Here is a 72089-nt window from a genome sequence, read left to right as displayed (position 1 = left end):
ACATCCCTCCCCTCAGGGTCATCACAGTTAGCCGAGTTCCCTGTGCTTTATAACAAGTGCCCACTAGTTATCTGCTTTACACATGGAAGTGTGTATATGTCAGTTCTGCTCAGCTCTTCCCAAGCTCTCCTCCCTGCTCACCATGTCCACATGTCCTTCATGTCATGTCTCTATTCTTTCCCTGGAAATAGGTTCATCTCCACCATTTTTCTAGATTCTGCACAAATGCATTAATATATGATTTGTTTTTCTCTTTCTGAATTACTTCATCCTGTATGACAGACTCTAAGTCCATCCACATCTCTTCAAATGACCCAATTTCATTCCTTTTTATGGCAGAGCAATATTCCATTCTTTATTTCTCTTAATTTCCCTTTTATATTTTAAATGTCTCTTTTATATGGCATTATTTGCAATATACTCAAACTAATTATGTCTTCAATAGTGTTTAACATAATGTTTATTTCACCACATAGTATAATCTATATAAAGGTAACCAGACTCAAACAGCTCAACTAAAAAACTCAAAGCCTGTTAAGTTTATGGTTACAGTTCTCTGAGACATACTGGATTGTTTATTTAAAATCTGTTCATCCTAGATATAATGCTCATAATTTTAATGCCACCTAATACTTTCAATTGCAGTAAATCATATAGAGTAACAGAAAAATAAAAAATGCCTAGATGTAGAGGATAAAGAAAGGATGACAGAGAGGCAGACAGACCTGAAAATATTCTCATGGGCACTAATCACATGCGTAAAACTATAGTTAAGAAGCTATAATATTACCCTCTAAGAGAAGGGCTTCCCTGGCAGCTCAGCAGTAAAGAATCTGCCTGCCAAGCAGGAGATGTGTGTTGAATGCCTGGGTGGGGAAGATCTCCTGGAGAAGGAAATGTCAATCCACTCCAGTATTTCTACCTGGAAAATCCTATGTACAGCGGGGCCTGGTGGGCTACAGTCCATGGAGAAGCAAAGCAGCTGGACATGGCTTAGCAACAACAACATAAGGGAAGAAAATTGTTGAACTATTTTAATCATATGAATGCCAAATTCAGAAAGTTAGCATATTTTACAATAAAAATTTGAAAATGTGAGAAACCTATTTTAATAGTATATTTATCACATGTATATGATGTCTTGTCACTACTATGAACTTCTCAAAGATAGATTCAGTGTTTATATACATATATGTGTGTGTGTGTGTGTGTGTGTGTGTGTGTGTGTGTGTGTGTGTGTGTGTGTGTGTCTCCGGAATCTTAATCCAGTGACTGTAACGCAGTGATTATTCTGTAAATGGTAGTTGAATTGAACCAAACATAGTAAAATGACAGGTTTTAGAGTCCAATCTTTTGAAAATATAATAAAAATATCTTTAAGATTCTAATTCCTCATACTTGTTTCATATATATTTTTAATATTATAGGCAAATAAAATTGCTATCTATAGTAAATAAATGACTCCATATTGATATCAATAGTTTCTTCATAAAAATTAAAAAATTTGTGTAGACATTGGGTTGTACTATTAGGTTATTAAACCATCAATCATGAATAGTAACATGTACTTCTGATTATGTTATAGGTGCACTGAGCTATGCATTTTTCTACTACTAAGATATAAGACAATTGTATTTATTGAAATATGGTCTACAAAGTGAGCTATTTTCCTCAAAATAAATATATCAATGGAATAAAATAAAGAACCTAAAAAGAGACACATAGATAGAGCCAAATTACTTTTGATAAAGGTGGAGAAAGAATAATCTTTTTTACAAATAGTGACTAAATCATTGAATGCAAAGGTTGAATCATACTTTTCACTGAAAGTTAATACAAAGTGGATTTAACCTAAATGTTAAATATAAAATTATAAACTTCTTGAAGAAAACAAATCAGGACATCTTTGTGACAGTGGGTTTAAAATTACAGAGCAAAGTCCCACAAAGCATAAAAATAAAACCATTGATAAATTAGACTTCACTATTAATAAAATAGTGGAGGAGACTTTTGAGATTCCCCTGGACAGCAAGGAGATCAAACCAGTCAATCCTAAAGAAAATCAACCCTGAATATTCATTGGAATTACTGATGCTGAAGCTGAAGCTCCAATACTTTGGCCCTCTGATGCAAAGAGCTGATTCACTGGCAACAGCTCTGATGCTGGGACAGATTGAAGGCAAGAGGGGAAGGGGGCAACAGAGAATGAAATGGTTGGATGGCATCATTCTCTCAATGGGCATGAGTTTGAGCATACCCTGGGAGAAAGTGAAAGTCAGGGAAGCCTGGCGTGCTGCAGTTCATGGGGTCGCAAAGAATTAGACACAACTGAGTGACTGAGCAATAGCAGTTAATAAAATAAAACTAAGTACCAATACACCTTGTTTCATGACGCTTCACTTTGCCATTCTTCACTGATAGGCGTTTCTTTGAGTGGAAAGTCTGTGGTAATCCTATCTCCATCCCATCTACCAGTATGCTTCCAACCACATTTGCTCACTTTGTGCCTCTGTGTCACATTTTGCTACTCTGGCAATATTCCAAAATTTTCATTGTTATTTTATTTATTATGGTTTTTGATTAGTGATCTTTGATGTTACTATTGTAATTGTTTCCTGGTGCCACAAACTGATCCCATATAAGATGCAAATTTAACTGACAAATGTGTGTGTTCTGACTTCTCCCCCACCTATTGTTCCCTCTTCTTGGGTGTTCTTATCCACTAAAAAGATAAAATTGAAATTAGGACAGCCAATATCCTCTTTTTTTTTTTCTTAGTCAATATCCTTACAATGGCCTCTAAGTGTTCAAGTGATAGGAAAAGTCATGTCTCATCTCACACTTGAAATGGAAAACTAGAAATAATTAAGTTTAGTCAGAAAGGAAGACCAAAAGCTGAAATAGTCTCAAAGCTAGATCTCTTACACCAAATAGGCAAATTGTGAATACAAAGGAAAAATTATTGATGGAAATTAAATGCATTATCCAAGTGAACACATAAATGATAAGAAAGCAAATAGACTTACTGCTGAAGTGGATAAAATTATAATGGTCTGGATAGAAGATCAAGACGGCCACTGCATTCCCTTAAGCCAAAGCTGAATACAGAACAGGGCCCTAACTAATTCTCTTCAAGTCTATGAAGCTTGAGAGAGATAAGGAAGCCGCATCAGCAAAGTCTGAAATGAGCAGAGTTTGATTCATGATGATTAGGGAAATGAGTGATCTCCACAACATAAAAGAATAAAGTCCATGGAATTTTCCAGGCCAGAATACTGGAGTGGCTATTCTCCGCAGAATACTGGAGTGGGTATTCCCTTCTCCATGGGATATTCCCAACCCAAGGATCAAACCCAGGTCTCCCACATTGTAGGCAGATTCTTTACCAGCTGAGTCACCAGGGAAGCCCAAGAATACTGGAGTGGGTAGCCTATCCCTTCTCCAGCAGATCTTCCCCATCCAGGAATTGAACCGGGGTCTCCTGCATTGCAGGCAGATTCTTTACCAACTGAGCTATCAGGGAAGCCCCAAAAGTATAAAGAGAAGCAGTAAATGCTGATATAGAAATTGCAGCAAGTTACCTAGAAGATATAATTAAGATAGTGAATGAAAGTGGCTGCACACAGCAACACATTTCTCAATGAAGATGAAACATCACTCTATTGGAACAGATGCCATGAAAGGATTTCATAGCTAAAGAGGAGAAATTGAATCCTGACTTCAAAGCTTCAAGGGACAGGTTAACTCCCTTGTTAGAGCCTAAGGCAGCTGGTGACTTCCAGTTGAAGCCAATGCCTCACTTTTATTCCAAAAGTCCTAGCCCCTTAAGAATTATGCTAAATCTACTTTGCTTGTGCTCTATCAGTGGAACAACAAGCTTGAATGACAGCGCACCTGGTTATAACATGGTTTTCTGCATATTTAAACCTTGTTTGTTGAGAACTACTGCTAAGAAAAAAAATTTATTTCAAAATAGTAGTCTAGTTTTGTTCATCGACAATGTTTCCAGTCCCTCAAGAGCTCTAATGGACACGGACAATGAAACAAATGTTGTTTTCATGACTTCTTACACAACAGTCATTCTGCAGTCCATGGATTGAGCTGTAATTTCAACTTTCAAGTCTTATTACTTAAGAGACACATTTCATAGATATAGCTGCTATAGATAGTGATTCCTCTGATGAATTTGGCTAAAACCTTCTGGAAAGGATTCACCATTCTAGATGTCAATAACAATATATGTAATTCGTCGGAAGAAGTCAAAATATCAACATCAACAAAAGTTTGAAAGAAGTGGATTCCAAACCCTATGGATGACTTTGAGGGGTCCAAAACGTCAATGAAGAAAGTAACTACAGACATAGGAGAAATAGCAAGACAACTAGAATTTAAAATGGAGCCTAAAGATATGAATAAATTGCTGCAATTTCAGGATAAAACTTTCACAGATGAGGAGCTGCTTCTTATGGATTAGCAAAGAAACTGGTTTTCTTACGATGAAACCTACCCATGGTGAAGATGTTGTAAAGACTGTGGAAATGACAGCAAAGAATCTAGAATATTACAAAAACTTAGCTGATAAGGTAGTGGCAGGGTTTGAAAGGATTGAGTAAATCCTTACGGATACTTTTTTTTGGAAGTTCTCTGTTCACTTTTGGTCCTTAAGGAAAACTGCTTTCTCAAAAAACTCTCCATCTTCATCTCACATCATCTTTTCAGCCTAATTTGTCAACGCTTCAGTTCTTTTGATTACCAGTTCCTCTAGAATGTCTTTCTAGGCTTTTAGCCTATGACATTTGCTCAGTTTATGACATTGCTTAAGACCTTGACCTTCACTTTCATTGCCTTCAGCACAGTTCCCTGAAATGATTTTCTTTTCTTCCCAAGAACTTGGAAAGGGCCATGATGTAAAAGACAATGTGTCAGGCTTCCTGCATCCTTAGACTCAGCCTGCTGCTGCTGCTAAGTCGCTTCAGTCATGTCCAACTCTGCGCGACCCCATAGACGGCAGCCCACAAGGCTCCCCCATCCCTGGGATTCTCCAGGCAAGAACACTGGAGTGGGTTGCCATTTCCTTCTCCAGTGCAAGAGAGTGAAAAGTGAAAGTGAAGTTGCTCAGTCATGTCCGACTCATAGTGACCCCATGGACTTCAGCCTACCAGGCTCCTTGTCCATGGGATTTTCCAGGCAAGAACATACAGGATAAATAAATGATGGTAGAGTCCTGTGGGTTGAAAGAAACTCTTTCCTCTTATTGAGAGTGTTTAAAAAAAATGTTTTCTTGGAGTAGATATTCCTTAGGTACCCTTCATTCTGCTTTGATCTAATTCATTCAATATTCTTTCAACAGTTACTTACTGACCGTCTGCAATGTTCCAGGGACCGTGACCAATGTTGAGATTTCAGTGGTGAATGAAACAAACATGGCTCCTTTGCTGATAAAGCTTTTTAGAATTTAATAATAAAAAAAAGTACATATCTTTAACAGCTACTGATAACATGCTTACATCTGGAGAGGACAGCCACTGAATTAAGTAATGTGTTTTGATTCAGCAAACCAACATCAGTGCATACCTCCTTGTCAAGCACTGTGGCTGAAAGTAGCATAGATGAATGAGATTCAGTCTCTGACTTAAAGGATTTATAATCTAACAGCAGATATTGACTATAGAGCTCAAGTGAATGAATTGTAGTGTGATAGTGTGGCTTGAGTCTGTAAGAGCACAGAGAAGTGAACTATGTTATGAATTGGAAGCTTTGGAAGAATTCACATGGAAAGTTGCATGTTATCTACTGATTTGTTAAGTGTGTCTTCAGGACACTCTCAATGAAAGATAGAATGAATCAAGGCCAGGGGTAGACACCTTCTCTGACTTTTCAGAATTATTAGCCAACCTTAACATTCATTAAGTATTTAAGGAACACCATAATATTATGTAAAATGTGTCAATGCCTAGAATGTAGTGACAGTTGCTATGGGAATGTGACTCCCTTATAATTGAGATTGTAGGTGAAGCTATTTCTCTATTTTAGTCTTCTTATCAAGTGGTATAAGAGTTAGAGTGGTCATATACTGCTCACGAAAATACTCGCCTATTCTATAAATTGGTAAAATGCATGCAATTTTTATTTTTTAAAAATCTCGTTCAAAGCAAACTACTCTATTATATTCTTTCACTAATTGCTGTGAATTAGTTTAACCCAAAGTCAATTTACACACTCAGGCCTCCTGACTTAATGGATGCAGCATCAGTCATAATTGTATTTTATTTCATTTCATTCAGAAAATGTAACTCTATAGAGACCAATCCCATTATAGTACTACTTAGTCTGTTCAAATGTGTCATTGAATGTATTTACAACCCTGATATAGAGTGTAAATTGCCTGCAAAGCTGTGTATATTTATGCAACTGCATTTTTCTTCAGAGTTCATGATCTTTCATTAGACTCTCAGAGGGACCAAGACCCAATAAAGGCTCAAAAGCACTTGAAAATCTTTCCTTTTGCATTTGCTGATTTTGGCAAACTTGAAAAGACTCTACTCACATGTTGTCTTGAAAGCAATAGAAATTATTTTAGAATATTTTTCTTAAATCAAGAAAGGAAACGTTACTTCTCATGAGACTCACTGCACGACTCCTTCACACTGTCATGTAAATTACTATGGATTGTCAATGGCTTACGTCTGAGATTGAATCCTGTTTGTTCCCATATAGCTGGTATTTTACACAATATGTGCCACATAATTGGGCCTCCATAGATGTAGAAACGGAGAAGGCAATGGCAACCCACTCCAGTACTCTTGCCTGGAAAATCCCATGGATGGAGGAGCCTGGTGGGCTGCAGTCCATGGGGTCGCAAAGAGTCGAACATGACTGAGCGACTTCACTTTCATTTTTCACTTTCATGCATTGGAGAAGGCAATGGCAACCCACTCCAGTGTTCTTGCCTGGAGAATCCCAGGGACGGCGGAGCCTGGTGGGCTGCCGTCTGTGGGGTCTCACAGAGTCGGACACGACTGAAGTGACTTAGCAGCGGCAGCAGCAGCAGATGTAGAAAATTTGGGTAAGAGACATGACTTCCTTTTTCTGTTCAGTGTTGCTAGTCAAGGATGCACTGGATACCATACAAGCCCTAATCATGTTGCCTCGACATAATTTGTTTTATGACTACATCTATCCCGTGACATAAGATATTTAAGTTATAGTAAATGCTTGATAAATATAGATGCCCATTAAACATTTATCAATTAAATCAATTTCTGCAACTGTTTTGGTTTACTTAAAAACAAACAGAATAATGGACATATTTCACCAACAAGTATTCTATTATTTGTAACACTATTTTCATCCTTCAAGATTCATTTTTTTGTCCTTTAATATTATAGAGTTGCCAGTGGGGAGTCTGAGCTGAAATGCTTACCACATGAGTCTGGGACTACATTGTAATGAAATCAGCAGAAGTGAGTCTCAGTGCATTTTCATCATAATTTAAGGCCTAGTTGAAGCATGATGAACGGCCCTTGTCTCTGATCATTATACCAGTTGAGCAGTACTATGTCATTCATGTCTTCCTGCTGTACTCTTGGAACTGCCATGGGGGTAGCAAATGTACAATAAATACTTCGCTCGATTAAATTTATATTTCAGAAAAACTCAATGTGTTTTTCAAGATATAGGAGTAGCAACTTTAATGTAGACTCTAGGTGACAAAAGACTTTACTGAGCACCCTCAGCTCTATATCTTGTTTTATGGTTCAGGAACAAAGATCCAGATAAGTTGAATATTTTCACCAAGGTGATAATCAGTTACTATTTGATCTAGAATTGGAACACAGGTTATTAACTCATCTAGTCCTTGCATAAGCAGTTATTGAGTGATAGCAATGTTCTGAGCACTGAACTAAGGATAGATTAAATTAAAAGGCAAAATCTGCTCTGAAGGTCTTGGAATCTAACTGGAATGACTAATTTATTAATAATGATTGCAATGCAGAGCAAATGAAAGAGCTCCAATAGAGGTTATGTACAAGGTCCATAGTGTTTTTTAAAATTATTTGCAATGTTTGAGAAAAGTTATGTATGTGTTGTTTTTGTTTTCTAATGAAAAAACATTTTTGTACAGTATTGCCAGAAAAACTACAGAATATCCAGCTAAACTATAATGTTTTCTAGTGTAACCCAAACATGAAATTCAATTTTAAATGACTTCCTGCATTGTCATTTGCTATATCTGAAAACTCATTTGTTGTTGATGGCTATTCCCTATTTGAAAACTATGAAATCATTGATGTTTTGAAACATGTTTTTGTTTGAACTTAGTTGCCATTATTTTATTTTTTATTTTAATGAACCACTTTTTAAAACTACTTTAAAATTTGTTAACTATTTTATCTAAGTAACTTGTATGTCACAGCATTTTACAAACTTAAGTGTTTAACTTCCCAAATATTGGCAACTTTTTAACTCTCATTTTGCATAAATTGAGGAGTCATAATTTTCAGTTAATTAATTTTTAACCCATATTCATTCTTACAGGATTCCATAAGAATATTCCTGTGATCCACACATTCAAACTTGCTGGTTGAAAACAAGAACTATTTACAATAGGTGAGACATGAAAGCAATCTCTAAATGTTCATCTACGGAGGAATGAATGAACGAAAAATGGTTTGAACCCTCCTGCCAATGCTGCAGATTTAAGAGATGCAGGTTCTGTCCCTGGGTGGGGAATATCCCCTGGAGAAAGAAATGGCAACCCACTCCAATATTCTTGCCTGGGAAATCCCATGGACGGAGGAGCCTGGAAGGCTACAGTTCCTGGGGTTGCACAGAGTTGGACACCCCTGAAGGAATTAGCATGGCCCAGCACGCTATATATACGACAGTATTCTACTTAGCTATAAAAATAGAATGAAATAATGCCGTTTGCAGCAATATGGATGGACCTAGAGATTATCATACTAAGTCAGACAGAGAAAGACAAATATTGTACGATACCATTTCTATACCAAATCTAAAACATGATACAAATGAACTTACAAAATAGAAACAGGCTCACAGACATAGTGTGAGTGAGTCTCTCACACATCACAAATTTATGGTGAATAAAGGAGAAAGGGTAGCTAAATTAGGAGCTTGGGATTAGGAGATACAAACTACTATATATGAAATAGATAAACAACAAGATCCTAATGTATAGCATGGGGAACTATATTCAGTTTCCTATAATAAACTACAATCGAAAAGAATATGAGAAATATATATATATATATATATATATATATATAACTGAATCACTTTGCTCTATATCAGAAACTAATACAGCATTGTAAATCAGCTATATTGCAATTTAAAAATTCCCATAATTTGTAGCTGATTCTGTGACATAATTTTTAAATTAAATCTTTCTGTAGTTTTTGAGAATAGAGAGAAGGAAATCCAATACTGAGAATAATTTTTGATTGTTAGGTTTCATGAAGATTCCCATAGATTATACATAGGAGCAAATGAAACTTTTCTCTTTCACTCTCCTGAGAAGTATACTGTGCGCACACACACACACACACACACACACACACACACATGTGTATATGCATATAGGTATCTAACATCAATATGTATAACACTGCATTTTTCCTTCTAAGACTTTGACAATTTTATGGTACACCATAAGTTCAAAAGTCAACCATTTAGAAAAAAATAAGAACCACACCCCTGTTAAAAACACACAGAAAGAATGAGACACACTTTGACTTAGAAATGTAACAATTTGAAGTAAAATGAACATATTAGATTTGACAATATAAATAATATTTACACAGTCTATCCCATCTGGTAGTAGGCCATAAATAACTTTTTATTGAATATATTAAGCAAAAAAAAGATGCTTAGGATATGCATTAGGAAGAAGGGAATTCACTGCTATTCCCCTAACCCTTTCACCTCAGCCATTTGGGTATCCTTTCTCCCTCTCTGGCCCCAGCCCCACCCAGGGATATGTTCTAATCTAAGGAGGCTGATGCAAGAACATTTGTTGCACTGTGATCCCTAATGAGCACATGCCTGTTCTGTGTTAGTGTATCAGAGAGTTTGCCTATCATAGCATAAGCCAGGTGCATTGAGTTGAGGACTCTTGAATTCTATTGGCTCTCTCTCTCTCATTGATGCAATATAGTTAGAAGGGTAAATTTACCCTACTTTGTCTTTTTCTTTACAGAAATGCATAAAAGTACTGGTACAAATAATAAAATGTGAGACTAGGGAAGGAGAGGAGAAGACTTCATGTATACCTTAAGTCTAACAACTTTTTTTTTTTTCCTTCTTTTTTTTTTTTTTTAATAAATTTATTTATTTTAGTTGGGGGCTAATTACTTTACAATATTGTAATAGTTTTTGCCATACATTGACATGAATCAGCCATGGGTTTACATGTGTTCCCCTTCCTGGACCCCCCACCCACCTCCCTCCCCATCCCATCCTTCTGGATCATCCCATTGTCCCGGCCATGAGCCCTTGTCACATGCATCGAACATGGAATGGTGTTCTGTTTCACATATGATAATATACATGTTTCAATGCTATTCTCCCAGAACGTCCCACCCTCACCTTCTCCCTCAGAGTCCATAAAATTGTTCCATGCATCTGTGTCTCTTATTCTGTAACAACTTTTTTTAAGAAGACTCTATTTGAGAAACTTCTATAGCTCTTAATAAATCAGTGAGTTGATTCAAACATGAAGTATTATATAGGAAGGAAGTTACGGTTGGTGAAAGAGGATTCAGACATCCATGAGTCTTGATTTCATATTATTAAAAAGAACCTAAATCCTCACTAAGTGGTGGGATGGCATCACCGAGTCGATGGGCATGAGTCTGAGCGAGCTCCCGGAACTGGTGATGGACAGGGAAGCCTGGGGTGCTGCAGTCCATGGGGTCGCAAAGAGTCAGACACAATTGAGCGACCGAACTGAACCGACTGAAAACGTCACTTTTTATCTTTAGCTTCAGACACAGCTAATAATAACTACAGCTTCTTATGATATCAAAATCTTTTAACTGAATACTCATCATCATTAATTACAACAATTCTAGAAGCAGAAAGTTAAACTAATAACAATACTAGTCTACAATATCCAAAGTATTCTGCTAGATGCTATGGAAAATGCAATAAAAATAATATATTCTGCCCATCTTAAGCTAGTTATTGCAATGGAAAGTTAACACAGGCAAATATGAGCTCAAAGCCCTTTGCTCTGAGTTAGTATATGTGGATACTAAAATAATCAGGCACTACAGAGGAAGGAAAAATGGTAACTCAGAGAACGAAAATGATCAATGCTATTTACAATGGATATGGGAAGATCCATAGAGATTTTAAAAGCTGTGGATGGTTTGACAGTAAAGAAAAGGAAAGGGCCAATTTACGTTCATGAAGATAAAACAGTAGAAGAGACGTGCGGACACAGTAGGGGAAGGAGAGGGTGGGGCGAGTTGGGAGAAGAACGTGGGAACATACACATGACCACGTGTCAAAGAGATAGCAGATGGAATCGCTGTATGACACAGGGAGCTCTACCCAGTGCTCTGTGCCAGCCCAGAAGGGTGAGATGGGGTGGGAGACAGGAGGGGGTTCAGAGCGAGGGGCCATATGTACACCTGTGACTGGTTCCTGTCGATGTGTGGCAGAGGCCAACACAATATGGTAAAGCAATTATTCTCCAATTAAAAAAGAACAGTAAAAACAGGCAAGAAACTAGTCGGGAGAATTTGAGTAGATTCATTTTGTTAAAAACAGAAAAAAGAAGGATCATATGATAAAATCCTGACTCTTTCCAAAGTATTGAATGCCATATTCTGTAGGCTAAAAGACTAACTAATGGAGACATTTTGGCCAGAAGGTAATGTGGTGACAATGAAGTGCCGTGACCCCTTGTCCGACAGTGTTGTCTAGAAAGAACTGGAGAGGGTCAGCCAGACACCAGGAGAATGGCAGCAGAGATCCCACTTAAAAACGGTGGTGACATTACAACTGTGTTGTTGGCAAAGAAAATACGAAGAGAGGAAAATGAATGAGAGAAAATTCTACGGAAGAACTAAATTGTGACAATTAATTGTTTATAGGAGATATACTGTCACCCTGCTTATTTAGCTTATATGCAGAGTACATCAAGAGAAATGCTGGGCTGGAGGGAGCACAAGCTGGAATCAAGTTTGCCGGGAGAAATATCAATAAACTCAGATGTACAGATGACACCACCCTTATGGCAGAAAGTGAAGAACTAAAGAGCCTCTTGATGAAAGTGAAAGAGGAGAGTGAAAAAGTTGGCTTGAAGCTCAACATTCAGAAAACTAAGATCATCGCATCTGGTCCTATCACTTCGTGGGAAATAGATGGGGAAACAGTGGAAACAGTCACAGACTTTATTTTTTGGGGCTCCAAAATCACTGCAGATGGTGATTGCAGCCATGAAATTAGAAGACGCTTGCTCCTTGGAAGAAAAGTTATGACCAACCTAGAGTACATATTAAAAAGCAGAGACATTACTTTGCCCACAAAGGTCCATCTAGTCAAAGCTATTGTTTTTCCAGTAGTCATGTAAGGATGTGAGAGTTGGACTATAAAGAAAGCTGAGTGCTGAAGAATTGATGCTTTTGAACTGTGGTGTTGGAGAAGACTCTTGAGAGTCCCTTGGACTGCAAGGAGATCCAACCAGTCCATCCTAAAGGAAATCAGTCCTGGGTGTTCATTGGAAGGACTGATGTTGAAGCTGAAACTCCAATACTTTGGCCACCTGAAGAACTGACTCATTTGAAAAGACCCTGATGCTGGGAAAGATTGGAGGCAGTAGGAGAAGGGGACGACAGAGGATGAGATGGTTGGATGGCATCACTGACTCAATGGACATGAGCTTGAGTAAACTCCGGGAGTTGGTGATGGACAGAGAGGCCTGGTGTGCTGCAGTCTATGGGGTTGCAAAGTGTCAGACATGACTGAGTGACTGAACTGTACTGAAGCAACTTAGTATGCACACCTGCAACCCTATGTAGTCTGTATATCTAGTGGAGGGGTCTTGATAATAGAAAAGTGGGTGATTTGAAATGTGAAATAATTTGATAGAAAAAAAGGATGATGAATGTAAGCTGAATGTACAGGTTTAGAAACCATAAGCCAGATATAGAAGATAAATGATGGCGGTGGTGGTTTAGTCCCTAAATTGAGTTCACCTTTTTGCAATATCATGGACTGTAACTCACCAGGCTTCTTTCTCCATGAGATTTCCCAGGCAAGAAGACTGGAGTGGATTATCATTTCCTTCTCCAAAGAAAGATAAATACTACATCACTTATTCTGTAGAATCCAAAAAAAAAAAAGGCAGACACATGAAAACAAAGAGTAGAAGAGTGATGGTCAAGGGCTGGGGAATTGAGGGAAACAGGGAGGGATTGGTACAAGGGTACAATTCAGTCATAAGATGAGTAAGAGCTGAAGATCTAATGTGAAACTTGGTAACTGTAGTTATACCACTATATTTTGTATCTGAAATTTTCTTAAAGAGTAGAACTTAAAATTGTACCCCTCCAAAAAAGATAAAATAAAAGATACATATGTGAGGTGATGAATGTGCTAATTAACTCAGTGGAGGGAATCCTTTTGCAGTTTGTACCATATAAATTCATCACACAGTGTACTTTAAATATTTTAACATTTTGTTTGTCAATTATACCTGAATAAACCTGGGAGGGAAACATATTTGTGTAGAAGTAGGTGAAAATTAAATGCTGAAAGTAAATTAGATTCATCTTTTCTCTTTGTGGCCTTAGGAAAAATTTTATCAGTTGAAGATTATTCTCTTATATTAATTTTGCTGATGGATAATGGGGTGGGTTCTTAAGAGTCTTATCTTATCCTTAATGACATTATAGCAAATATCAAGATACCTTCTAAAAGACAAGAGATTTTTGTCTATTTTTTTAAAATTTACAATGAAAGATTTCAAAATGAAACTTTAAATTTTAAGAAATTTATTTATTTGAAAATACTTGAGTCCCTTCCTGGGAAAAAAATGATCAGTAGTGAAATTATTATGCTAGAACAGCTCTTATATCCCTTGGAATGAAGCTTATTATTCCATGATGATGCTAATGTAATCATGACCATCCTTATTTGTTTCTATAATTCTTTATTACAAGAACTTTTGGTATTCATTGTTAGGGAATGACTTGAAGATATCTTTATTAGTGACAACATCGGCTTTAATTAAAAATACATGACAGAAAAATCTATCACTTCAGTAATGCACTTACTTTCTGTCTGTTAAGGATAGCCTTTGCTCCCAATAAAGTTATGTAGGCACAGTCACTCTCAAGTCATTATAACATGATTTTCTTAATGAGACAGTTTTACTTTCTCTTCAAATGAAATAAAATATATTTTATTATACTCTCCTTGGGTCTCTTCAAATTATAAAAAGCATAATGCTTATTAGTGATAGGTGAAGAAAGCAGTGGCTAATATTGTCTCATCCTTCCTGCCTGCATCTGAAAATGATAATTGTAATTTGAATTTGAGGAGTATTTTTAAAATGTTCACTATGTGATACTTCTAGGTTGAACTATATACTTATGTTTCATTATGAATCATGCAGCAGTTACAGTTTCAATTACATTTTTCAATCATAGAAACATTTATATTACTACTATTGATTTCAACATGAAGAGTTTCAAGATGCAGTCTTCTCCAGTTAGTGGTATTTATTGTATATACTTTCATAAGTTTAATGACCACCAATGTGGAGGAGATTACTGCTATTACGAAGTTCTGAAAGGGTCTGGCTATTTTCTCATAAGCAAGTGTTATGCCAACAGAGTTATGTGGAGTCATCTGTTTTAATTCATTCTTTTAAAAATCAAAGATTAGATTTTATTGAGTAGCAAACATATACTATTCAATGTGCTGTGCTGTGCTAAGTCGCTTCAGTCATCTCCGACCCTTTGCGACATTATGGACTGTAGCTTGCCAGGTTCCTCTGCCCATGGGGATTCTCCAGGCAAGAATCCTGGAGTGGGTTTCTGTGGCCTCCTCCAGGGGATCTTTCTGACCCGGGGATGGAACCCTTGTCTCTTACACCTCCTGCATTGGCGGGTGGGTTCTTTACCACTAGCACCACCTGGGAAGCCCATACTATTCAATGTTACACACATACAAAAACAATGGGAAAGTTTAGTCAAGACAAAGTATTTTTATTCATGCAAAGTACAACTTAACTTAAAAATGCCCTACATTTTCAATTATTAAGTAAGAATGTATAGTTCACTTTACTTTGATTATATTACCTTTTAAATATGGTTTCCAAAACATGTACAGATTTAGAGAAGAAAAGGGCTTTGCACAACAAAGTTGCAGTAAAAGCAAATTTAAAAGCCTAATTTAGGCATAGAAGTATGACCTTTACCTTCACATTAAAGTTCTAAAAACTTTCTGTAATTTTATATTTCTTTCTGTCTCTTTGGTTTTCCTCAAAGAGTTATTTTTTCATATGCATTTGCTTCAGATTCCTTACTAATAGCTTTTTTCAATATGGTTTTAGAAAATCTAATAAAAAGAAGTCTATAAATACATTATATCAATTCTAAAACATATATTAGGTAAAATATTTACCAGTTGATAACATTTTCATTTTTTTTTAAGTTTTAGCTACCAGTGGAAATACATCATGTCTTTAGCATTCTCTTTGTTTTTCTATTCATTACTTTTCTGTGCCTTTATACATTTTATTCACTTCTGTAGCAGTAAATTCTGAATCTCAGATCTCTACGTGATGTTTGGTTTTCTCTCATGTCTTAGATCAAAATAAAGATCAATTATGGCAATAACATTATTTCTGATGATGATTTTTTTTTTTAGTAACAATCTTTATATTCAAGCATCTGGTTTCTGAATACATTCTTTAGTGGATGGTGACCCTCATGAATCCCACATATACAAATACAAACTTTTAAAAGTTAAAGTTACTTTCATTAAGTATTTGTGAATTATAGAGATGGAATGGTTGGGTACAGAAGTGGCTTCTTGGGAAACTAACTCCTGTAAATTAAGATCTTCTGAAACCATCTGTTCAGATTTTCTTATCACCTCCAAGTTCCTTGTGTGTGCTGAGCCATTTCAGTCATGTCTGACTCTGTGCAACCCTATGAATGGTAGCCCATCAGACTCTTCTGTCCATGGGGTCTTTTCAACCCAGGGATCAAATCTGCATCCCTTACATCTCCTGCACTGGCAGATGGATTCTTCACCACTAGCACTACCTGGCAAATCCCAAGGTCCTTATATTTTACCAAAAATTCTGAAATGATATACCTATGAATGCTTTTTATATTTTAGAGCTTTGAGGCATGATGTTTGAATCCATTCTGTTTTTAATCCACTCTATTTTACCTTTGATTTGAAATGTCCTTGGAAATCATTAATCCCCTTCTTATGTTAGCATATGTGATCTAGTATTGTGTTTAAAATTAATTCAATAATCTTAAGATTAAGAAAATGCTATAGCCATCATATCTTACAATGGAGGTCTGTTTTCAAGTGAGGTGACCAATTAGCCCACAATTGATCATTGGTATGAATGAATTTTTCATATCAATGCACTTGGACTAGCCCAGAAGAGGGACTTCAACTGAGGAAAGGGACAAAGGCAGGAGTCCCATTTTGAAAGCAAAATTTTGTTCTAAAAAGTAACACATGGAGACTACCTAATGAAGGCAAACAGAAGCTGTTTTTGACGCTGAAGTGGTGAGGGGTGGGTATCAGTGTGTGACATGGCTGCTGAACTCTCCGAGAACAATGGATGTCTAAGGGCCTATGAAGGAGTTAAAACAGGTGGAGCATCAAAGAAAACTCTCTGCTTTTCCTTTGCTGATGTAGAAACTAAAACTATCAACTTTGCATATCATTCATACTGTACCACCCTCATTTATTTGGAAACCTGTTCTTAAAAGATTGTGTAATAATTTCCTGCCCTTACCCGTTTTGACAATAGGATTCTATATCTCAGATATAATCTTTAAAGATGTACACTTAGCCTTCTAAGTAGGTTAATAATGCATTTTATCAATTGTGGCAGATTGTGCATATCCATTTATTCCTGTTTTTGGCTGATTTGTTCTTCCATGCATTTATTGACAACACATTGCACCGCTTGTGTTTTACCCTAGGGTACTACCAGGGTGTCTTGCAATGTTCACTAACATCTCTAACAGTCTTTGACATCCCATGATCCCGAAATAAAACTATGGTCGTGTACTCTATATTTACATTAATGATGTCTTTTACTTATGCAAATGTGACAAGTCATTGGAGGGTGGAAATGAGTACGTTGGATATAAAGTGAAATCCTCTCTAGTTAATTGATTTTTCATTTGTTTTATTGCATTAGAAGGAATTGTGTTAGCAATGAACTTACTTCAGCCAGAATGTTCTTCCTCTGATCTTGTGCTTTGTGGTATGTATCTCCCCTTTTCTTTTAATCATAAGTAACTGCTTACCATTCTGCTTTTCACCCTCTGACCTAAGCTGTTTGCTCTCTCCACTAGGATACCACAATAACTGTTATTTCTACCACTTCTCTTAAGGATGACACTGTATGGTAAAGCATGCTTTGAGTTACACTCTAACTGTATGATGAATAAAAATGTGAAATTTTAAAAAGTGAGTCAAGCTCATATTATGCATATCATGCAACCTACCTCATCCGTTTCTCATCTTAAAGTGCCTAGATCCTCACAAGACAACATCTTCAACCTGTAAAATGATATTTTGAGGACAGTAGACATTTCAGTGAGCCTAAATTTAAAGTTAGAAGATTATCTCTAAAGTTGATCTATTGGAATTACTTATCTGAGTCAAAGTAATTCAAGTAATTCAGGTGTAGTGAAACACTTCTAATTTTAAATTCAGAAGCATCGAGGAGTGAGTTAGATTATTGGCTATAGTGCTTAGTTGATCCTCCTTCTTATCAGCCTTGACTTTTAAAGCCTGGCCTTTTAAAAATGTGCTTCAGAAATCCATGTGCTCACAAGCATTCGATTCATTAATTTTGAAAGACTATTACAAAGGTCTTTGAGTAATAAGTTCAGAAATATCAAACACCCAAGATTGAACATACACAATTAAAATAAAGAACTCTGTAAAAATGTTTCAGTGAATCAAAGGTATCAAAGTGAATCTTGGATGAAAATGTGATCATATTGTAGTAGGGAAGTCATGTAATAGGGACATTATAAGAACATATCCTCACTCAAAGGATCCATGAGCTGGAGGTGGGCAGAAAATAAAGAATTTACTTTTTGTCCCTATGTTATATATGTTTTAAGTATACAATTTATAAACATTTTTGTGGTGTTAGTTAACAAGTGCTACAAAGGAATAAAGAATAAAAATTTTACAAATATCAAATCTCTGAGTAGAGTATGTACCTAATTTAATATTGAAAGACTAGGCACAATCTAAACTAATGTTCAAGGTAGTTTTCCTGCATTCATTTTTTTCCTTTCTCTCTCTTTCTCTCTCTCCTACCATTCCCACCCCAGATCTCTCTCTCTCTCTCTTTCTCGTTTTCTTTCCTCTTTGAAAGAAGTAGCAGCATTTAGCAAGATTAGGGATCATATTGCTACTATTTATTCAAATCTACAGTACTAGCTAATATTCCCCATTGGAATGTATGTTCAGTTCAGCTCTGTTCAGTTGCTCAGTCATGTCTCACTCTTTGCAACCCCCTGGACTGCAGCACACAAGGCGTCCATCATCAACTCCCAGAATTTACTCAAACTCATGTCCATCGAGTCAGTGATGCCATCCAACCACACCATTCTATGTCATCCACTTCTCCTTCTGCCTTCAATCTTTCCCAGCATCAGGGTTTTTCCAGTGAGTCAGTTCTTCGCATTTGATGGCCAAAGTACTGGAGTTTCAACTTCAGCATCAGTCCTTCCCTTGAATATTTAGGACTGATTTCCTTTAAGATGGACTGGTAGGATCTCCTTGCAGACCAAGGGACTCTCAAGAGTCTTCTCAAACACCACAGTTCAAAGCATCAATTCTTCAGCACTCGGCTTTCTTTATAGCCCAACTCTCACATCCAAAAATGAGTACAGGAAAAACAATAGCTTTGACTAGATGGACCTTTTTTGGCAAAGTAATGTCTCTGCTCTTTTAATATGCTGTCAAGTTTAGTCATAGCTTTTCTCTCATGGAGGAATTGTCTTTTAATTTCACGGCTGCAGTCACCATCTACAGTGATTTTGGAGCCCAAGAAAATAGTCTCTCCCTGTTTCCATTGTTTCCCCATCTATTTGCCATGAAGTGATGGAACTGGATGCTATGATCTTAGTTTTCCGAATGTTGAGTTTTAAGCCAACTTTTTCACTCTCCTCTTTCACTTTCATCAAGGAGCTCTTTAGTTCGTCTTCATTTTCTGCCATAAGGGTGGTGTCACCCTCATATCTGAGGTTACTGATATTTCTCCTGGCAATCTTGATTCCAGCTTGTGCTTCAGTCAGCCCAGCTTTTCTCATGATGTACTCTGCATATAAGTTAAATAAGCAGGGTGACAATATACAGCCTTGATGTACTCCTTTCCCTATTTGGAAACAATCTGTTGCTCAATGTTTAGTTCCAACCGCTGCCTTTTGATGTGCATACAGATTTCTCAAGAGGAAGGTCAGATGGTCTGGTATTCCCATCTCTTGAAGAATTTTCCACAGTTTGTTTTGATCCACAAAGCCAAAGGCTTTGGCATAGTCAATAAAGCAGAAATAAATGTTTTTCTGGAACTCTCTCACTTTTTTGATGATCTAAGGGATGTTGGCAATTTGATCTCTGGTTCCTCTGCCTTTTCTAATTACAGCTTGAACATCTGGAAGTTCATGGTTCACATACTGTTGAAGCCTGGCTTGGAGAATTTTGAGCATTTCTTTGTCAGTGTGTGAGATGAGTGCAATTGTGCGGTAGTTGGAACATTCTTTGGCATTACCCTTCTTTGGGTTTGGAATGAAAACTGACCTTTTCCACTCCTGTGGCCACTGCTGAGTTTTCCAAATTTGCTGGCATATTGAACCCAGCACTTTCACAGCAACACCTTTTAAGATTTGAAATAGCTCAACTGGAATTCCATCACCTCCACTAGCTTTGTTCATAGGGATGCTTCCAAAAGCCCACTTGACTTCGCATTCCAGGATGTCTAGCTCTAGGTGAGTCATCACACCATCGTGGTTATGTGGGTCATGAAGATCTTTTTTGCATACTTCTTCTGTGTACTCTTGCCACCTCTTCTTTATATCTTTGCTTCTGTTAAGTCCATAGCATTTCTGTCCTTTATTGAGCCCATCTTTGCATGAAATATTCCCTTGGTATCTCTAATTTTCTTGAAGAGATCGCTAGTCTTTTCCATTCTATTGTTTTCCTCTCTTTCCTTGCATTGGTCACTGAGGAAGGCTTTCTTATCTCTCCTTGCTATTCTTTGGAATTCTGCATTCAAATGGGTATATCTTTCCTTTTCTCCTTTGTCTTTCACTTCTCTTCTATTCACAGCTATTTGTAAGCCTTCCTCAGACAACCAGTTTGCCTTTTTTACATTTCTTCTCCTTGGTGGTGGTCTTGATTTCTTTCTTCTGTACAATGTCAGGAACCTCAGTCCATAGCTCTTCAGGCCCTCTGTCTATCAGATCTATTCTTTTTAATCTATTTGTCACTTCAGCTGTATAGTTGTAAGGGATTTGATTTAGGTCATAACTGAATGGTCTAGTGGTTGTCCCTACTTCAGTTTAAGTCTGAATTTGGCAATAAAGAGTTCACAATCTGAGCCACAGTCAGCTCCTGATATTGTTTTTGCTGACTCTACAGAGCTTCTCCATCTTTGGCTGCAAGAAATATAATCAATCTGATCTCAGTACTGACGATATGGTGCTGTCCATGTGTAGAGTCTTCTCTTGTGTTGTTGGAAGAGGGTGTTTACTATGACCAGTGCATTCTCTTGGCAAAACCCTATTAGCCTTTGCCCTGCTTCATTCTGTACTCCAAGGCCAAATTTGCCTGTTACTCCAGGTATCTCTTGACTTCCTACTTTTGCATTCCAGTCCCCTATAATGAAAAGGACATCTTTTTTTGGATGTTAGTTCTAGAAGATATTGTAGGTATTCATCGAAGCGTTCAACTTCAGCTTCTTCAGCATTTCTGGTCAGGGCATAGACTTGGAATTCTGTGACATTGAAAGATTTGCTTGGAAACGCACAGAGATCATTCTGTCATTTTGAGATTACATCCAAATACTGCATTTCAGACTCTTTTGTTGACTATGATGGCTACTCCATTTTTTCTAAATGATTCTTGCTTACAATAGTAGATATAATGGTCATCTGAGTTATTCCATCCTAAAGTAAGTCAGTCTTGAATATTCATTGGAAGGACTGATGCTGAAGCTGAAACTCCAATTCTTTGACCACCTGATGTGAAGAACTGACTTATTTGAAAAGACTATGATGCTGAGAAAGATTGAAGGTGGAAGAAGAAGGGGACAACAGAAGATGAGAGGATTGGAATGCATCACTGACTCGATGCACATGAGTTTGAGTAAACCCCGGGAGTTGGTGCTGGACAGGGAGAAGTAGCGTACTGCAGTCCATGGGGTTGCAAAGAGTCTGACACAACTGAGTGACTAAACTGAACTGAACTGAGTTAAATTCACCCATTCCAGTCCATTTTAGTTCACTGATTCCTAAAATGTCTATGTTCACTCTTGCCATCTCCTGTTTGATCACTTCCAATTTGCCTTGATTCATGGACCTAACCTAACGTTCCAGTTCCCTGTGCAATATTGTTCTTTACAACATGGGAGTATACTTCCATCAGCTGTCACATCCACAGTTGGGTGTTGTTTTTGCTTTGGCTCCGACTCTTCATTCTTTTTGGAGTTATTTCTCCACTGATCTCCTACCGACCTAGGGAGTCCAACTTTCAGTGTCTTATCATTTTGCCGTTTCATGCTATTCATGGGGTTCTCAAGGCAAGAATACTGAAGTGGTTTGCCGTTCTCTTCTCCAATGGATCATGTTTTGTCAGAACTCTCCACCATGACTCGTCTGTCTTGGGTGGCCCTACACGGCATGGCTCATAGTTTCATCGAGTTAGACAAGGCAGTGGTCCATGTGATCAGTTTCATTAGTTTTCTGTGATTGTGGTTTTCAGTCTGTCTGCCCTCTGATGGAGAAGGATAAGAGGCTATGGAAGCTTCCTGATGGGAGAGACTGACTGAGGGAGAAACTGGGTCTTGTTATGAAGGGTGGGTCCATGCTCAGCAAATCTTTAATTCAATTTTCTGTTGATGGGTTTGGCTGTGTTCCCTTCCTGTTTTTTGACCTGAGGCCAAACTATGGTGGAGGTAATGAAGATAATGGCGACCTCCTTCAAAAGGTCCCATGCAGGCACTGCTGCACTCAGTGCCCCCGACCGTGCAGCAGGCCATCGCTGAGCCACGCCTCTACGGGAGATTCCAGGACACTCACGGGGAAGTCTGGGTCAGTCTATTGTGAGGTCACTGCCTCTTTCTTCTGGGTCCTGGTGTGCACAAGGTTTTGTTTGTGACCTCCAAGTGTCTGTTTTTCCAGTCCTGTGTAAGTTCTGGTGGCTCTATAATGGGTTTAATGGTGACCTCCTCCAAGAGGGCTTATGCCATACCCAGGTCTGCTGTACCCAGAGCCCCTGTCCCTGCGGCAGGTCACTGCTGATATGTACCTCCTCAAGAGACACTCAAACACAGTTCTGGCTCAGTCTCTTTGGGTTCTCTGGGTTCTGGTGTGCACAAGATTTGTTTGAGCCCTCCAAGTGTCTCTGGCAAGTACGGGGTCTGAATCTGAAAGTGATTTCGTGCCTCCTACCATTTTTCTGGGGCCTCTCTTTGGATCCAACATTCTCCTGACAACAGCTGTTTAGCAGCAAGTTGTAATTTTGGAGTTTTCACAGGAGAAGATGAACACATGTCCTTCTAATCTGCCATCTTGGGGATGGTCTTGATCACTGTGTCTTGTACAATGTTACGAATCTCTGTCCATAGTTCTTCAGGCACTCTGTCTAACAGATCTAATCCCTTGAATCTATTTGTCACTTCCACTGTGTAATTGCAAGGGATTTGATTTAGGTCATATCTGAATGGTCTAGTGGCTTTCCCATGCATGCACTGCCTCACTCAGTGCCCCCGACCCTGCAGCAGGCCGCCGTCAACCCATGCCTTAGACGAAGGCTCCTAGACACTCACAGACAAGTTTGAGTCAGTCTTTTGTGGGGTCACTGCTCCTTTCTCCTGGGCCCTGGTATATACAAGGGGTTCTGTTTGTGCCCTCCAAGACTCTGACTCTTGTAATGTATGTATGTGTGTGTAAAAAAAAAAATATATATATATATATATCTACATATGTACACACATACATATAATATATAATTTTATATTATCATGCAATATATACTAAACAATAAGCAGCTTCAGATTGAAGATATTTTTTTATAAGCTGAAATTGATGCTTACCAAATTGTAATGGGTTTCACATTTTATTAATCTGTTACTACAGAAAAATTACTACTTAATGTTGTTTCCTAATTCTATATAAATTGCTGTTTGCTTGCCACTGTACTGGCACAGTAGATGCATCTTTACACTATTTTGAACTTAAATAATTTACTGTTCAGCTGGAGGGAGCATGTCAGTGACTAGGACTTGATCTAGATTTTGAGGCAATGGCACTCATCTCTCAAGCTACCAAAGTAATGCTCAAAATTCTCCAAGCCAAACTTTAACAGTATGTGAACTGTGAACTTCCAGATGTTCAAGCTGGATTTAGAAAAGGCAGAGGAACCAGAGATCAAATTGCCAACATCTGCTGGATCAACAAAAAAGCAAAAGAGTTCCAGAAAAACATCTATTTCTCTTTTAATGACTATGCCAAACCCTTTGACTGTGTGGATCACAACAAACTGGAAAATTCTTCAAGAGATGGGAATATCAGATCACCTGACCTGTCTCCTGAAAGATCTGTATGCAGGTCAGGAAGAAATAGTTAGAACTGGACATGGAAAAACAGACTGGTTCCAAATCAGGAAAGGAGTACATCAAGGCTGTATATTGTCAACCTGCTTATTTAACTTATATGCAGAATATATCATGAGAAACGCTGGGCTGGAGGAAGCACAAGCTGGAATTAAGATCGCTGGGAGAAATATCAATAACCTCAGATATGCAGATGACAGCACCCTTATGGCAGAAAGTGAAGAAGAACTAAAGAGTCCCTTGATGAAAGTGAAAGAGGAGAGTGAAAAAGTTGGCTTAAAACTCAACATTCAGAAAACTAAGATCATGGCATCTGGTCCTATCACTTCATGGCAAATAGATGGGGAAACAGTGGAAACAGTGACAGACTTTATTTCTTGGGCTCCAAAATCACTGGTGATGGTGACTTCAGTGGCGAAATTAAAAGATGCTTGCACCTCAAAAGAAAAGTTATGACCAACCTGGACAACACATTAAAAAGTAGAGATATTACTTTGCCAACAAGGTCCATCTAGTCAAAGCTATTGTATTTCCAGTAGTCATGTTTGGATGTGAGAGTTGGACTACAAAGAAAGCTGAGTGCCGAAGAATTGATGCTTTCGAATTGTGGTGTTGAAGAAGACTCTTGAAAGTCCCTTGGACTGCCAGGAGATCCAATCAGTCCATACTAAAGGGGATCAGTCCTGGGTATTCATTGGAAGCATTGATGCTGAAGCTGAAATTCCAATACTTTGGCCACCTGATGTGAAGAACTGACTCATTGGCAAAGACCCTGATGCTGGGAAAGATTGAAGGCAGGAGTAGAAGAGGATGACAGAGGATGAGATGGTTGGATGGCATCACCGACTCAGTGGACATGAGTTGGAGTAAACTCTGGGAGTTGGTGATGCACAGGGAGGCCTAGCGTGCTGCAGTTCATGGGGTTGCAAATAGTCAGACACAGCTGAGTGACTGAACTGAACTGAACTGAACTAGCATTATTATAGAAAGTGGAGAGGAAAAAGAAAAAAAGACCTTTAAGATTTGGGAAACATTTTCCAATATAAAGGTACAGGGTTAGCGAGAGACTTACAGTGAGAAATGGGGACTGTGGGACATGGCAGGACATAATGCCATGACCACATTGGGGAGAAGCTAGAGAGTCAGGCTGAGCGGTGGATGTGTTATTGCATGAAGAAGAGCCATTTTCCCAGAAACAAAGAGGATCAACTTTTAAAAAGAGGAAAAAGAAGGAGAAACAATCGCCAGATCTCAGAAGACAAGAGGAGAAATGAACACAAAAACAAAGAAAAGAACACAAAGAACATTTTGGAAAGTGAGGACACAGGGGATTTGGCCCTGCTTTGTCCATTTCACCATTCTTGCAGTCATTGGTAATCATTGTTTCTCTCCAGAAAAACTTGTTCAGAAACAGAGTTCTCAGGAGGTAGTACTCCAGGAATCCCTCATCCATCATTACTGATATATGAGATGAAACCTCTTTTATATTTTGGAAATAATACATAAAAATTCAAGAGGCATGGTAACTCATGTTAACATTTTCACTTTCAAAGATGTGATAGACAATTTTACCTTTTATTTCCTGGATGGATAGTTCACTGGCAGCACAGTTTGGGAAATTATCTACCTAAACACTTTATAATGTTATGTTTCTCAAATGATGGTCTGCAGACCAACTGCAGCAAAATCAGCTTCACTTCTGAATCTCCAGCTTTCTCTACTAAGGTATCCTGAATGAGACTCCAGAGTAGGGGACAGAGAAGTTGTGTTTTGAGCAAGCCCCTTGCCTGCATCTGTTACACAGCAAAGTCTGAAACACAAGAGTAAAGCATGGGTCATCTGGTTAACCTTCCTGCCAGCCATGAACAGCAAATGCTGATGGAGTGACCTGCTGAAGGTACTTTTGCCTAATGATATTGGAAAGTGTTGAAAGTGTTAGTCTCTCAGTCATGTCCAACTCTGTGATCCCATGGATGGTAGCCTGTCAGGCTCCTCTGTCCATGAAACTCTCCAGGCAAGAATACTGGATGGAGTGGGTAGCCTTTCCCTTCTCCAGAGTATCTTCCCAACCCAGGGATCGAATATGGGTGTCCCAAATTGCAGGCAGATTCTTATTGTCTGAGCCACTAGGGAAGCCCCTAATGATACTTAGCTTCTTTGGATTTAGGACTTTAGGAAAGTATCTATTAGTTGAGATAAAATTTAACAAAGTGTGCTTGCTAAATGGGAAACAAATACATACATTTGTATAATTCTAAAAGAATATATTAATACAACTCTTTGTGTCTGATGTTAATTAGCAGTGATTTAGACTAGATATGATTTCCCTCCTGGCTCAGAAGGTAAAGAGTCTGCCTGCAATACAGGAGAACTGAGTTCGATCCCTGGGCCGAGAAGATCTCCTGGAGAAGAGAATGGTAATCCACTCCACTATCCTTGCCTGGAGAATCCCATGGACAGAAGAGCCTCATGGGCTACAGGCCATGGGGTCGCAAAGAGTTGGACATGACAGAGAGACTAACACTTTCAGTTTCACACTTAGACTAGATGAGGGTGGAAATTCTGCCAGGCACAACTGGGGTGCTCCTCCTGACTACACCCTCTTTCCCTCTCACCTGCTACTGTATGTCACTGTCAATCATATTCCTCCCGCTTCTGTGTTGGGTAACCCTAACTGATGCCTGTCCATTATAACTCCCTCATAAAAAACTTATTTAATTAAATTATGCTTGATTTTCCCTTCTAGTGATGCAAAACAAAGTAACATGCCATCCAGAACTGTGAATGAAGGAAAATGGTTTCCATCGGTGGCCAGATCCTAGCTGTATGTATCTTGTTTACCATCATATTCAGAGCTACTAATAGTCAAGCTAAATCATAAAATTTAAACCATTCTCTACCATTTTCCCCCTAATACATGTTTTTTATCTTTTGCATCTTTCCTCACTTTACTTCTTCTGCCTAATATGTCTGTGTTCTCCCTATGTCTTAACTCTCCCTCACTTTTTGCCTTTCTAGATAAAGCATTTTCTACTTATAATTATGAATTTACTATGACTCTCTTATGACAGTTAAGTATACCTTATATTTTCTTGTATTTATTGCAGTGCAACTCTTTATTTATACAAAAATATCTCCAGGGGCAGATTGTCTCTCCTTTCTTAGTACTTTCATGTATGCAGTAGGTGCTCAGTTATACTTGCAAAATTAACAAATTAATTGATGATCAAAAAAGTCAACTCTGGGAGGACTGAGTAGGGGTGAATTCATTTTTGCCTCATCATAACTGTAAAATGATCTTGCTAGGGAAAGTTTTTCCCTGACTTAGATGGAGTGTTATTCCATCAGTCCTGAAGTGTCGCTATCCAGTGGATGTTTCATCTACGCAGAGGACCATGGTGAGCTGGTAAACACAAAGTGTAAGGAAGAAATTCAATGATTTCTTTGTGACTCATCGACATTTTACTTCAGTAAGCACTTGTGCATTTATTTTAATTGTTCTTTTCAGAAGTTTTAGAGATAAGTAAGGAGTTATAATGCCTAGAACAATATAAAAAATTTTAAAACATTAACAATGGACTATAAGATTTTATGATAAGGATGGGAAGTTGGATGGGGGAAGACGTGCCATGTATTTGAAAGAATTTGAACCTATCCTCAGAGCAACTGTAGACGACATACTCAGTCTATTGACAGACGTTAATATGAGTCAGAGACTGAGGTTTGGTGAAACTGGTCCAAGTATTCCAAATGATTAATTAAAAAAAAAGGACAGAATGTTTAATAGTTTTGTTTTTTGAAAACAAAATTTGAAGAAAATACATGTCTCAGAATATCTTATGTCTAATATATTACACTAAAGAAGAGTCAACTCTCTGCCTTAATTGCCAAAGACTAAGTAACCATTTATTCCCTGAGGCAGTGGACATTGAAGGCTTGTGTTAAGAGAGTAAAGATTATCAGAGATAAAATAGTTACTGGAGTGGAAATTTTTTTCCTCAGGATCTGCTGTATTTGACATCACCCTACCCCCTTAATTCATGTTATGACGCTGAAAAATGCCAAGTAGTCAAATTTAGCTATTAATTACTTCCCACTCCTAGAAATACTGGCATTCCAGAAAGTAAATTAATTTTTCGCTTCTGGTTTCAGATTACTGACTTTTGGTAAAAGGGTTATGCTATTTTTTCTGGTCAAGTGTCAATTGATGAGGTCCATAAAAGCACAAAGTGCTATAAATATCTTTGGTATTTATCAAATATCTTTAGGCAATTGAGAAGCCAAATGAATATATTTATCCTGCCTCAATCCCCAAATAAGTGAAAAGAAAACAAATTCTTATTTTATTACTGCATAATAGTCATGACTATACATATTTAGCCTCAATATTACATCTGAGTACATCTTATTAGAATGTGCAAAACATCCAAATATTTTAAAACATTCACAAAAGCAATACAACAAAATTGAGATCCTTCAATGTCACCCTTTAGGAAGATGTTGGGAAGCTGTTGTTATACACATTTTCTCTGAACTTACCTTGAAATATGCATAAATTCACATGACATTTTGGTAAATGTATTTTCCTAAGATGCCATGTATTTCAGGAAGTGTAGGATTTGGCAATTACTAAAGAAATTATTCATTTCTCTTGTATAAAAAATAGTTGCATTAAATACATGTAACCTGTCAGAATGCGACTTATGGTTGCCTCTAGCAATAGTAATGTATGTTCTCTGCTCATTCAATTTAATAATACATTTTCAATAATAAATAAATTAGGTAATAAATTTGTGTTATGTGCGAGAACCTGGAAATAACTCTCTCTTGCTGTCTCCCTCACTCCCCCTTCCTCTCCTGCCACTGTCTCTGTCTCTGTCTCTTTTCTCCCTTTCTTCAGTATGCAGTACTCCGAGGACGTCAACATCTTTTGAAAAAAATAAAAGAAGTATCACCCCAAGAGAAAAATAAATAGCATAAAGAAAACTAGGGCAAAACAATAAATATGACCAATAATTCTTAAAATGTTTTTCTTATAATTGTATCAATTTATGTCTGCATTTCAGATGGCTTTGCATCTTTCATTTTATCCTAATAAAATATTCAGTTAAGTTCAGTCAATCAGTCCTGTACGATTCTTTGCGACCCCATGGACTGCAGCATGCCAGGCTTCCCTGTCCATCACCAACTCCCGGAGTTTACTCAAACTCATGTCCATCGAGTCGGTGATGCCATCCAACCATCTCATCCTCTGCCATCCCCTTCTCTTCCTGCCTTTAATCTTTCCCAAATTCAGGGTCTTTTCCAATGAGACAGTTCTTTGCATTAAGTGGCCAAAGTATTGGAGTTTCAGCTTCAGCATCAGTCCTTCCAATGAATATTCAGGACTGATTTCCTTTAGGATGGACTGGTTGGATTTCCTTGCTGTCCAAGGGGCTCTCAAGAGTCTTCTCCCTCCAGCACTGTCTAGGTTGGTCATAGTTTTTCTCCAAAGGAGCAAGCACCTTTTAATTTCATGGCTGCAGTCACCATCTGCAGTGAGTTTGGAGCCCAAGAAAATAAAGTCTCTGTTTTCTTTGTTTCCCCAGTGGAGAATTTTGAGCATTGCTTTGCCAGCCTGTGAGATGAGTCCAATTGTGCAGTAGTTAGAGCATTCCTTGGCATTGCCTTTCTTTGGGATTGAAATGGAAACTGACATTTTCCAGTCCTGTGGCCACAGCTGAGTTTTCCAAATTTGCTGGCATATTGAGTGCAACACTTTCACAGCACCATCTTTTAGGATTTGAAATAGCTCAACTGAAATTCCATCACCTCCACTAGCTTTGTTCGCAGTGATGTTTCCTAAAGCCCACCTGACTTTGGACTCCAGGATGTCTGACTCTAGGTGAGTGATCACACCATCGTGGTTATCTGTGTCATTAAGATCTTTTTTGTATAGTTCTTCTGTGTATTCTTGCCACCTCTTCTTAATATCTTCTGCTTCTGTTAAGTCCATACCTTTTCTGTCCTTTATTGTGCCCATCTTTGCACGAAATATTTCCTTAGTATCTCTAATTTTCTTGAAGAGATCACTAGTTTTTCCCATTCTATTGTTTTCCTCTATTTCTTTGCAATAAGTAAAATATTGGGAACACCTAAAATATTACTTTGACTATTCAATATCAGTGGAAATCAAGGCTCATTGAAGTCAAATCATCAGTGGTTCAAATTGGAAGTGACAGTATCATATTCAGTTTGAGAATGTGCTTTTTCTACATGTATAGAATATATATTTATATAGACTATAGCTTTCTTGACTTCCATATTGTTTCTAGAAACCAAAAAATAGACCATATTGGTACACCAATTTCCCTATTTACTGTGCCAGCTTTGTGGCTTATCCTTTTTTTGTAATCTTTTAAACTCTTCTTCTGCCTCTGTCCTAGTACAGAAATACAGGCAGTTGAAAAGGATTTGCCTGCTTAGATCTCAAAGATGAAGAGTCAGTTCTCAGTCAGTGTGCACTTAATGTGAAGTCATCACTGGTGAAGTCTGAGTACATATTTATACTTGTCTGCCAAGGAAAAAATAGGATTTTCATAAGGTACATGATTGCTCCTGTGGGGCACAGCATATAAAAGCAGCATAAGTGTGAGAATTCAATAAATACGAGTATCAACCCCAGTTCTCCCACTGATCAGCTCTGTGTTCTTTGAAAGTTATGGTTCAAATTTTTGACTAGTAAAAGTGATGGTGCTATAACACTTAAATATGCCATCCAGGGCTCACTAAATATTTACTGAATACTCTCATCTTATTCCCTGTAGATCTAAACTTGCTTCTCTACCGTCTCTCTATTGACTATGATTCAGTCTCCTCTCTGGTATAGGTTAGACTCAGAAATGAAGGTCAGTTGAAAGGAGAGTGGACATTGGTGTAGGTCTTTCTTGCCCTAGGGCCCTTCCGTTAGGGTTAAGGGAGCACCTTTCTGTACCAAAGGAGAGACCTGATGTCCTAGCTGATGTCTCTCTTCTACTCTAGTTTCCACTTTTGCTTGGTCCTGGTGAACCCTCCCTGCATGGGGCATTCAGGGTGACGGTGGTGATAGCTTTCCTGCCCTTGTTGTTCCAGAGCATTTCAGCATTACTTGTCTTCCTCAGCCTGCTCTCACTTTTGCAAATAGTCCCTTTATATACAAAGGGATGAAACTCTCTCCAAGGTCCATTTTCAATGAGCCATCTATTCTCTACCTGGAATACTGATCAAATCATTATTGTCATTATATCCTGAAACATAATGAGCTGTTCCATTGAATGCCATGTCAAGTGTTATTATGAACAAGTTTTATATTATTGAGACTGTGAAAGCTATCAAGTGATACATGAAAAATGCACAACCATAAATCTTGTGAGGCTTGTGGATAATTATCTAAAATGTTAGACCTCTTAAAGGGACTGAAAAATGTTTACATCTCTTGGTGTGTGTGTGTGTGTGTGTGTGTGTGTGTGTGTGTGTGTGTGTGTGTGTGTGTGTGTGTGTGTGTGTGTGTGTGTGTGTGTGTGTGTGTGTGCTCAGTCACGTCCAAGTCTTTGTGACCCCATGGATTATATAGCCTGCCAGGCTCTTTTGCCCATGGAATTTTCCAGATAAGAATACTGGAGCTGGTTACCATTCCTCTTCCAGGGGATCTTCCCAACCCAGGGATCAAACCCATGTCTCTTATGTCTCCTTCACTGGCAGGCAGATTCTTTATCTCTAGGGCAACCTGGGAAACCTGATTAGCAAGTACAATTAGCAAATTTAATGGAGTATTGTTAAGCATTGCACAAACTATATATATATATATATTATATGTATATATATCAAATTTTATAAATAATTATAAATGCAAACATAAAATGAAAATCAGTTTTATCTTTTGTATTCATGAGAAGCAAAAAAAGTATGTTATACTTGTCTTCCTGGGAGTGGCTAGAATGGGATTGCAGAGAAAGAGGCTTCTGCCTTCAGCCCTGGCATGATCACAGACCTGAGCAAACTCACTGTGACCTGCCCAAAACCGACGATGCCAGTGGTGTGTCCACCATGTGAGCTAGTTCCTCACTGGCCAGGATAAACAGAATCTATTCAACTGAATGACAAAAATAGAAGATACTCTGGATCGGGCTTAGTGAATAAAATATTTTGGCAAAAGATAAGAAAGAGAAGGAGCAAAATATGTTTTTAATTTAAAATGCTATAAATCACATCAGTTAAGTAATTTAAGTGGCATGACTTTTAAAAATTACACATTGGCTGATATTTTTCAGTCATTTTCTCTGAAGCAGTATAATACATATCAGAGAAAATCAGCTGATTCACTTTTACAAAGCAGCAGAAAAATAAATTAGCATGAGAGTTTCTCCTCCAAGTAAAAGTTGAGAGGATGAGCATTCATTTCCCGATGTTTCCTATCAGTGAGATTTCCAATAACCCATGGTTTCAGGCAATTCACTCCTTCTACTTCATTTGGTTGACCCAGGCATTGGGATTGATTGCTACAGGTTTAATATAGCTACAGCTAATGGCTTGTAGATTGTTTTATAATCAAGTCTTGCTTAAAATTTCTATTCAAGTTTGCCCCAGGAATCAGAATGTCAGAGTGTCTGGGACAAATGAGTTTCTCCACATCAGGTGTAATTCCTGGACAAGATAGCACAGTAGTCGTTTATTCCAGGGCCCACTAAAATAATAAAACCAAACAAAAATGAATATAAGCAATTACAAGTACTTTAAATGAAAAGGCCACTAGGAGTAAAAGATTGTTTCACAGTCTATTGGTGACATAGCGGACTACAGAAGATTCTGAAAGTATGTGATATTTTTCACTTAGAGTATCAGCTATAACTTTCCATTAATGCATAGTGACATTTCAAATATCAGTCTAACAACCTTGAATTTCTTTCAGATTTGGACCTCATTTGATGACTTGGACTTTTTTTTTTCCAAAACGAGTATCTTATAAATTTAAATACCAAGCATGAAAACAACAAATTGATCCCCAATTTCTGGGTCTCCCTTATTATGAAGTCAGAATGTGTTGTCTCAGATTATATTTTTAAATAACTCTTCTACATTGTGCCTGTGGTGTGTTTCTCGTAACTCTAGCTGACGTAATTACTTAAAATGACTAAAAGTTTATTCATATTCCCCAAATGTGTGTTTGAAAAGTGCAACTGAAAGCCATTGCTCAGGCTCAGTCGTGTCTGACTCTTTGCCACCCCATGGACTGTAGCCCACCAGGCTCCTCTGTCCATGGGATTCTCCAGGCAAGAGTACTGGAGTGGGTTGCCATTTTTCTCTCCAGGGGATCTTCCCAACCCAGGGATCAAAACTGGTTTCCTGCATTGCAGACAGATGCTTTACCGTCTGAGCCACCAGGGAAACGTTTGCCCAAGTTCATGTTTATTGCAACTATGATGCTGTCCAGCCATCTCATCCTCTGACACTCTCTTCTCCTTCCGCCCTTGATCTTTCCCAGAATCAGGGACTTTTCCAATGAGTCATCCGTTCACATCAGATGAGCAAAATACCAGAGCTTCAACTTAATCGTCAGTCCTTCCAATGAATATTCAGGGTTGATTTCCTTTCAGACCGACTGATTTAATCTCCTTGCTGTCCAAGGGACTTTGAGGAGTTTTCTCCAACTAGAGAAGGCATCAATTTTTTGGCCTTCTCTCTTCTTTACGGTCTAGTTCTCACAACCATACAGGACCACTGGGAATAGCAGAGCTTTGACTATATGGACCTTTGTTGGGAGAGTAATGTCTCTGCTTTTCAACACACTGCCTAGGTTTGTCATAGCTTTCCTGACAAGAAACAATCATCTTCTGATTTCATGGCTTCAGTCACTGTCCACAGTGATTTTGGAGCCCAAGAAGAGGAAGTCTGTCACTGCTTCCACATTTTACCTTTCTGCTTGCCATGCACCAATAGGGCTGGATGCCCTGATCTTAGCTTTTTTAATATTTAGTCTTAAACCAGCCCTTTCACTCTCCTCCTTCATCCTCTTCAAGAGGCTCTTTGCTTTCTGTCGTTAGAGTGAAATCATCCGCACATCTGAGGTTGTTGATGTTTCTCCTGCCTATCTTGATACCTAATATAACCAGATATTTTTACATGCATTTATTTATAAATACTATACATTCAAGTATATCTTACTAGATTCTGAACTGAGAGCATTTGAGATAAATAACATTATAAATATAACTAAAACCTTAAACTAAGACATATTGACATCACAAGAGGGCTAAACTCAAGACGTTGAAATATATCATTGCCGGTTTAATATCTTACATCCAAATATTTCTTTTCAGTGTGTCTGGTGCTTTGACTTACGTATTAAAAAGCTAGTTGGTATAAATATTCAAGAGATGAGCATTTCTTTACCTCAATACGTTTTAGACTTACTCTTAATGAAGGATTATCTTTTTGATTAAACTCAAACCAAGAATCAATTCAAGGAAATAATAAAAAGATCTCCAGGCTTTCAGAATACTTTGGATATGGGTATGTGTATGAAGTAGGAGGAGCAGATAGAGGATATTTACATTAATTGTAAACAATGACACAGCCTTATTTCTGTGACTGTGCAAAATCATATTTTTTTCATTAGTGTACATATGTGTATATATATATATATATAAATTATAAATACTTTAAAAACTGGCCATTTTCCTCCAATCACATATTTTCTACCAGGTTGCACTTCTCCTTGTCCATTCTTGTTGTTGTTCATTTTGCATGCAAAAATAATTGCAACTTGTAATACATGTTCTTCTCATCATCTTTCAGTCATTTGTTAATTTGACCATGGTTGGTTGAAGGTTTTACTTGTTTCAACTTATTTATTTTTAATAATTTGGAATCTGTGATTATTTAAAATCAACATGAAAATAAAAGTATAAGTTGTGGTTTTTGTTGTTGTTGATTTTTTAAGAAATTATTCATTTTTAATTGGAAGATAATTGCTTTACAATATTTTTGGTTTCTGTCGTACAGCAACATGAATCAACCATCGGTATACATATGTCCCCTCTCTCTTGAAGTTCCCTCTCATCTCCCATCCCATTCCACCCCTGAAGGCCTAGTGCCTGTTTTTCTAGGGGAAATTGGGACAACAGAGATGAAAACTAGAGAAATACATAAGATGAACAATGTATAGACATTAAGCATCTTTATAAATTAAAATTCACTTATTTAGTTTAAAAATATAAATTTACATTATTAGTAATGTTATTTGATTTGTTTTTAAAATTATCATAGTTGATATATTTATATCAAATGGTAAAGAAGAAAAGGTTTTGAATACAAGGTTTGAATTTGCCCTTCTGATAGATGGAGACCTCTGAATTAAAGCCATTAGTAAAAATCCTCTTCTCCTATGTTCTCAGTATTTATCATTCTTATTTGTGATGCCTTGAATTTTTGAGGACTAAAAATCTCCCTGTCACATATTACTATTTGAATTTTGACACAAAACAAATCTGTTTTGAAGAGCATCACAACAGATAACTATCAGGACATTCACATTTATACCTGTTTTTAAATAATACTTAATGCAATATTTTATAGTTTTTGCAGATGGCTTATCTCTGAATAGTCCTTCTTGAAATGTCCTATACTTTAAAGAGTGTATGACTAAATGTTGTGTATATTTAAATACTCAAAATGATTTGTTATAATAGAAATTTTGGATTGATTTAGGAAAACAATAAGACAGTTAAAAATTAGAAAACAATGGTACCTGTTAGCCACTGTAGCTTAAAGATAAAAAGTGCTGAAAATCATTTTATTAGTTGTCTCTAATTAGAGTTTACTGTAAGTGTTGAAGTTATTAAATGTAATAAACTCCCCATAATACACCCTACAGAACAATACTAGTTTGCTGTCTAAGACTAAACAGTTGAAAAAAGAAGAAGAAATATATACTAGTTTTTACCTTGGCAGATGCAGTTGTCTTCAGTTGATTAGAGCAGATACTCTGTTTTCAGGCACTGTGGGCTCTCCTGAGCTGAATTTACTTCTGGACTTGAAATCCTATACAATGTAAGCAAAGGGACTACAGTGTAAAGTCAAATTGTTCTATACAACAGATCTGAAATGTACCTGAATTCCAGTTTATGTGCTTAATGAATGAATTATAATACTCAAACATCTATTAATAATGAAAAGACCAAGTTAGATTGGACAGGACTGTCTAATCTTTGCCAGTCTCCCAGAATCAGAATTTATTGCTTTCAAGCATGTGTCTTGAAGAACCAGAGTGTGGAAGGATGACTTAAATTTGAAAAAAAAAAAATTTAATGATGAGGATGAGATAATTTGTTGTGTCATGGCCTCCCAAGTAGCTCTTCCATAAATAAAAATGAGTCGAAGTAGTAAGAGCTTCCCTGGTGGCTCAGATGGTAAAGTGTCTGCCTACAATGTGGGAGACCCGGGTTCAATCCCTGGGTTGGGAAGATCTCCTGGAGAGGGAAATGGCAACCCACTCCAGTATTCTTGCCTGGAGATTTCCATGGATGGAGGAGCCTGGTAGGCTACAGTCCATGGGGTCAAAAAGAGTCAGACACGACTGAGCAACTTAACTGAAGTAGTATAACAATCTTCCCTTTTGAGAAACAACTGCAGACATGTGCTTAGGATAACTCAAGTGCTATGACAACTCATAGAAATGATGAAGTTAATATGCTGTGACCTATTGGGGCAGTTTTGAACCAGAAGCATTCGAATAAACTCCACATGTTGGAAATTGAGTAAATGTGCTTTGAGTAATGAGGATGATAAATTGGAATATACGTGTGATTTATCATCCCTTTCTGGAGAACACCTTTAGCAATAGCAAATGTAAATTAATATGACACTACAAAACAGATTAGTGGAAAATAGTATGTAGAATTCCAGGGAGATTAACAAGCAAGACAGGAGGCATCTTTAAAAATCACAGAAAAAATTCAAGTGCCTGTTGGTCTTGAAAAGAATCAGTATTATCTAGTCCCTTTCATCCAGGAATCTTAGTACATTTCAAAGTATTTCAAATTGCTTTTTACCTCATCATATTGTCATTTAAGTCCTACAGATCAAAATCAAAATCAAAGTGCCCGATCTTTATTAAAAACTACAGAATAGGAAAAGCAAGCTAGTGATGGATCCCTCTTGATAATCACAGACACAAAAATGCAAGGAAGATGAGCAAAAATACACTATGCTTTACTAACGCTACGTGGCAGGATAATTATTGGAAAATGCATTTGTGTTTTGTTTTCTCTGCTCTGGAAGAATCAGAAAGAGTAAGAGTTCAGCGTGTTTTGTGCTCTGCATTTTTCCTTCCACTCTGAGCAGGCCTTTGTGTTTCTTTGCCTTAGGGGCTGTTCAGGGCCTCCAGCAGAAGGTATTTGAAAATAACCTCTCTTTCTGGCTTTTGTGAAAGTACAAACCAGGGGTCACAAACTCAAATACCGGCAGAGCCAGGCAGCACCTAAGTGAACAAAGCAGACTGGCTTTAATTGTTCCCACATAGGGTCGATTTGGTTGCATGCTTACTTGTGTAGGAATCGTCTTTAGTTTCACTAAAGAGTATTCTTCCATTTTCTTTTTAATTTAAAATTTAATTCATTTTTCTTTTCCTGTTTTGATATTCTGAAAGAAAAATTACACCAAACAGAGTTAAACAGGAAAAGAAAACTTTACTCAAGATTATTACCAAAGGGTCAAAACTGTTGCAATAGGAGGGAGAGACTGAACTCAATTTTGCTAAAATAAAAAGTGGGACGAACTAATGAAAATACACAAGAGGATGTGATGGGGAGGCTGAGCTATGTGAATAGACCATCTGTGTTTGTTGATGGTAAGTTATCAAAATTAGGCTCTAGCATCCCACAGAGAGTGGGAGATAGGAACACTAATTGTTTTGATGACTGAGTTTCAAAGGTAGGCCTCCTCAGTCCTTGAGAAAGACCTTTACGGGCTATAAAACTACCAAGATCCTGAGAGAAGCTTTACATCCAAAGGGACAGAGAGAGAATTCACAATTGCAAATTTTCTATTATACCCCCAAGAAATGAGAGGTCAGAGACCTATCGCCAGGGAGAAGTCTAAAATTTAGTCAACCTGAGGAGAATATTATGGCCTTTCAGGTCAAAAATGAACTGGCCAAAGGGAAGTCTTTGTGTTGCACAAGGAGGGGTGTTTTAGTCACTAAGTCATGTTCAACTCTTGCAACTCCATGAACTGTAGCCCTGGCTCCTCTGTCCAGGGGATTTCCTAAGCAAGAATACTGGAATGGGTAGCCATTTCCTTCTCCAGGAGATCTTCCCCACCCAGGGATTATACCCCAATCTCCTGCATTGCAGGTAGATTCTTGACTGCTGAGCCACTAGTTAAGCCCATATGAGGACAGTGGTGCAAATATGGTGATTAGTGGTGGCCATCAGATTAGTGTCCTGGCAGACACTTGGTACTGACGCGGGAGACTGAAGCTTGTAAGCCTCATCTAGATGGGGCAGCGGTGCCATCAAGGGGGACTGAAACCCAGTTTTGCCAGATCTGTGCATTATTTAGAAGAATCCAGTTTTTATCCAGGAAATTAGTATAAAATATTTCATCACTTTGAAATATTAATAAAAGATTTACCTGGTCAGCAAGACATTAATCTATCCACACTTGCCAGATCTCAGAAAGTAATCTATTAAACCTCCTAAAATGAGATGGAAGAGGGGAAATTACCCTTTTTTCGGCTAGAGGTTAGGGATGAAAGAAGAGGAAAGAAGAGGAAAAAAGAAAAGAAGGTTCTGGAGGAGGATTAAGGACTGTCTGCATGGGTAACAGATCATGAAATCAACCTGTCTCCCTTCCACTAGAATCAAAGGACTTTAAGGCTTAGAGTCAAATAGATTTAATTTAAAGTGGAAAAAAATAAAAAGCTGATATTTCCTGCAGAGTGAAATTTGTGAAATAAGAATCATACCCAAATACAGTGAATGTGTGACTTGATGGTTATCGTCACCTATTTCATATAATAGGTATGTGCAGTGAGGAGAGGGGAATGTGATTCATATTGTCCTATCCAGATGTGCGGAAGAGTAATGTTATTTGCTTTCTATAACTTATGTCATTTTTTCTTAGTCTCCATTTCTACTTATAGAATAGGGTGTAGGGGGTTGAAAGATTTCAGCTTGCCAAATGGTACCTCAGTCCTCCCATTTTTCAAAGTTTGCATTTCCAGTTTCTTTTGAATTCATAGTCAGAATTTCAAAGTTAAAGCATCAAACTAAGGATGTTCCTCCTGTTTCAAAAAGGACCCTTTTCTCCTCTCTGTCTTCCTTTTTCATGCAGCCCTTGGGTGCAGGGAAATATATATTCTTAGTGGAAGAAAGCACTTCAAAAGTGTCCACTAGAATGCGATTGTTCTGAGACTGTATATTGGGAATCAAACTTAGAGTCAGGATTACATCATGGGAACCAATATATGTAGAGTTTAAAAGCATCGACAAGGAGATAACATTCCCTGGACTCAGGCCCACCTTGGGCTTCCCCAGTGGCTTAGCAGTGATGGAGGTGCAGGAGACTCAGCAATGCAGGTAGACATAGGAGACATAGTTTCAATCCCTGGGTAGGGAAGATCCCCTGGAGGAGGGCCTGGCAATCCACTCTAGTATTCTTGCCAGGAAAATCCCCTGGACAAAGGAGCCTGGCAGGCTGCAGTCCCTGGAGTCACAAAGAGTCAGATATGACCAAAGCATGTGAGCATGAGATCTATGACAATGGGAAATTACTTAAACTTTCTTGGTCTTAATTTTATCATGTGTAAAAGAGGGGTAACTTACAATAGTACCTACTGGTAGAGTTTTTAAAAGATTCCATTGTTGTATACAAGCACCTAGTAAATGGCAAGTTCTAGATAAATATTATCACTAAATTACCAGCTGGTTGGTAGTGTGGTATTTACATCTTTAGGGTCGTTGTCATTGCTTCCAGTGAGGGAAATCCATACCACAGTATGTCCCTTACCCCAGAACATAGCTATTTTTGTCAATTTCTTAACTGTACCAAAAGTTCTTAGCTGTGTTCTCCTCACCATAGTCAACATATAAGACATCTGTGAGTTTGGTTAACTCAATCATAATAAGTAACCTAATCAGTATGATTAGAAGCAATAGGAATTTAGAATCTAATTTCTGAGAAAATTTTATAAAATTATTTAAACTTTTGTCATTTCAAGTCATCCAGTACTCACTGAACATTTATTGTATGCAGGAAGCAGAATGAGAACTGGAGATGGGAGGAGGGGTTACTCAGAAATTATGAAAGCATAGTCACCTTTTGGACTTCCCTGGTGACTCAGCAGTAAAGAATCTGCCTGCTATGCAGGAGATAGTATGGGTTTGATCCCTGGGTTGAAAAGACCCCCTGGAGGAAGACATGGCAACCCACTCCAGTATTCTTGCCTGGGAAGTCCCATGGACAGAGGAGCCTGGCGGGCTACAGCCCATGAAGTCACAAAGAGTTGGACAGGACTGAAGCCCCGGAGCATGCACGCAGTCTACCTTTTAAGGGTTGAATTTTTACATAGAGATGGAAACAACCATATTCATATGTGTAATACCAGAAACAAGGCAAATACACTTTAGTTCACCAAAGCATTATAAACAATTTCTGATACTCAAACAAAAGAGGAAACTATGAATTTCCACTGAAGAAATATCTCTAAGAAGAGGAGGAAACATAATGAGTTGATAACATCTGCTTGTTTTTATCAGATAGAGAAGAGCCACATATAAAATAGAGTACACATCATTAGGGAATATGTGAGACTTTTCCTTCTCTGATAATTCTGAATTGAGATGTGCTTTGAGGTTAGAACTAGAAACGAAGATTGGATTAGTTACAACAATGAATATCAGAAGAGGTGCTCTGGTTTTTGCTCCCTAAACAAAGAAGAACTTTTAAAGGTACATGAAAGTGTGAAGATACAAATTTGTATTTAAGGAAAAATACTCCTTGGATAGCATGTAAAGGACAGACCCCCCCAAAAAAGACAATTTAGAAACATGGATGAAACAGTTTCACCCACAAATTATTTCCTAATGGGCTTTTAAATGTATTTCTATGTTGGGTGCAACTGGGATCTGTTTCTTTAATTTGTGGAAATTTCTTGGAAGAAAAGGGTGCTTGAGGAACTAAGCTGGGATGAGATACCAAGTTTTGTACTCTGAATTGTATTATTTTTCACATCTTCAACTTGACTTAAAAAAAAGTATCACAACATAAATTAATTCTGAATTGATTTTAAGTGACTTAAACTGAATTATAAAGGCAAAATGAAAATGAGAGGAAATGAAAGAAGACTCTATTATTAAGTAAAGAAATAAAACTCAAAGGCTATTGTCACAAAACAAGTAAATGCTGAGTGTTAATCACGAGCTCTAGGTTGTGGGTTCTATTGGATGGAAGCTTCAATCTGAGTAAGAAGCCAAAGACTCATCTACTAAAACTGTCTCTTCCCCAGAAGGTCATGATGGTCACCATTTCACTTAAAGATCTTTTAGAGAAAATGTTTGATTTCAGAGAATGTTTATATGTTATTGTAAAGGCATTCTCCCAAGTATAAACTCAACTCTGCAAGATTTCTTAGAAATTCTATCCTTTCTTTTATATTTCACTGCATAGAGTTCTGTTGATTACACTCGTCTTTTCTGATCTATGCTCATTATATTTTCTTTTCCCTTTAAAACTGATGGTCCTTTTCTTCCTGTATCCATTGGCAAGCTTCTATGCGTTTTCGTGAAATGCGTACTGGTGTTTTGTGTGCATGTATTTTAACGCACATAAATTGGCTGTGTCATACATCTCATTTGTCTTACCATTTTCCACCAAGCATTAAACTTTGAAATTCCCTTCATGTTTTTATGTGCAGATATATTCCATTGCTTCTGACTTCTACTTGAATTCCTTGGGGTGTATTAATTACACTTTACTTATCCATTCCGACAGTGATGGACACCATGATTAACTCTAATTCCCTGAACTCACAAGAATGCTGTCACAAATACTCTTGTTTGTTTCCATTAGAAATCTCTACAAGAATCTCCTAGGAGTGGCACTGTTGGGTTACAGACTGTATTTATTCCTACAAATTATAAATAATTTGATCTCCAGAATGGAGATGCCAACCTTGTCTCTCAACTAATGGTGCATCAACATTCTGCCATCCTCACATCCTTACTAACACTTGCAACTATCCAGCTGTTTAATAGATTAAAAGTGACATGCTTTCATTTTCAATTCTTTAATTATTAAATTAATAAATGAATTTGAGCACATCTGCAATATGCTTGTTAGCTTTTGTTTCCTCTTTTATGAATTGCAAGTTCCATTTTTTTTCTCTAATAAACTGATACACACAAACTAATATGCAAAAGTTCATTGCTTATTCCACATACAAGTAAGTCCCCTTATCATTTTTGTTGTTGTTCAGTAGCTAAGTCACATCTGACTTTTTGTGATCCGGTGAACTGCAGCATGACAGGTTCCCTGTCCTTCACTGTCTCCTGACATTTGCTCAAGCTCATATCCACTGGGTCGATGAGGCGATCCAATCATATCCTCTGTCACCCCTTCTCCTCTTGTCTTCAATCTTTCCCACCAACAGGATCTTTTCTAGTCAGTCAGCTCTTCAAATCAGGTGACCAAAGTGTCGGAACCTCAGCGTCAGCATTGGTCCTTCCAGGGAACATTCAGGGTCGATTTCCTTTAGGATTGACTGGTTGCCTCTCCTTGCTGTCCAAGGGATGCTCAAGAGTCTTCTCCAGCACCACAGTTGAGAAGCATCAATACTTTGGCGCTCACCCTTCTTTATAGTCCAACTCTCACAGCTGTACATAGCTAGTGGAAAAATCATAGCTTTGATAACAGAAAACTTTGTCAGCAAAATGATTCCTCCATTTTTTAATACACTGTCTAGTTTTGTCATAACTTTTCTCCAAGAAGCAAGTGTCTTTTAATTTCATGGCTGCTGTCACCATCCACAGTGATTTTGGAGCCCAAGAAAATAAAATTTGTCACTATTGCTACTTTTTCCCCATCTATTTGCCGTGAAGTGATGGGACCAGATGCCATGATCTTAATTTTTAAATGTTGAGTTTTAAGCCAGCTTTTTCACTCTCCTCTTTATTCCTCATCAAGAGGCTCCTTAGTTCCTTTTCACTTTCCACCATTAGAGTAGTATCCTGTGCATATCTGAAATTGTTGATATTTCTCCCAGCAATCTTGACTCCAGCTTGTGAGTCATCCAGCCCTGCATTTCACATGATGTACTCTGTAAAGAAGTTAAATTAGGTCTTGGAAAAATAGCTTTTCAATATATTGCCTGCTGTTTTTGATCCTAATACTTTTTAACTGAGCACAAATGTTTAAGAATTTGTTGTAATCTAATTTTCAGCATTTTACTTTTTCTATTTGCTTTGATGTTTTGTTGTTAGAAATTCTTTCCCACTCTAAGAGAACAAAGATCACTCTATGACCTCAAGTTAATTTTAACACTTTACCATTTGGTATTTACCAAATACCCGTTTTAATTATTTCTATGTTTTACTTTGAAGCACCTATCTGTACAATATAATCTGTTATAATTAATCATTTACATGTCTTTAAAATGGGGAAATGTGAAGATAAGAAGAAGAAAGAATAAAGACTCACCTTAAATAAAAAAATTAAGATCTAGAATTCTTTGACAGAGATGAATACAAAGAAGGGCATATCCACTAGGATTAAATCACAAAATAGATAATGAATAGGGGAGCTAAGGACTGAATTGTGACCTCCCACTCCCACCTTATTCATATGATGAAGTCCTAATCCCCACTATATCAAGATCTGACCTTTAAATAGACAATGAAGTTAAAAGGAGGTGATGTGGGTGACCCTCATTCAGTCTGACTGGTGTCCTTATAAGCAGTGATTAGGACACACAGAAAGAGACACCAGGGATGGACCTGCAGAGAGAAAAGCCTCGGTGAGAACACAGTGAGAAGGGGGCTGTCTGCAAGTCAAGGAGTGACTCAAGGAGAACCCAGCTCTGCTGACACCTTGATCTTGGACTTCTAGCCCCTAGAATGATGAGAAAAGGAACATCTGTTGTTTAAGTCACCTAGTCTACCATACTTTGTCTCAGCAGCCCAAGCGAATTAATTGGTTGCTGTTATTCAGTCAGCTGTGTCCAACTCTTTGGACCCCATGGACTGCAGCATGACAGACTTCCCTGTCCTTCACTGTCTCCCAGACTTTGCTCAAACTCATGTCCATTGAATCAATGATGCCATCCGACCATCTCATCCTATGTTGTCCCCTTCTCCTCCTGCCTTCAATCTTTTCCAGTATCAGTGACTTTTCTAGTGAGTTGGCTCTTTGCATCAGGTTGTTAAAGTATTGGAGCTTCAACTTCAGCAGCAGTTCTTTCAGTGAATATTCCGGGTTAATTTCCTTTAGGATTGATTGGTTTGATCTCCTTGCTGTCCAAGAGTCTTCTCTAGCACCACAGTTTGAAAGCATCAATTCTTCAGCATTTGGCCATTTTTATGATCCAATTCACACAACCATACATGACTACTCAAAAAACCATCAGTTCGGTTCAGTTCAGTAGCTCAGTTGTGTCTGACTCTTTGTGACCCTATGAATCACAGCACACCAGGCCTCCCTGTCCATCACCATCTCCGGGAGTTTACCCAAACTCATGTCCATCGAGTCAGTGATTTCATCCAGTCATCTCATCCTCTGTCGTCCCCTTCTCCTCCTGCCCCCAATCCTTCCCATCATCAGGGTCTTTTCAAATGAGACAACACTTCGCATGAGGTGGCCAAAGTATTGGAGTTTCAGCTTCAACATTTGTCCTTTCAATGAACACCCAGGACTAATCTCCCTTAGGATGGACTGGTTGGATGTCTTTGCCATCCAAGGGACTCTCAAGAGTCTTCTCCAACACCACAGTTCAAAAGCATCAATTCTTCGGCACTCAGCTTTCTTCACAGTCCATCTCTCACATCCATACATGACTACTGGAAAAACCATAGCCTTGACTAGACGGACCTTTGTTGGCAAAGTAATGTCTCTGCTTTTTAATATGTTGTCTAAGTTGGTCATAACTTTCCTTCCAAGGAATAAGCGTCTTTTAATTTCATGGCTGCAATCACCATCTGCAGTGATTTTGGAGCCGAAAAAAATAAAGTCTGTGACTGTTTCCACTGTTTCCCCATCTATTTCCCATAAAATGATGGGACCAGATGCCATGATCTTAGTTTTCCGAATGTTGAGCTTTAAGCCAACTTTTTCACTCTCCTCTTTCACTTTCATCAAGAGGCTTTTTAGTTCTTCTTCACTTTCTGCCATAAGGGTGGTGTCATCTGCATATCTGAGGTTATTGATGTTTCTCCCGGCAATCTTGATTCTAGCTTGTGCTTCCTCCAGCCCAGCGTTTCTCATGATGTACTCTGCATATAAGTTAAATAAGCAGGGTGACCATATACAGCCTTGACATATTCCTTTTCCTATTTGGAACCAGTCTGTTGTTCCATGTCCAGTTCTAACTGTTGCTTCCTGACCTGCATACAGGTTTCTCAAGAGGCAGGTCAGGTGGTCTAGTATTCCCATCTCTTTCAGAATTTTCCACAGTTTATTGTGATCCACACAGTCAAAACCATAACTTTTACTAAAAAGACCTTTGCCTCTGCTTTTTAATATGCTAAGTTTGTCATAGCACACTTCCAAGGAGCAAGCATCTTTTAATTTTATGACTGCAATCACCATCAGCAGTGATTTTGGAGCCCAAGAAAATAAAGTCTGCCACTGTTTCCATGTATGAACATGGAAGGAAACTTTAAGTTTTCAGAAAACATTCTTACCGCCAAATACTAGAAGATGATTACTCAAGAAAAATGATGACAATAACATCTTCTGAAAAGATTTGCAGCTACTAGGTGGTAAATGCTAAATTATATTGTACTTCAACTGGTGTTTAACAGATGGGGTTTGGATTGTTAGTTCATTTCTAGCTCCAGCTTCCATGTTTTATTGACTATTGTTCATTGTTTACTTAGCTATGTTGTTGTAAAAAGATACATCATGAAGTCTTGGCTAAATAATGCAGCAGAAAACCAATTCACTTTTACCTAAATAAAAGCAGCTATTAGGTTAACACCCCTGAGATAACAATTTTCAACAAGCTTAGGTCCACTCTATCAAATAAATTGTTTGTTCTTTAACCCAATCTAAGTTGAAGAGTGACTGCTATTTCTTGTTTCCCTTGATTCTCTATTTCCCAAATAATAGTTCTTTGGAATAACAGTGAGTCCTATCCTTATGCAAATAAAAGTGAAGCAAATTTCCACTTGTTATCAATGCTTTGACAGCAGAAGCTTAAGTTCAAAAATGATGTTTTTTGCTTAAATAGACCTCTTTCAACCTTTAGAAACTCTGTCGGTCTGAGATAGGTTTTTTAATATATTCAACGCTTTGATGATAACCAGAGCAAGGGCTGTGTGCAACTGTCAATAAATACACATGGCGAGCAAAAGCATTATGAAATAGCTCAAGATAAAATTTATTGGTGAGAACTGGAGCCCCTATCATCAGTCAACTGTCTCCTTTCATTTCACCTAGGTATATTGCCTTTATTTATTTATTTTTTTAAACTTACCAAGGAGCATAGTGCAGAAGCTAAAAAAATGGGAAGGACTCCCTCATTGATTTATAGGGTGCACAAGCCTTCCGGCCTTAACTAGACTGAAGTTTCCTTGAGTAATTCTTATATACCTAAATGATGATGCCTTCTTAGAGGGGTGATGAAACACCAGCTCAGCCCCTCGTTAAAGCAGCCAGGCGTGGAGGACAGACCCCTTCTCGCATACTCACTCACGATGATAAGATTGTATATCACCGAGACAACAGCATGTCCCATTCAAGATAAGAAACGCCTCTCTGTTCTCTCACATACACCAAGGAAAACATTTCAAAGTTTGCCAGCTCTCTAGGACAAATCGAGAGAAGTCGATTCTCACCAGGTGACAACCATTTCACTCAGCCCCGTCAGAATGCTGTGTCACTGCAGGCCAATTTGAAATGCATTCAGATGATTTGGCTTGGAGAATCTCATAATCTTATCTTTCTTTGCACAGAATAGGGTCCGCAGCTGCGAGCTCTGAATTATGAACGTGGGTATGAAGACGGCCTCTCTGTCTCATGCCTGCTCTCTGGCCCCCTCCCTCTTTTCTCCCCCCTCTACCCTCCTCCCTCCTCCCTCTGTGCCATTCTGGCCCCCACTCCCGCCCCCCTTTCATTGTTGCAAGGAACATGGCACTGGTGTTATCTTGACCTCAAAGCAAATCCTGATTTTCCAATCCTGATTTTGGCACTTAATATTTGAGCGACTGTCAACAAGGTGTTTAACTTTCTGAACTTTTTTGTTGTTGTTGTTGTTTAGTTGATAAGTCATGTCCAATTCTTTTGTGACCCCATGCACTATAGCTCAACAGGATCCTCTGTCCCTGGGATTTGCAAGGCAATGATGCTGGAGTGGGTTGATATCTCCTTCTCCAGGAGATCTTCCCAACCCAAGGACTGAACCCGTGTCTCCTGCATTGCAGGCAGATGCTTTACCGCTGAGCCACCTGAGAAGCCTAGACTTTAATGTATTCCTCTGTCAAATGAAGCTCAGAATGATTACCCCGTAGGGTGCTTGTAAGGTCTAATTTAAATTATATATGAAGTACTCAGATACTTGCCTAGTGCCTGGAAAATATTTGTCTCCATAAATTTTAGTATATTCAAATCCCACCCCTATGTTAGATTTTTCAAAAGCTATTTCATAGATCTCAAAGATTATTAACCAAAATTTTCAAGAACAACTAAAAAGAGAGATGAACTTGTTTTGACTCAAAAGACCATGAGAATCTGATGTCTTTTAAGAAGATATAGTTCTTAGTAAGAGTAGGAATTCATATAAGATGAACCTTGATTGCCTATAATGCCATAGTGAAAAATAAATATATTTCCTACTGTCTTATTACAGAAAATGTTGTATATTTTCCCCATTAATTCTTCGATTAGCTCAAAGAGTTCTAAACATTCCAATATTACCATTGCACAATGTACCCTCTACACATCTGTCCTTTTAAATGGTAGAACAGTGAGGTTGAATGATTCCGAGTTACACTGGCTACTGCAGCATGGATGCCTTCCCTGCTGAATGAAGGATGCCTTCTGATCCTGTTACCAATCCTTGTTTTCTCATGTACCAGCCAATATCTCAGGATTCTGAATTTCTTTCAAATCTTCATGCTTTTAGTTGAGTTTGACAGAGTTTTTGCAACTAGTTCCTCCATACTGATTTACTCTGCAGATCTTGGGATTGTACCCCCTTCATACTCTTGCCTGGAAAATCCCATGGACGGAGGAGCCTGGTAGGCTGCAGTCCACGGGGTCGCTAGGAGTTGGACATGACTGAGCGACTTCACTTTCACTTTTCCCTTTCATGCATTGGAGAAGGAAATGGCAACCCACTCCAGTGGTCTTGCCTGGAGAATCCCAGGGACGGGGGAGCCTAGTGGGCTGCCGTCTATGGGGTTGCACGGAGTCGGACACGACTGAAGCGACTTAGCAGCAGCAGCATAATCTCCCAAGTCCATTGTTTATAATAAGGAATGCATTTCTGAGATTTTATATGTATGTATATATACATGTATATATTTTATAGTTTCTGTTTCTCTGGAGAATCCCTACTATATACTATACTATCCCTACTAGATACTACCTTACACATAGCACCTATGAAAGGGAGATAAAACAAAACATACAGAACTCAAGGCCCAGGTTTAGTTGTTAGTATTGCTAAATTAAACAGATGTGAAATTACTCTGTCAAATTGTTATAAAGTCTGTAAGTGCTTTCTTTCTCAGTCTCTGTTCTTACCTTACTTTGAGCCAATATAAAGCAGCTCACGGGTACATGAAGGTGCGCAGTCTCAGCTCTGAACAGCGCTGCTCTGATCTATTTTAATAGGACGCTGGAGAACGGATATGTAAATGTTTCTTTTTAAGTGAATGAGGAGAAGTTGTTGAGAAAAAGCAGTTGAACTAAGGTAGACCTTTCGCAGTATTAAATGCATGTGAATTTATCTAGTATTGAGAGGGTAGCAGGTAGGAAGGGCAGAGGTCCCCAAGTCGCAGGAGGAAATAAACTGCCAGTGGCAGACATTTTTTCCCTCCTCCACACAAAATTAAAAGCGGCTCTTTAAATCCTGTGTTGAGGACACCGGACACTGCCTTGAGCTAACCAATCTTTTTTTTTTTTTTTTTTGTGGGCGTGTTTTTCTTAAGCTGTGCTAATGAAACTATGTATTTGCTTTGGAATCTGTCTTTCTTCAAAATGGTTCTGCCAAAGACTAACATTCTTTTCCTTTCTGAAACCTTGGGCTGACAATGGCTCAACAAACCGGTATTCATATCAATTGTTTTATGGCCGGGGGATGATACACCTCATGCCATCCTATCTCAAAAATGCATATTGTGGGAGAAGGGCCTGATGAAACTCCCTCAGCCTCGAGGTGTCTCTCTTATCTGATTAATAGCTTTCTAACAGACATAAAACACCTCGCTAAAAACTAGCAAGGGGGCATTCTTTCTGCCCCCTTCTGATGTCTATGTCAGAAGCTTTCTCTAGCTCTGTTATACTTCCACAAAATTCTGCTACACAAAAAGCTCCATTGGTCAAGCCTGGTCCCTGACCCTGGATCGAAATCCTCTCCTCCAGAGGTCACGAATCCTGGCGTAGCACAGAGCTAGCAGCAACAAACTTTAAGTATTGACTGTTTAATATTTTGTTACACTGAACCCACGAGTGCTACAAAATCAGTAAGGAAAAAAAAAAAAAAAGCACTTCCTTAGTGAAAAGAACTACTCTTGCTTTCAAAGAGGAATGAATGGCAGGAAACATTTAAACAAAAATGCAAGATGGGATATATGACCCATGACTTTTTATCTAGAAATATTAGAAATTAGTACCATAGGAAATAGTGACCTTTCTCCCTTGAACTCCACATTGTTTATAGAGGATGCAGGATAAAACGGAACTTACAGAATGAGCAAGCTTTAGACAAGTAGAAGCAAGTGATAGCATCACTCCGGGAAGATCTAAGAGAGTGATAATGCAATGGACGGCATGAGTATGAAGCATTCATGGAAGAGTAAAGAGATGTGTGGCCAGGCTTTGAGAGAGAAACACTATGGAAAAATGTAAATTGAAGTCAGATAGTGAACAATCTTGAAAAGATTGATGGTATTGATAGAAGCAGTAAGCCTCGGGGATTTTGCCTTGGAGAATGACATGATAGATGTTGTGCATTGGTAGAGAGGTGGACCCTCCACTGCTGTCAGGAAAAAACACTGGAAGTCAAGGAAAATTAATATGACGGTAATAACATTTACATCAGATCATTCAGACAGAGTTAGTGATATTCTCAATTAATACTGGATTCCACTGTCATCACAGATTTGGGAATCAGTGAATACAGTTTTCATTTCTCAAGAAAAGGGTCAGAGACGTCATAAAAGGACGAAGATGCACGCCTCATATGAAGTAGACTGTCTTTGAGAGTTAATACTCATGGTGGTGATGGGTGTTTCCCCCATGTAATTTAGAAGCCATGGTCGTTTCCAGTAAAAAGTAATCTTACACCAAACTTCCCACTGTTTTCTAAGCTCCCTGACACCAGCACTCACATGCCCCCTTTAGAAGCCTTCAGTGGGAGAGCCAGAAAGGTAAATGCCATTAACATCTGGCTGAAACCTAACATGGTTTTTTTTTTTTAATTAGTTTATTTATCTATTTTTTAACTTTACAATATTATATTTGTTTTGCCATACATTGACATGAATCCACCATAGGTGTACATGTCTTCCCCTTCCAGAACCCCCCTCCCACCTCCCTCCCCATCCCATCCCTCTGGGTCATCCTGGTGCACCAGCCCCAAGAGCCCTATATCATGCATCGACCTGACGTATTTTTACAACACAAAGAGAAAGACAGGGCAGGGTCTCCATTATTATGTGAGTGGTTCTGAGGAAGGTATAAAAAGAGGGAGGAAGAGATTGTAAGAATTCTGAGATTGTAAGAATTTGAGATTACCTGAGATTGTAAGAATTCTAAAACAAAAACTGGAAAGACTAGGACTTCCCTGGGGATACAGTGGTTAAGAATCTGCGTTCCAATGCAAGGGACACAGCCCAATCACTGGTCAGGGAACTAAGACCCCACTTGCCCCTGGGCAGCTAAGCTTTCTTGTCACCACTGGAGAAGCCCATGTGCTCAACTACTGAGTCCATGCACTTTAGGGCCCCTGCTTCACAACTAGAGAAGCCTGCGCGAAACAATAAGAAGCCCCTGCACCGTACCAAGAGAAGCCAGGGCCTTGCAGCTAGAGAAAGCCCACGTGTTGTAATGAAGACCCAGTGCAGCAGAAAGCCATCAAACAAAAAGACCTTTGAAGATAGAGTAAAGTATAGAAAATATAAAATAAGAATTAGGAAAATAGAAAGTTAGGGCCTAAACAGAAGATATTGGTGAAAAACCATCTACAGTCTGAAAGAGTAATGACTTCCATACATGTGTGTGTGTATGTGTATATACATATATATATATATATATACATACACATTTGTTTTTTTCATTTTAACTCTCCAGTCGTCATCCCTTGTTTTCTGTGTTACGGGTGGTAGATTAGTTTTGTGTCTAACTCTTAGACTCCCAGTTCTATACTGCTTTGTAATACTTCAGGAGGTTTGGAGAAAAAACATACCTATTAAGGATCACTGTGTGCTAACTCGGGCTTCCCAAATGGCCCCTGTGGTAAAGAACCTCCCTGCCAATGTAGGAGACTTAAGAGATTCAGGTTCGATCCCTGTGTCAGGAAGATACCCTGGAAGAGGGCACAGCAACCCACTCCAGTATTCTTGCCTGGAGAATCCCGTGGACAGAGGGGCCTGGTGGGCTACAGTCCATAGGGCCTCAAAGAGTCAGACATGACTGAAATGACTTCACATGCATGCATATGTGCTAATCCAGGAAGGTTGGAGTAGGCATTGGGAAAACACACAAGAGATGGAGAGATGGAGAGATGGATCATTTGCTTTTATTTTGGGGAGATGAGTAGATAGTGAGGTCTCTTCAAGCTTAGAAGACCAGAAGGATTTGTCCCCTGAGATTGATGGTAAGTACCCCTCCAGATTAAAGGAGGAGCAGGTCATAAAAGTTTCACTAGAAGGGTTATTTTTGTGTAAAACAAAGAACATAAAGACATTGACATCCTAAAAGAATGCAATATCAATTCGGTGAGCAAATATTTATTGAGCAGCTACTGTATCCCTAGCATTGTGTTGGTCCTTGACATTGAGATGTTGGATAATCTATCTGGAGAGACAGAAAGGAAAAAGACAAGGTACTACACATTTTGATATATAAGTCTAATAGATGCTAAATTCTGTGATGCAGACACTAGGAGTCATGAAATAAGGAAAAAGGTATCAGTGTGAGGTGAATAAGTGAGCAAGGCATGTTTCTTGGAACTGAAGCAAAAGTCAGCCATAAATGACAAATAGTAATGTGGATAGAAGCATATTATCAAGGGCACAAAGGATCCAGTTACGGGTGATTATATTCTGAAACCCAGTCGATCAGCATATGATCCTTTTCTTGGAAATAAATTCCAGCAAACTGGGAAAATGCATTCCTCACTCTCCCCAGGAGTCATCTCATGGCCTCAAAGCACTCATCATTACAATTTATATTAGTGTATTCAAAATGTTGCATCAATAGCAAAAGCTTATCCACACGATTTATATGCCAGATTTGGGGGGAAGCATCTAAAATCTCAACTTTCCTATTCATACCTCATTATTTCTTCCTAGTCACAGACTACCACAGTGATATCTATTGTTTGACCCTATTTTACTGCCTTTCCAATATTGATTAATACAGGCAAGCAGGAACAGCATAACTTATTTACAGATAAAATGCTTACCAGTTATGATCAATAGTGTCATACCTCTTGAATGCTGCAGCTCAGCTTGAACCATAAGAGTCAGAATTTATTACTAGTAAATCAATATGGTGTTCCTGGGATAGGCATCTCTTTCAGAATCTGTATAGTGTAAGGTCTATCATTATGTAATGAACTCCATTCTTTTCTAGCCATCTATATGTTTTTGAATATTGTAAACCTCTGAATTGATTTTTCACGAAAGAATCCACACTACCTCAATAAGAAGCATGTGTACCATTTAGTGGTAGTCAAGATGACAGTCCTAAAGTGATCTTAGGAGTGAGGACATGCTGAGGGGATAAACTACTTATACATTTCAAGAGCAATATGTCAAAGCCAAAAAAAGAAAAGAAAGATTTATTCTCCATGTGATTGGTGCAAATAAGAATCATTCCATTCAAAAACTGATGCTTTTCCCGTTGATTTCTTTCCCAGGGGGATTTTACTGTCAGGAATACGGAATCTTGCTTTAATTCCAGGTCTCGTGTGAGATGAAATTTCCTGGCACATCTCAGAAACTCCAGCATGTTAGGTAAACAGAGAAAAAACACTTGCCTTAAAAGAGTTGCTGGGTGATCTTCGCTTTGATTGTGATGAACAACACAGCCAGCCCTGTGAGTTTTAAGTGGCTACATTCTCAGGGTTCCTTTTCTCAGCTGTGGTCACTTACCCTGGCTGGTCCAAAGAATGTGTATAGTAGAACACTTTCTTTTGCCTAGGTAATAAAAGACTCTAAAGCTTCTGGGAGATCTGTGAAAACTGACAGCATCTTTGATGGTTTTGCAGCTTAGAGATCTCATCAGTATCTAAATCTGTCATAATGTGTCTTTAAAAAGAAGGAAAAGCATTACTGAACTGACTTGTTTCATTAAGGTATCACTACATTCTCATATCCAGATAGGAGATTTTATCTTTGCTATCTTAGCAACAAGACACTGGTTTACTTCTGACCCCCTGTTGGTGGGAATGATTTTAAGCAATTCATGCTCTCAGCCTGCCTGCCACCCTCACCAACATCCTCTCAGTGACTTGCATAATCACGAAACATGAGTTTGCTTTTTTCCTTCATGGCTCTGGAAATGTGATTCAAAGGGGTTATTCATAGAACAAAATAGAAATTGGATGAGTTGATAGACTTATCTAAATCATTGGAAATTAATTATGTCATTGGTGGCATCTTAACAGTGAGAGATACGTAGAGATATGAGCTGCAAGGCCATGATAGCTGCTTTTAGAATTGGAATGGCTGCCTCGTGTGATAAGTAAATTACTGTCATATGCTCGGACGTATGCACAGGCATATATTTACATGGTAGTTTTGCCTCATGAAATGCCTTTATTATTGAATCGTATAGGACACTTGAGTTCCTCTGTTCATAGAAGTCCTAAAATTACTCAAATATGATACTAACAGCACATGTAAGGCAACAATGAAGCAAAGTCCCCTAACCCAAATAAGTTGAATGGCAATGTACCAAACTGTCCAACCTCATTTTTTTATTGTTAAAATGGGGTTTTCCACTGCTTCATTTGTCAATGTCAAATTTTTCCAAAAGGTTTGCAACTCCTTATTAGATCAAAATATATACTAAAGATGCATTTTAGGAGGCATAGTGCTTTTGTAATTCTCTTTAAGTGGTTAATTTCAAATTTGGTTATCATATTGCATATTGTATACATTTCTGTTTTGAGTAGATCTTCCTTGGTGACTCAGTGGTAAAGAATCTGCTGTCAATGCAGGAGAGGAGGGTTTGATCCCTGGGTGGGGAAGATCTCCTGAAGAAGGGAATGGCTGCCCACTTCAGTATTCTTGCCTGGAGAATCTCATGGACAGAGGAGCCTGGCAGGATACAGTTCATGGGGTCCAAAGAGTTGGACATGACTGAAGTGACTTAGCATGCATGCATGCACACAGCCTTTGGGTTAAATGAAATATGAGTTTAAATACACTGTCTGTTACTTATTTGCTAAGAAATTTTGGACAAGTAATTGAAACTCACTAAAATTTCAATTTCTTTCTTTTTTTTACAAAATGTACAAATACTGTATTACACTATACCACATAACAGTACTTTTGTGAAGATGTATTAATTTTAGGAGAGTTTTTGAACAGTATATGGCTTAATCACTTTGTATTTATATAAATTATGGATAAAAATGTTATAGGTATCTGAACTCACAGGATAACTTACATAGATTCACTAAATATTCCTCGTTGTCCAAATCCTACCCAGAACTAGGGACAAAAAATAATCAAGTACATTTTACATACATAATTTCCCTCCTTAAAATTTATTTGTGATGATATGAGTTCAGGTATTTTTCAGGATAATATTTTCTTTATCGTGAAACAACTATGCATAGAACTTTGAAACTGTGAACTTCATGATTGCACTTCACTTTTAAAACTTTAGATCATCATTGACTATACTATTTACTTATAATTTCATATTTTATAAATGTATTAGCATTTTAATTAATGAAAAGGGGTGAAATTGCATCCACCTTCAAATCAATTTCAACCCAAGGGATAACTATGAATAGAAATTGTGTCCACTGAATTGTCAAAAATTAGTCATTTCTGTTTTACATGATTAACTAAAGTAACCTACTGGTGACTCTGTGGTCCCTCCAGCTTCCCCCATGGGTCCCCTGGCACCCTTGTTGGAAAACAATTCTCTATGTAGTTGACAAATAATTCTCACTCTTGAATAAATAACTGTGCTGACCCCCAGACTGTTGCCTATAGAACATGGTACAAATTCCTTCTATTTTCTACTTTTTAATCTTTCTTAAAGTATTTTACTATTTCTCCCTTCTGTCAAAACATATTCATGTTATTTTGAAAAACTTTGATCCATAATGCCACTGTTCCACCTTTTCTTCCTTTTCTGTATAAATATCCATCACTGCTGACATTTAACATTCATGAATGATGGTAGCAGATTTCACTTATGCATGATTGGATATGATTTTCTATATTTGGACATGTGTTTGGTTTATCCATAAGATTTCCCAAATTCTTTATATTCACAGATTGATATATTAAAACAGTCAGATTATTTTCACAAACTAAATATGATGGACTATGATATTTAAACTATTCTTTTCTCAGGTTATAAACATAAGTATAGACTTTTTGCTAGTTAAAGTAAACTAGTACATCATTGCAACAGACATTTCACAAAAATCCTATATAAACTGCAATCAGAAAATTAGAATTAGAAGAACTGAGAAATGCCTTTTGATAGAATTGGATTATACTGCAGCCTGACAACTTATATATGTTGAACTGCCTGTTCTTTTAATCATTTGCCCACTACAGGATTAGCCTTGATAATTAGATGAGACTTCATGTTACAGTTTTGCACAGATGTCGCAGTGTTGGCTCAAGGATTAGCTCCTTCTTTTTGTTTACTGTAACTGCAATTCCCAAAGACAATTAAGGGAGAATCTTTTTGGGATCCATCTTTTATTTGATTTTAGGTACCACATTTCTCTCTATAAACAAGAGAATTATCTGCCAATCCAGAAAAACCTTTTGTTTGAGACATTTTGGTTGAATATACATATTCATCCACCTATGGGGGTCTTGCTCTACAGTTGTTTTTTTTTTTTGCCAATAACCACAGTTTGGTTAACCTTAGATCCAGAGGCTACTCTTACTGATGTCCCAAAAGGATATTAGCATAGCATGGATTCCTTTAAGTCTATCTTGTTTAGGCCAAAAGGAGAAGTCTAAGTGTAGGATTTACACACACACACACACGTATACATATATACACACAAACATATATACATGCATGCATGTGTATACATGTACACACATATATGTCATATCTTTCCTGCATATACATTCATGGAAATATATGCATGCACAAATCTCACCTTATGCATAAGGGAATAAAATGCAAATTTTATTTTAGCTATCAAATAGCCTAGTAATCATAGATCATGGACACTGTGACTTAAAACAAGCATAGAGATCAAGGAAGGCAGAACAGCTGTGAACATGGGCGTGAAGAAGAGCCGATGCTGAAGGCAGAGGCAGTGGGACCAGCCCAGGGCTTGCTGATGGGGCCAAATCTGTTCCCACCCAGGTTGTTCAGCTCAGTCATGAATGCTCTTTCTGTGTCAAATCCGTAAAAATAGTTCCAACCTAGTCACTCATTTTCCTGTGGCTCTTTCTCTCAACCACTGCCACGACTAATTTTTTTGGTTGCTACTTTCTTGCAAAGTAAGCCAGGAAGCTGGAGACAAATTCTATGGCTGTCTTGGTAGTCTGATTGCCTTTTCCTCTTCCATTTCTGCTTCTTGTTCATTATCATGTTCCTGTGAATATAAATCTGGACTCACTGCTTGCAGTTACTGGGTCTTTATGGGCCTTGCAAAAAAACCGCATCCTATCTGGTGGACCAAAGAGAAAAAGGCATCCATCCTCCTAGAGGAGGCAGACCATTTCCAAGTGCAAAGCCAGATGAGCTTAATGAGGGAGAGATTTCTGCCTCCACCCACGGGCTCCCAGCCAGGCATCTTTGTGAAGGGTGCGATTGTCACAGCCCTGCGTGTCAGCCTTCATGGGGAACCACATTACTTATGCTATAATAACTTGTAATGGCTTAAACTAAACTAATTTTCTTAGACCACTGATGTAATTCTTAATGCAACTAGTCTGTTGTTTTGGGACTTAGCCAAAATTGGGGAGAGCTGACTGCTTTGTACAGATCTCCTTATTAATTAGTTATTTACTCTTCCAAAGCTTCGAGATGAAATTTCAGAACATGAGGAAACAGGAATAACTTGAAAGATTTTTTTTTTTAAGTGCCTTTCTTGGGAATTTTTCAAAAACAAAAGAGATTGATAAAGAGGTTGGCCAAAATCAAGTTTAATGGCCACTATGTGGTCCTTGCTTCAAAAGAGGATGTTTACTGACCTCCTCTGTAATCTTCCCAGAGACAGAGGTCTTGGACAGGATGACATCCAGTTATTTCACCCCCCCCTTTTTTTGAAACACTGAAAGGAAGAAATTCTGTAGTCTCTAAAATAGACATTTTAATGTAGCTGAAAGATAAAATTTTAGTTGGAAGACAGGAAGTAGAAAATGCTTCCATTACTTCTTTTCCCCTTAAACAGTGTGGATAATATAACTCTTGAGCTGGAACATTCATAGGAAAAACAGTTTATCTATCTTATTTTCCCCCCAAGAAAAGGAAGAATTGTGGTCTGGCTGATGTTCAGAAAACTCTCTTACTGAAGCCAGTAGCATTCCAACTGCTTAAGGCATAAATTACTTTAAAGGCTTTGTCATTATGTAGATCTGGATTCAAATCCTGCCTCTGACATCCTGAAAAAGAGAGCAGATCATTCTGGAACACTCATAGCAAGTTACTAAATAGTGCTATCTCTGAATATAGCATAATCTACACCTGAATTGACTATAGAATCCTCTAGGAAATCAGAGGATTTTCTTATTGTCAGACATTAAATACAGCTATGAAAGGTGAGGGGCTTCCCAGGGGGCTCATTGGTAAAGAATCCACTTGCAATGCAGGAGACATAGGTTTGATCTTGGGTCAGGAAGATACCCTGGCGAAGGAATTGGCAACCCACTCCAGTGTTATTGCCTGAGAAATCCCATGGACAGAGGAGCATGTTGAGCTAGAGTTCATGGGGTTTCAAAGAGTTGGACATGACTTAGCAACTAAACAACAGCAAAGGAAAGGTGAGCCTTCTGAGTGACATTTTCTTTGGTTTGGAAAAATCAAACTTTTTTCTAACTTTGGCAACATATAGAGGAGAATTGGAAAACATCAACGAGATCTTTGTGGCCGCTGAGCAAGAGTGATCTGGCCCTCCTAAAATGAAACTCACTCTAGAAATACACAGGATAATTTATTGAAGACTCATTTTACTAAAATATCCCTAGATTTAGTGAAGCAGATATCCATCATCAGAAATAAGCCATTTGTGAACCGGAAAGGTAAATTCAGATTATGTATCAATGTTCAGGGGCCAGTACTTGTATAGATGTTACTATTAGCTTGATCAAGAAATAATTATCTTTTGATTCACCTGAATATAGTGGCTTACAGGCTTCCCTTGTGGCTCAGCTGGTAAAGAATCCTCCCGTAATGTGGGACACCTGGGTTTGATCCCTGGGTTGGGAAGATCCCCTGGGGAAGGGAATGGCTACCCACTCCAATATTCTGACCTGGAGAATTCCATGGACTGACTAGTCCATGGGGTTGCAAAGAGTCAGACACAACTGAACAACTTTCACTTCACTTCACAGACTTCCCTAAAGAAGTTGAAACTTGGGTTTCAGGAACCTCCCAGGTGGATGCACAGGCAGCAATGCGGTGACAGAATGCAAAATGTCACTGACTATTAAGCTCCTTTCTGCCTGGAGTTATTTCTCACACTTTATGTTGACAAACTACTTCCGTCAGCAAGTTCTTCTTTAGAAAGTTACCTGTGGATGTTGCTTCCAATGATATATAGGCTTGAGGCATATCACCTCTCTTTACTCATTCAAAATTAAGTTGCGTATATAGAAAATCAGGGGATAGCTCAGTTAATGCGTGAGTAAAATCTTCACAATGCTGCTTGTAAATAACTTAAAATAATAAAAAAGTTCATTTAAGGTCCCGTATCTGTTGTACCAATCAAGATGGTGAAATATGTTATGTTAAAGATGTGAACTATTTATTGTAACAGAGAGAATGACGACAGACACCATCTGCATGAGTATGCTTTCTGGTTAATTGTTCAATTTAGACATTGTACTTAAATTAAGTTCATATTTCACTCTGAATTTCAGTAGTATTGCATTAATGATTATTGTGATGAACTCATTAAATCTGAAAGTCAATATTAATTTATTATCAGAAGTCTCTTAGTGAACTATATTGGCAGGTGAGAAGAAATGGCCTAATATTACCTATTTGATTATTTCATAGCCAATGTACAGATTACAAAGCAGCCTCTGGTTGCTAAATTCTTATTTCAGTTATAATTACCTCATATTGAATTATATTATATCATAGTGGCTTTTCAAAGAAAAATCATAGCATAACTAACTACGATTATCTTTACTACATCTTTTTTATTAATATGTAGAACACTTCTTATATGTAAAGCCTGTTTCATGGAATAATAAAATCCAAATATTGTAACAGGTTTAGGGGAAAGGAACTAGTCTTTTAATCCCTGCTTCTCTGGCCCCATGAGAAATTGATAACTACTTTTAACATTTTTGGCTGTTTTCACTTCTGAAATTTACTTGTATATTTCTACATAGTCTGCTTCTTCTATTGTGTTTTAATTCTTAAAAATATTTTATCTATTTATTTCTATGAAAATATAGGATTTAATTCTAGACCCTAGCCTCTACTTCCATTTACTGAACATAGATACACATGGTGTGAATGAACATCTGTACGTATCTACACACATGCTGCATGCTAAGTTGCTTCCGTCGTGTCCAACTTTGTGACCCTATGGACCATATCCCCCCAGGCTCCTCTGTCCATGGGATTCTCCAGGCAAGAATACTGGAGCGGGTTGCCATGCCTTCCTCTAAGGGATCTTCTCTACTCAGGGATTGAACCCAAATCTCTTTGGTCTCCTGCGTTGACAGGCAGGTTCTTTACCACTAGCACCATCTGGGAAGCCCACATTTATGCACTTTTTTATCTCTACACTTCCCCTTTTTATACTCCTTCCAGGTGGTTCAGCTGGTAAGTCTACTTGCAACAGGGAGACCTGGGTTTGATCCCTGGGTTGGGAAGATCTGCTGGCGAAGGGAATGGCTATTCACTCCAGTTTTCTGGCCTGGAGAATTCCATGGACTGTATAGTCCATGGGGTTGCAGAGAGTTGGACACGAATGAGTGACTTTCACTTATATAATTTAATCAATTTCTGATTAAATCAATATCTAGTGTTTGTGTTATTAACACAATGTAAATATTATTCAGAGCTAAGTCATGCAATTCACTATGATTATATTTGCTTTTCAAATGCATGTCTGTTGATCCTGGAGGTAATAATTGCTTTACTTATCATTTGCTTCATTTTCTCTATCACTATCAGCATTCAGCTTAAAACTCTACAAGGGAAGTATAAATCTGTGTTCCATACATTAAAAACTGTCACACAGTTTCCAAGATTTGTCATACTCTTGGATATCTTCTGTTTCACCAGTTACTTTCTAGGTGTGCAGCACAGCTGTCCTCCTTAGATGATCTGGACCTCTCATAGTATGATTATGTTGTTATGCAATAATATATTACCATGCTATTAGTATTATTATTTTAATGACTATATCATATAATTTCTCCTTATGAAAGAGTAGATGGTGGAGGATCTTGTCTGATGATCCAGTGATTAAGAGTTCACCAGTGCAGGAGTTGCAGGTTTGATTCCTGGTCAGGGAGATTGGGACCCACAGGCCTTGAGGTAACTAAGCCCAGAGCACTGATGCAACTAAGACCCCACACAGCCAAATATATTTTTTTCTCTTTTTTTTAAGAAGAAAAAGTGAATGGGAAATTTTTGAAAATGTGCATCCTTGAATTGCTTTTTTTTTTTAATTTTAGCCTCACACATGATTGAAAGTTCACCTTGGTATTGAATACTTTTTGGGAATTATATTACCTCTAAATTTGGAAGGTCATGTGCCATTATCATACAGATTTTTGCTACAAAGAAGTCTAATTCCATATGCTTGTCTTAGAAGATCTGCCCCCACCCCCAAATCCCATAGATGCTTTTAAACTCTCCTTTTTATTCCCACTAATTTTTAGAAATTTTCTGATGATGAACTTTGGTGGGGTCATTTTTCTTTCATTATTCTGGGCCCTTGATAAGCTCTCTCAAGCAAGATAGTCATTAAAAAAAATATTTCTTTGATAATAATTTCTTTCTCTTGTTTTCTCTGATCCTATTTCTAGAGCTTCACTTATAGAGAAAGATAATGGATAAGAAAAAAGTGGAACTTCTTGGTCAGTTCCCTAACTTTCTTTTTCTATTTTCTGTTGCTTGGCATTTTTGCTCTGCTTACTGAAAGATTTCCTTTAAATGTAAGTATAAATGTACATATCTAGAAGTATATAATATATAAATATATATGTATAGCATGTACATATATTTATATTTATATATACATAAGACAGTATAGTATACACATAGATAGGTATATAACTCCTAAAATTTTGTTGATTTTTGAATATAATTTTACTCATGTTTAAGCTTTCTGTCTTCATATCATGAGTGCAAAATTTTCCCCTACCTGAGTAGAATAATTACAGTACCTTTTCTTTAAATATTGCTCTATTTCCTGTCTTGTTTCTCTGTCCTCAGTTTAGCTTTCCTCTGTTCATTTTGTTCTTTGTCTTCCATCTTAGAGCCTTCCAGGACTTCCATTCAAATTTTCAAGAGAGGAGCTAAATACAGACCAAAAGCCTTGAACCTGGGCAAGGTTTGTTGAATGATGTTTTGTGAAGGGGGATGTCTTCATTCCCAATTGAACAATAATGAATTATCTCAAAGTGAAAAGTTGGCTTAAAACTCAACATTCAGAAAACTAAGGTCATGGCATCTGGTCCTATCACTTCATGGCAAATAGATGGGGAAACAGTGGAAACAGTAGCAGACTTTATCTTTCTGGGCTCCAAAATCACTGCAGATGGTGATTACAGCCATGAAATTAAAAGACGCTTACTCCTTGGAAGGAAGGTTATGACCAACCTAGTTAGCATATTTAAAAGCTGAGACATTACTTTGCCAACCAAAGTCATCTAGTCAAGGCTATGGTTTTTCCAGTGGTCATCTATGGATGTGAGAGTTGGACGGTGAAGAAAGCTGAGCATCGCAGAATTGATGCTTTTGAACTGTGGTGTTGGACAAGACTCTTCAGAGTCCCTTGGACTTCAAGGAAATCCAACGAGTCCATCCTAAAGGAGATCAATCCTGGGTGTTCATTGGAAGGACTGATGTTGAAGCTGAAACTCCAATACTTTGGCCACCTGATGCGAAGAGCTGACTCATTGGAAAAGACCATGATGCTGGGAAAGATTGAGGACAGGAGAAGAAGCGGACAACAGAGGATGAGATGACTGGATGGCATCACTCACTCAATGGACATGGGTTTGGGTAAACTCTGGGAGTTGGTAATGGACAGGGAGGCCTGGCGTGCTGCGGTTCATGGGGTCGCAAAGAGCTGGACACAACTGAGCGACTGAACTAAACTGAACTGAATTATCTCAAATTCAATGGCTTAAACAATACAAACATATTATCCTATGGTCCTGTAAGTTAGATATCTAGCACAGGTGTCACTGGGCTTAATTCTTCAAGGTGCTTTGTTCAACAGGGCCATGTTGCCTTCTGTAGGCTCTAAGGGAGAATTTTTAGACAAATCTAGAGAGTGTATTAACGGAGAAGGCAATGGCACCCCACTCCAGTACTCTTGCCTGGAAAATCCCATGGATGGGGGAGCCTGGTAGGCTACAGTCCATGGGGTCGCTAAGAGTCAGACACGACTGAGCGACTTCACTTTCACTTTTCCCTTTCATGCACTGGAGAAGGAAATGGCAACCCACTCCAGTATTCTTGCCTGGAGAATCCCGGGGACGACAGAGCCTGGTGGGCTGCAGTCTATGGGGTCGCACAGAGTCAGACACGACTGAAGCGACTTAGCAGCAGCAGCAGCAGAGAGTGTATTAAAAAGCAAAGACATTACTTTGTAGGCAAACATCCGAATAGTCAAAACGTTGACTGGTTTTTCCAGTAGTCATGTACAGATATGAGAGTTGGGCCATAAAGAAGGCTGACCGCCGAAGAATTGATGCCTTCAAGTTGTGGTTCTGGAGAAAATTCTTGAGAGTCCCTTGGACTGCAAGAGGATCAAACCAGTCAATCCTAAGGGAAAACAACACTGAATATTCATTAGAAGGACTAATGCTGAAGCAGAAGCTCCAATACTTTGGCCACCTGATGCAAAGAGACAAGGGATAATCCCTTTACTTTCATTTTCTACCTTCTACAAAGGAGCTTCCCCTATTCCTTGGCTCATGGAACTCTTTCTGCATCTTCAAATCCAGCAATGGTGGGTGGACGCAGGTCTTTCTCATCACATCATCCTAACCATTCTTTCATAATGACATCTTCCACTGACCACTGCCAGCAACAGTTACCTGCTTTTAAGGACCTATGTGCTCAACTGGGAGACACCTGTGTAACACAGGGCAATTTTCTTATCCTTAACTTGTGATCCTAACTTAATCGCATCTGCAAAGTCCCTTCTGTCATGTAAGGTGGCAAATTAACATATCAAGGGATTAGGATCCTTGATCTTTGGGGTCTATTTTCCTACCTCCCAGCAGGGAATCAAGCAGAGAAATCCAGCCATTTTTGTTGATAACTGACTTTCAGTTGATAACTGACTTTCGGTAAGTGTTGCGAGAGGGCATCAGAGGGCAGACACACTAAAACTAAAATTACAGAAAACTAGCTAATCTGATCACATGGACCACAGCCTTGTCTATCTCAATGAAACTAAGCCATGCCGAGTGGGGCCACCCAAGACGGATGGGTCATGGTGGAGAGGTCTGACAGGAAATGGTCCACTGGAGAAGGGCATGGCAAACCACTTCAGTATTCTCGCCTTGAGAACCCCATGAACAGTACAAAAAGGCAAAAGGATAGGACACTGAAAGATGAACTCCCCAGGTCAGTAGGTACCCAATATACTAATGGAGATCAGTGGAGAAATAACTCCAGAAGGAATGATGGGATGGAGCCAAAGCAAAAACGATACCCAACTGTGGATGTGACTGGTGATAGACGCAGAGTCCGATGCTGTAAAGAGCAATATTGCATAGGAACCTGGAATGTTAGGTCCATGAATCAAGGCAAACTGGAAGTGGTCAAACAGGAGATGGCAAGAGTGAACGTCGACATTCTAGGAATCAGCGAATTAAGATGGACTGGAATGGGTGAATTTAACTCAGATGACCATTATATCTACTACTGTGGGCAAGAATCCCTTAGAAGAAATGGAGTAGCCATCATGGTCAACAAAAGAGTCCGAAATGCAGTACTTGGATGCAATCTCAAAAAAGACAGAATGATCTCTGTTCGTTTCCAAGGCAAACCATTCAATATCACGGTAATCCAAGTCTATGCCCCGACCAGTAATGCTGAAGAAGCTGAAGTTGAATGGTTCTATGAAGACCTACAAGACCTCCTAGAACTAACACCCAAAAAAGATGTCCTTTTCATTATAGGGGACTGGAATGCAAAGGTAGGAAGTCAAGAAACACCTGGCGTAACAGGCAAGTTTGGCCTTGGAGTACAGAATGAAGAAGGACAGAGGCTAATAGAGTTTTGCCACGAGAACGCACTGGTAATAGCAAACACCCTATTCCAACAACACAAGAGAAGACTCTACACGTGGACATCACCAGATGGTCAACACCGAAATCAGATTGATTATATTCTTTGCAGCCAAAGATGGAGAAGCTCTATAAAGTCAGCAAAAACAAGAGCAGGAGCAGACTGTGGCTCAGATCATCAACTGCTTATTGCCAAATTCAGACTTAAATTGAAGAAAGTAGGGAAAACCACTAGACCATTCAGGTATGACCTAGATCAAATCCCTTATGAGTATACAGTAGAAGTGACAAATAGATTTAAGGGACTAGACCTGATAGACAGAGTGCCTGACGAACTATGGACAGAGGTTCGTGACATTGTACAGGAGACAGGGATCAAGAAAATCCCCATGGAAAAGAAATGCAAAAAAGCAAAATGGCTGTCTGAGGAGGCCTTACAGATAGCTGGGAAGAGAAGAGAAGTGAAAAGCAAAGGAGAAAAGGAAAGATATTCCCATCTCAATGCAGAGTTCCAAAGAATAGCAAGGAGAGATAAGAAAGCCTTCCTCAGTGATCAGTGCAAAGAAATAGAGGAAAACAACAGATTGGGAAAGACTAGAGATCTCTTCAAGAAAGTTAGAGATACCAAAGGAACATTTCATGCAAAGATAGGCTCGATAAAGGACAGAAATGGTATGGACCTAACAGAAGCAGAAGATATTAAGAAGAGATGGCAAGAATACACAGAAGAACTGTACAGAAAAGATCTTCACAACCCAGATAATCACGATGGCGTGATCACTCACCTAGAGCCAGACATCCTGGAATGTGAAGTCAAGTGGGCCTTGGAAAGCATCACTACGAACAAAGCTAGTGGAGGTGATGGAATTCCAGTTGAGCTATTTCAAATCCTCAAAGATGATGCTGTGAAAGTGCTGCACTAGATATGCCAGCAAATTTGGAAAACTCAGCAGTGGCCACAGGACTGGAAAAGGTCAGTTTTCGTTCCAATCCCAAAGAAAGGCAATGCCAAAGAATGCTCAAACTACCGCACAATTGCACTCATCTCACATGCTAGCAAAGTAATGCTCAAAATTCTCCAAGCCAGGCTTCAGCAATACGTGAACCGTGAACTTCCAGATGTTCAAGCTGGTTTTAGAAAAGGCAGAGGAACCAGAGATCAAATTGTCAATATCCGCTGGATCATCGAAAAAGCAAGAGAGTTCCAGAAAAACATCTATTTCTGCTTTATTGACTATGCCAAAGCCTTTGACTGTGTGGATCACAGTAAACTGTGGAAAATTCTGAAAGAGATGGGAATACCAGACCATCTGACCTGTCTCTTGAGAAACCTGTATGTAGGTCAGGAAGCAACAGTTAGAACTGGACATGGAACAACAGACTGGTTCCAAATAGGAAAAGGAGTCCGTCAAGGCTGTATATTGTCACCCTGCTTATTTAACTTCTATGCAGAGTACATCATGAGAAACGCTGGGCTGGAAGAAACACAAGCTGGAATCAAGATTGCCGGGAGAAATATCAATAACCTCAGATATGCGGATGACACCACCCTTATGGCAGAGAGTGAAGAAGAACTAAAGAGCCTCTTGAGGAAGGTGAAAGAGGAGAGTGAAAAAGTTGGCTTAAAGCTCAACGTTCAGAAAACTAAGATCATGGCATCTGGTCCCATCACTCCATGGGAAATAGATGGGGAAACAGTGGAAACAGTGTCAGACTTTACTTTTTTTGGCTCCAGAATCACTGCTGATGGTGACTGCAGCCATGAAATTAAAAGACGCTTACTCCTTCGAAGGAAGGCTATGGCCAACCTAGATAACATATTTAAAAGCAGAGACATTACTTTGCCAACAAAAGTCCGTCTAGTCAAGGCTATGGTTTTTCCAGTGGTCACGTATGGATGTGAGAGTTGGACGGTGAAGAAAGCTGAGCGCCACAGAATTGATGCTTTTGAGCTGTGGTGTTGGAGAAGACTCTTGAGAGTCCCTTGGACTGCAAGGAGATCCAATCAATCCATCCTAAAAGAGATCAATCCTGGGTGTTCATTGGAAGGTCTGATGTTGAAGCTGAAGCTCCAATACTTTGGCCACCTCATGTGAAGGGTTGACTCATTGGAAAAGACCCTAATGCTGGGTAGGATTGGGGGCGGGAGGAGAAGGGGACGACAGAGGATGAGATGGTTGGATGGCATCACTGACTCGATGGTCATGGGTTTGGGTAGACTCTGGGAGTTGGTGATGGACAGAGAGGCCTGGTGTGCTGCAATTCATGGGGTCGCAAAGAGTTGGACACGACTGAGCGACTGAACTGAACTGAACTGACTTTCAGTGTTGAAGTTCTCTGCTCTTTGAGTAAAAAGTATATATTTTTTATTTTCCTTCCTTTTGTATATAAGACTGTGTGCCAGGTTTCAGGGTGTCAGATGGGGCTAAGTGACTGGGGTCAAGCTGGTTAGGATGTTGAATTCCTTTATTTGTCCTTGGCTTACTTGAGTTTCGAAAAGCTCTCGTTCAACCTCTAGAGAGAGCAAATCTGCTTGTAGGTTTAGGGTCAGAGGTAGAGAGTCAGCTCTCCACGCAAAGTGGACATGGGCTTTCAAACTTGTGCTATTCCTCAGCCCCGTGACCTGGAACATTCCAACTAGCTTCTTGACATCATTCGTCCTGCTGACTCTCAGCTTTCAAATTTACCTCTGCTGAGTTACCCTGTAAATGTGCTTTCCACTTCCAAAATTTGCTTGACATTTCTCATATACTGTCATTTATTTCTCCTATTCTCTTTGAAATTATGGGTTTCCCCATTTTTGAACCATTTGTCAACATTTCAGTGAGTGTACAGGAGACAGTGCAGGTCAAGGGGTGTGTTCAATACATCATTTTATCTAGAAGTCACTATGCATAGAAATTAATACAATTATACGCCTTCCCTGTATCTCCCTATTTATCGTTGGGTGGCTTTTATAACATCATTTGCCTTATACAGAATCCTTTTGACTCTGTCATATTCTGTAGTATTTACACAGCATGAAGAAGTTATAGTTGAGATATATCTAAAGGCAGAACTGAAAGCACTGACAATCTGTCATTTAAATGAATACACGTAAGACATATTTTGAAAGAGTGGAATATTAAACTATAGAGAAAAAGAGAGAAATGGTCATCATGAGATAAAGCTGTTGGTACCAAATCAAATGTACAGAGATTTTGATATGCCATGATTACAATCAAAGTGTCTCCATCATCCTTGTTGAAATCCATTAAATTTTCTTGATAATTTGTGTTTTTATTTGATACATGTTTTATACTAGAAGCAATTCTTATGATTAAAAAGCACAGTAAATAATTATAATAATCCATAGAAATTCTTTTAAAATTCTTTTTTAACATCATTGTAAAAATAAGTGAAATTAAATTTATTTTATATGCATGAAAATAATGTATTTCTCAAAATTAAGAAGCAGGGACACATACTAGGATTTATGTATTTTCTTTGGATTTCTTAAACTTCCTTTTAGAGTCTGGTGAAATAAATACTAAAGCATATAATTCAGAAGCAAACCATTTTGAAAGTTCAATTAATTTTAAACATGAGAAAACAAATTACTGGAAGGCATTTGGAACGCCCCAGGCTCAGCCATAATGACTAAACCCTGTCTGATCTCCAGGGTGTTGCCTTTACAAAGCTTTATTTCATTGTTTGGAAACTTTCCTTTTTCCTAAGATTCTAAAATTACAGGTTGTCAACACATACGGTACATCTTATAATCTACAGTAAATAGAGAGTAGGCAAATAAATACACGGATTATAAATATTAGCAAAAATAAGAAACAAAATAAAAGAAAGAATAACTACCAGTCTTGCAAATCAACATTACAGAACTTTAGTTTCATGATAAAGGAAAATATAAGGTAAAGTGGGATCTCTGCAAAGCAAAGCAGTGTAGGAAATCAAGAAAGCCAAGACAATAGATTATATGCTGGGAGAAAATATTACTTTGCTCAAGGACATCTAAGAAGTTCAATCTTTATCTGTCTAAGAATGGCTAGCTCAGGTATCCTTCAAGCAACTGGAGACATGGTAGGAACCATGGTAGCAGGAATTAGTGCAGCAGGCAATGCCAAGGGGCATGTGGACACTTGTAAACTCAATTTTAGGTGATCTATTCATAAACAAGGCACTGATAAGAGACTGTAGTAATAAGAGGAAGTTATCTTTTGTATATGATTGGTAAGAGGTAAGTGGGATGACCAAAAAAACTGAGCAATCAGACTTATATGTAAAAAAGAGGATTCGGGCTTTAAGTAGGTGAACTGTCATAATCAAATAGAGTTAAGGGAATGTCAAGGTTTGGAAATAATATACTAGGTCTCCATCAATGAAATGAGTTCTGTGACTCTAATATAGTGAGCCTTGATGACTAATAGATTACCTACCCATTTTCTTTTTTGTAATAAGTTCACAAGTAGATTTCAGATAGGAGGGTTGAGGAAAACAGGAGCTGGCAAAAATAAAGATCCATTAATCACTGCAAAGCCAAAGTTTACTTTCTGTCTTTCTAAATCAAGATATATTTGGATATTAATGTAGTCTCAATATGATAACAAGTACACTAAGTTGAATTTCATGACCAGAGAATGAGTAAAAGGCTTCCAAGATAGTGACTAGTTCAATCGTTTTTAATCCCAGCTGTACATAGAATTACCTGGGTATCTTTTAAAAATAATGATGGCCGGGCCTTTTAAAACCAGAATCTCTTCAGGTAGGTCCCAGGCAGTACTATTTTGAAAGGTTCGTGCCCCAACCTCACCGCCACCCCAGGCCAAGTGCTTCTCTTGCAGTCAGGTTGAGAACCACCTGGACCAAGCAACCCACTGGGAGGTCATCGTTTCCCTTAGACTACGATTCACATGATCCTTGGACACAAAGGTGACCTTGAGGGATTGGGGGAACATTGCTTAGGCCTGTTAAGTTTAAGTACAGCAAAGACCAAGTTTGCAAAATTCAGCAATGAATAAAACTCCGAAAATCACTCTACACATTTTAATTATTTTTTATAGTTCCTGTGCATTTCTGCAACAATTCCAGAGGCTAATCTGATGTCTCTTTTGCAAGCCCACTGTGGAAAAACAATTGCATTTTTGCAAACTCTTTCTGCTTTCTGTTTCTACACTCTAAGCAAAACAGAGGATGGAAGCTATAATTTTGATAATTTAAGCAAAAAAATTTTCCAACCATAAACTTTATTTATCTTGCTAATTGAAGCAAAAGTAGCATTTTTTTTCTTTTTCCTATATTGTCTGGAAAACCACCTTGATTATGGACCCTGCAGGCGTAGCAACAGCCTTCATCTAGAGAAGTAGAATTCATGATTTATTCACATCTGTAATGGTAATGAGTCGTCGGTCTATGAAGGAAATTCGAGTCTATCAGTTATTCCAAGGGTATTGAAAGCTTTCTTTACATCTAGCTGTTCATCTCTATGACATTCCTGGAGGGCGTCTTTTGATAGTTGATTATTATTTGAAATGGCAGGAGGCAGGCAACTTCAAACGAAGCAGCTTCTTCAGCCGAAACTAATAGTCTTGGGATGATGTTTCCTATTCGAAATATAACCAAGTTTGTTGACTGTGAGTATGGGAATTTGGGGGATATTATGGAAGAAATGTGCATTAGGAAAAAAGGAGAAGCAAAAAATATACTCTTGGAAACTAGTTAATATGAAGAATGAGTATTATTTCCAATTAAGGAGAAATTTGCCAAAAATACAGCATTGGTAAAAGACATAACTAATCCTTTCCTTAAATGGAACTTATTTATTCACTGTTCAAAATGTAAAACCATAATATGACAAAATTGAGGCTTGTCCAAAGCAGAGGAAGATAAACAGTGTAAAGAAAGTAAATAAAACATCCTGCTTCAACCAATCTAAACAGTCCAATTTTTATTTACTTCCGTATTGGTATTCTATATAATATTTGGTTTGACGGAGAATTTTACTATTAAAACAAAGGAAAAACAATAGCAATAATAATAAAGTTATGAAGCCCGCTCTAGGAAAGGGTTCAGTTATAGCTGCCACATCTAATCCCTGAATACATAGTACACAATGTTAGCAGAAGTTATCAGTGCCTTACGTATTGTAGACTACTCACCTCCAACCATGCCTTCCTTTTTCTGATCCCTCTCTCTCCACTCACTATTCTTTCTCCCTTTCCTCTCTTCTCCTTGACAGTTGGTTATGAAATGTGACATTAACGCCTCTGCTGTGACCTTGACCCCTCTAGATACGCTTTCCTCTTTCATACTCACTATAAGGCCAGTTTGGATAATTACCCTTCATTCTCACCCTTTAGAATCTTTGCACCTTAGGATCACTTGGTTTGCACAGATTCAAAAGCACTGAATAGGTCAAGAACTCAAATAAATGAGACTCAGAGATGAAGGGAAAACTGCTAATGATCCTATTTGCCTTGTTTTACCTACTTGTTAAAGTACCTGAAGAA

The sequence above is a fragment of the Giraffa tippelskirchi genome, chromosome 12, assembly GCF_054371585.1.
Source record: "Giraffa tippelskirchi isolate mGirTip1 chromosome 12, T2T-mGirTip1v1.2.pri, whole genome shotgun sequence".
Classification (NCBI taxonomy): domain Eukaryota; kingdom Metazoa; phylum Chordata; class Mammalia; order Artiodactyla; family Giraffidae; genus Giraffa; species Giraffa tippelskirchi.
This window is presented reverse-complemented; position numbering follows the sequence as displayed.